Raw genomic sequence first — 72,089 nt, 5'->3', positions numbered from 1 at the left:
TGCTGGCTTTGATGCTGCTGATGAATATGCTGGTGGATAAGGAACTTGAGGGACTTCCTCCTGGACTTGATAGACGGTATTTTCCTGATCCCGCTGAAGTTTCTCGCAGGCTGCTCGATTGTGGTGTAACGTTTGGCAATAACCACATGGTTTTCCATAGGCTGGGCAGTCTTTCTGTCTGTTGGCATGGTATTGATTACTTTTGCAATATTTGCACCCACGAGATCCATGCTGTCCGCTCCAACCTTCTTGACCTTGGGGAATGCTTGAATTAAAACTGCCCCGTGGATAACTCCCTCTGTATGGCGCTTGGAATCTTCCTCTCCGTTGTTGCGTACGAAATTTTTGTACTTGATGAACAGCATCTGACTCTTCTTCTGGTGTGGTGGTTGAAGTGTTTAATGTGCGGGTGGGCTGGGTGTCCAACTGTTTTCTTTTCTTTGGAAGATGTGTGATACAAGATATCACCATAGTCAAAAATAGGGGGCTACTTTATACCAAATTTGGAGGATATCCGTTGGAAGAAAATATACAAATTCTTGATTTGATTTTACTTATTATATTGTCAATATGGGCACTCCAAGTTAAGGCTTCATCAAGGATGAACCCAAGATATTTAACTTCCTTTACTCGTTTGATCTTAGAAATGGGTAAATCATTTATCTCTTCAACTGAGTTTAACTTATTTTTTAAAGCGAAATAAAATATATTCAGACTTGCAGGCGTTGATTGACATATCAAGATCTCCGAACCATTTTACCCAGTTATTATATTCTTGATCAAGTTCATTTATAACAACTTGGGGGGGGTCCAAATTTCTTGTGAGCATAGCCGTATCATCAGCAAATCGAAAGGGTTTTGTACAGTGAAAAACAAACGAAGGCAGAGCCCCCACAGAAATAAAATTGAGGAAAAATAGCAATCAGGTAAATATTTATAATCTCACTGCCTCTATTTTTGGTCCGAATTCAGTGTTTTTACAGAACTGATTTTGAGATTGCAGATGCGAGTAGCATTAAGATGATATAACCTTAGGCAAAATTGCACTACAGCGGCCTCATGTAATTTCGTGTTTTTTTTGGTGGAGAATGTAGCACATGACGCGTAGATTACGAAACTAATTTTTTTTGGGGCCGCAAATGATAATTAAATTAATTAACTTAATGTTAAAAATGTACTAATTTTAGGGAATTACCGTGTTTTTGTATTTGTGGGTGGCGGAGAATGTAGCACTTGACGCGTAGATTACGAAACTAATTTTTTTGGGCCGCAAATGATAATTAAATTAATTAACTTAATGTTAAAAATGTACTAATTTTAGGGAATTACCGTGTTTTGTATTTGTGGGTGGCGGAGAATGTAGCACTTGACGCGTAGATTACGAAACAATTTTTTTTGGGCCGCAAATGATAATTAAATTAATTAACTTAATGTTAAAAATGTAAAAATTTTAGGGAATTACCGTGTTTTTGTATTTTTGGGTGGCGGAGAATGTAGCACTTGACGCGTAGATTACGAAACTAATTTTTTTGGGCCGCAAATGATAATTAAATTAATTAACTTAAAATTAAAATGTACTAATTTTAGGGAATTACCGTGTTTTTGTATTTTTGGGTGGCGGAGAATGTAGCACTTGACGCGTAGATTACGAAACTAATTTTTTTGGGCCGCAAATGATAATTAAATTAATTAACTTAATGTTAAAAATGTACTAATTTTAGGGAATTACCGTGGTTTTGTATTTTGGGTGGCGGAGAATGTAGCACTTGACGCGTGACGCGCAGATTACGAAACAATTTTTTTGGGCCGCAAATGATAATTAAATTAATTAACTTAATGTTAAAAATGTACTAATTGTAGGAAATTACCGTGTTTTTGTATTTTTGGGTGGCGGAGAATGTAGCACTTGACGCGTTGATTACGAAACTTTTGTTTTTGGGTCGAAAATGATAATTAAATTAATTAACTTACATGTTAAAAAGTTAGTAGAGTGGAAACCTAAACAAACAGTAACAAGCCGTGGTGTAGGCGACAACCCGACGAAGATAATTACTTCCAAAACACGTAAAAGACGTTACTAAACTCCCCGTATTGGCGCCTGACGGCGCCGCGCACTCGCTTCGCTCAAGCGCTGGGGGCGCGCAGCGCCTCCCCAACCCCATACTATAAAAAGCGATGGGCCATCTATAACGCGACCTAGAGGACAGTACCAAGCCTTACGCATCAAGTATATACTTTTAATCTCAACCAGAAACAAAGTGGCCCAATAATAGAAAACACCGAGAAAATGAACAAAAACTGTAAAAGATTTGATAAAGTACGGGAATATCACTTTGTGGCCCAAAAATACAAAACACCGAGAAAATGAACAAAAACTGTAACTGATTTTATACAAAAAGGGAATATCACGTGGAATTCATTAGGACACCGAAACTGTGTTGCCGGCGAACACACGACGGAAATAAGTACAACAAAACACGTGCAAATGCCCAAAAATTAGAAATTTAAAATTACATTAAAAAATTAAATAATCATTTGCGGCCAAAATAAAAATTACCCTCGGCATCTACGTGACAAGGTCTATCAGGCGCAACCAAAATTAATATAAAATTCAATGAAAATGAGAAATTTTTAAAATTAAAAAAATTAAGTTAAACAATTAAATAATCATTTGCGGCCAAAATAAAAATTACCCTCGACATCTACGTGACAAGGTCTATCAGGCGCCACCAAAATTAACATAAAATTCAATGAAAATGAGAAATTTTTTAAATTAAAAAAATTAAATTAAACAATTAAATACTCATTTGCGGCCAAAATAAAAATTACCCTCGGCATCTACGTGACAAGGTCTATCAGGCGCAACCAAAATTAATATAAAATTCAATGAAAATGAGAAATTTTTAAAATTAAAAAATTAAGTTAAACAATTAAATAATCATTTGCGGCCAAAATAAAAAAATACCCTCGACATCTACGTGACAAGGTCTATCAGGCGCAACTAAAATTAATATCAAATTCGATGAGGCCGCTGTACTACACTTCACCCGAAATTTAAGCTAGAGGAAGCTAGTCAGAGATAAATTTTACTGAGAAATAAAGTGAAGGATATAAAAACAGATATAATTGGATTGAAAATATTGCAAGATAGTTGGAAGAGAGCAGAAAACTAGAAAGCGTGTTTACAAAAGGTTCTTTTAAACGTAACTTAGTACATTAATTAAGTATTTTTAAATATTTGAATATCGGAATTGTATTTTGTTGCATTAAAAGTAGAGTTTAGATGTTTTTCTAGTATTTTTCTATGTATTTGGATATCTGAAATATATTTTAACCGATTTAAAGTAGAGTTAAGACGTTTTTGTAATATTTTCTATGTATTTGCGTATTAGAAAAGTATTTTAACGTATTAAACGCCAAATTTAAGTGTTTTTGTACTATTGTTCCACCTATATTTGCGCATTGAAATATATTCTAACGTAATGAACGTAGAGTATTTTCCGACCTTTAATTACACATTGGAAAGTTAATTTATCGTATTAAAGTTGATTAAAGAGTTTTTATAGTATCTTTCTGACTATATTTGTGTATAAAAATTGAATTTTACCGTATTTAAAATGTAGATAAGTGGTTTTTGTCTTATTTTTATAACTATATTTACATATTAAACATTATTTTTAATTTTAATTTTCCTATTTACAACACTATCTTTAATATATAAGTTTATTCCTAAATTTATAAGCTTGTTACAATTGACATATCATTTTCGACTAATCTTACAAAAATTCTTTAAGAAATAATATTTGTAATAGGAAAATCGTGGATGTTAAATTACTTGAAATACCGTAAGCCTATGTAGTATTTTTCTACCTATATTGGCATTTCGGAAATATATTTTAACGTATTGAATGTAGAGTATAGAGATTGTTGCAGTATTTTTCTTCCTACGTGACTACACCAGAAACGTCAATGTTATTCTCCTTATTAATCAAGCCGACCCTGAACATATGTTTTACACTTTGTTCTACGACGTTTTAACATACACCATTTCAATACATTCTTAACTTATTCCATACGCTATTTAAAACACATGAGATAAAGATAACGAGGAAACAAGTTGACTCTGAACAAATATGTTTTACTCTACGGGAAGGATGTTGTAAGATTAAATTCATAATGGTTAATGTGAAGTATTTTTCTACCTTTTTTGGTATTTCTTTATCTATATATGTGTACGGAAATGTATTTTAAAGAATCGAACGTAGAGTAAAGAGTTTTTTTTTAGTATTTTCTGTCTATATTTGCGTATCGGAGTTGTGTTATGTCGTATTAAAAGTAGAAGAAGAAGGAATTTTTATATTATTATTCTACCTATTAACATATCGGAAATTTATTTTATCAAATTTAAAAAGGGATTTTAGTAGTATTTTTCTATTTATATTTTAATATTTGAAATGTATTTTAAAGTATTAAAAGCAGAATAAAGTTCCATAAGAATTAATCTTTCTCACAAGTCTTACCCATCATACATACATCATCTAATCTGGAATTTATGTTTAACAAATGGATGAATTCGTGTTTACAAAAGGTTCTTTTAAACGTAACTTAGTACATTAATTAAGTATTTTTTTAAATTTGAATATTAGAGTTTTTTTATTTTAAAGTGTAATACCTAGAAGGATGTTAGACAATTTTTCCGAAAAAATAATAACAATTTTACAAGTATATTTAATTTCAGCTTCCGAGTTGAAAATTATCTTATAACATTGTATTATTCATTTTTAATTTTTGTTGAAAAACAAAATTTGGAAAAAGTTATGTTATTAATTTTATTCAAATAAGCAACACTTGTTAGTTATAAACTAGATTAATTGTTAAAACTAAACCACAAAATTTGTTAGTAAACCATGATTTTCAAAAATTAACATATTAACCTTACAGAATGCAAAACTTATCAGACAGTAAAGTAAGTCATAAAATCGATTGATTTAAAATATATTATAAATCAGACAAAATAAAGGTGTTTCGGATAGTTAAATTGTTCTCTTGGTAATTTGTATGATCGCTTAAATGTATCGACTCCATTTTTTAAATTTCAATTAATTTAGTTTTTCATGATATTTATTATAAAGAAAAAAATATCCAAAATAATGCAATAAAACCTTTAAATAATATTTTACCTCCGCTAATCTCGTAATGAGATTTTATCAAACCGCAAAATCTTCGTCACGAAATTTAAAAAAATATATAAAATATTAAGAAACGAAACATCTACATTTGAAGCAAAAAATTAAATATTGTATCTATCTTCGGGCAAACGTTTCTAATATTACGCAAACATTTAAAAAATTTCTTGTGGTTTCGGGCTACTATTTTTTGCATTGTAACACATTTTTCGTATACAGTACCTGTTTATTTATTTGATCTGCTTTAAAATACTAATTGTCTGTTTATTATAGGACAAGAAATTTAACACTTATACGAAAATATTAGTATATTTTCTACTAAATCATGTTTAGATGGATTATGAATTAACCGTTTGAATAATCGTTATCGAGATGATTAGGGTTATTTCAAACTTTAAATAACTGTCGGTGGTATACTTGTTTCGGGCCTGATTACAGACAGTCGGCCGACCGTTGTATTAAAGGTCTCTTTGTAGACGGTAAAAATAACCATTGGCCGACTGTTTAGATAACTGTCGGTGGTATACTTGTTTCGGGCCTGATTACCGACAGTCAGCCGACCGTTGCATTAAAGGTCTCTTTGTAGACGGTAAAAATAACCATTGGCCGACTGTTTAAATAACTGTCGGTGGTATACTTGTTTCGGGCCTGATTACCGACAGTCAGCCGACCGTTGCATTAAAGGTCTCTTTGTAGACGGTAAAAATAACCATTGGCCGACTGTTTAAATAACTGTCGGTGGTATACTTGTTTCGGGCCTGATTACCGACAGTCAGCCGACCGTTGCATTAAAGGTCTCTTTGTAGACGGTAAAAATAACCATTGGCCGACTGTTTAGATAACTGTCGGTGGTATACTTGTTTCGGGCCTGATTACCGACAGTCAGCCGACCGTTGCATTAAAGGTCTCTTTGTAGACGGTAAAAATTACAATTGGCCGACTGTTCAAATAACTGTCGGTGGTATACTTGTTTCGGGCCTGATTACGGGACAGTCGGCCGACCGTTGCATTAAAGGTCTCTTTGTAGACGGTAAAAATAACCATTGGCCGACTGTTTAAATAACTGTCGGTGGTATACTTGTTTCGGGCCTGATTACCGACAGTCGGCTGACCGTTGCATTAAAGGTCTCTTTGTAGACGGTAAAATTACAATTGGCCGACTGTTCAAATAACTGTCGGTGGTATACTTGTTACCGAAATGTTGGAAATCTGAACATAATTAAAAAATTAAAAAAAATTAATTTTGATATAAATATCTTAACGTTGGAATTCAACGGAAGCCCGAGCGTAAACGATGTCTGCTGAATAGCGACCGCCATGCAATAATTGGTGAAGAATTTCACTATAAATTGCAATGGACTGCTCACATATAGGGCACTCTGAATGTATATTAGTTTTACTGATATCAGCAGATTTCCGAGTTAAGCCAGAGTTCCTGATGAGCCCCAAAAAGGGCGAAAGCGGTCTACTGTTGGAATCTCTGGCTAAAATTTTGAATTTTGATTATATTGCACTGTTTAAAATCTGGATGTATTAATAAAATACGTTTTTATAGGTTCATACCAGAATTATACGTAAGAGTTCGTGTTGGGTATGAATCCGAAAAGGGGTCGGGTATGAGACCGAAACGGGGTCGGGTGGGTATCCGAAACGGTCGTTTGGGTATCCGAAACGGTCGTTTGAATATCCGAAACAGGGTCGGGTATGAATCCGAAACGCGGTCGGGTATTAATTCGAAATGGGGCCGGGTATGAATCCAAAACGGGGTCGGTTATGAATCCGAAATGGAGTTGGTATCATTGCAATATTGAGTCGTAATACCTACCCATTGTTAGTCGGAAAGTAATTTCTTTGCCGTAAAAATAGTTTCCCCGACTCTAATTCGGGCGGACATAGTACCAGTCAAAAGAGTAGTTTCCCGACTGTATTTTGGCTACGAAATAGTAGCCGTCAGACAGTCGGCCCAACCGAAAATCGGCGCCGTCGGGCAGGCGACAATTGCTACGGGGGAATAGTTCCTCAATAAAAAATGTAAAACTGGGTGTACCCCAGGGGAGTATATTAGGACCGCTCTTATTTACTATTTATGTAAATGACTTTGCTATGGCACTGAAGTATACAAAACCAGCGTCGGCGATCGGAATACATTTCTGTGGGGGCACGGGCCATTATTTTTTTTATCAAAAATTCATATACTTAAAACTTAAGCAAAAAAATGTACAGCTCTAAATTGATATATTTTTTTAAAAGTGTTTTTTCTTATATCTCATCCGTCAAGGAATAAACATTGATAATAAAAGTTAAGTCGATATCTTTAGAAAAATATCTGTGTACATGGCTAGATAATTAAGCCTTTCTTGGCCACGTACTTTACGAAGGTATTTCAGGTAAAATATGGTACACGACGGGTCGATTTTCTGTTTGGACGAATCTCTCGGAATCAATTTTCCGGTTAGGGTGAAGTGTAGTACAGCGGCCTCATCGAATTTGATATTAATTTTAGTTGCGCCACGTAGATGTCGAGGGTATTTTTTATTTTGGCCGCAAATGATTATTTAATTGTTTAACTTAATTTTTTTAATTTTAAAAATTTCTCATTTTCATTGAATTTTATATTAATTTTGGTTGCGCCTGATAGACATTGTCACGTAGATGTCGAGGGTAATTTTATTTTGGCCGCAAATGATTATTTAATTGTTTAACTTAATTTTTTTAATTTTAAAAATTCACATTTTCATTGAATTTTATATTAATTTTGGTTGCGCCTGATAGACCTTGTCACGTAGATGCCGAGGGTAATTTTTATTTTGGCCGCAAATGATTATTTAATTGTTTAACTTAATTTTTTAATTTTAAAAATTTCTCATTTTCATTGAATTTTATATTAATTTTGGTTGCGCCTGATAGACCTTGTCACGTAGACGCCGAGAGTAATTTTTATTTTGGCCGCAAATGATTATTTAATTTTTTTATGTAATTTTAAATTTCTAATTTTTGGGTATTTGCACGTGTTTTGTTGTACTTATTTCCGTCGTGTGTTCGCCGGCAACACAGTTTCGGTGTCCTAATGAATTCCACGTGATATTCCCTTTTTGTATAAAATCAATTACAGTTTTTGTTCATTTTCTCGGTGTTTTCTATTATTGGGCCACTTTGTTTCTGGTTGAGATTAAAAGTATATACTTGATGCGTAAGGCTTGGTACTGTCCTCTAGGTCGCGTTATAGATGGCCCATCGCTTTTTTTAGTATGGGGTTGGGGAGGCGCTGCGCGCCCCCAGCGCTTGAGCGAAGCGAGTGCGCGGCGCCGTCAGGCGCCAATACGGGGAGTTTAGTAACGTCTTTTACGTGTTTTGGAAGTAATTATCTTCGTCGGGTTGTCGCCTACACCACGGCTTGTTACTGTTTGTTTACGTTTCCACTCTACTAACTTTTTAACATTAAGTTAATTAATTTAATTATCATTTTCGACCCAAAAACAAAAGTTTCGTAATCAACGCGTCAAGTGCTACATTCTCCGCCACCCAAAAATACAAACACACGGTAATTTCCTACAATTAGTACATTTTTAACATTAAGTTAATTAATTTAATTATCATTTGCGGCCCAAAAAATTGTTTCGTAATCTACGCGTCACGCGTCAAGTGCTACATTCTCCGCCACCCAAAAATACGAAACCACGGTAATTCCCTAAAATTAGTACATTTTTAACATTAAGTTAATTAATTTAATTATCATTTGCGGCCCCAAAAAAAATAGTTTCGTAATCTACGCGTCAAGTGCTACATTCTCCGCCACCCAAAAATACAAAAACACGGTAATTCCCTAAAATTTTTACATTTTTAACATTAAGTTAATTAATTTAATTATCATTTGCGGCCCAAAAAAAAATAGTTTCGTAATCTACGCGTCAAGTGCTACATTCTCCGCCACCCACAAATACAAAACACGGTAATTCCCTAAAATTAGTACATTTTTAACATTAAGTTAATTAATTTAATTATCATTTGCGGCCCAAAAAAATTAGTTTCGTAATCTACGCGTCAAGTGCTACATTCTCCGCCACCCACAAATACAAAAACACGGTAATTCCCTAAAATTAGTACATTTTTAACATTAAGTTAATTAATTTAATTATCATTTGCGGCCCCAAAAAAAATTAGTTTCGTAATCTACGCGTCATGTGCTACATTCTCCACCAAAAAAAACACGAAATTACATGAGGCCGCTGTAGTGCAATTTTGCCTAAGGTTATATCATCTTAATGCTACTCGCATCTGCAATCTCAAAATCAGTTCTGTAAAAACACTGAATTCGGACCAAAAATAGAGGCAGTGAGATTATAAATATTTACCTGATTGCTATTTTTCCTCAATTTTATTTCTGTGGGGGCTCTGCCTTCGTTTGTTTTTCACTGTACAAAACCCTTTCGATTTGCTGATGATACGGCTATGCTCACAAGAAATTTGGACCCCCCCCAAGTTGTTATAAATGAACTTGATCAAGAATATAATAACTGGGTAAAATGGTTCGGAGATCTTGATATGTCAATCAACGCCTGCAAGTCTGAATATATTTTATTTCGCTTTAAAAAATAAGTTAAACTCAGTTGAAGAGATAAATGATTTACCCATTTCTAAGATCAAACGAGTAAAGGAAGTTAAATATCTTGGGTTCATCCTTGATGAAGCCTTAACTTGGAGTGCCCATATTGACAATATAATAAGTAAAATCAAATCAGCCGACCGTTGCATTAAAGGTCTCTTTGTAGACGGTAAAAATAACCATTGGCCGACTGTTTAGATAACTGTCGGTGGTATACTTGTTTCGGGCCTGATTACCGACAGTCAGCCGACCGTTGCATTAAAGGTCTCTTTGTAGACGGTAAAAATTACAATTGGCCGACTGTTCAAATAACTGTCGGTGGTATACTTGTTTCGGGCCTGATTACGGGACAGTCGGCCGACCGTTGCATTAAAGGTCTCTTTGTAGACGGTAAAAATAACCATTGGCCGACTGTTTAAATAACTGTCGGTGGTATACTTGTTTCGGGCCTGATTACCGACAGTCGGCTGACCGTTGCATTAAAGGTCTCTTTGTAGACGGTAAAATTACAATTGGCCGACTGTTCAAATAACTGTCGGTGGTATACTTGTTACCGAAATGTTGGAAATCTGAACATAATTAAAAAATTAAAAAAAATTAATTTTGATATAAATATCTTAACGTTGGAATTCAACGGAAGCCCGAGCGTAAACGATGTCTGCTGAATAGCGACCGCCATGCAATAATTGGTGAAGAATTTCACTATAAATTGCAATGGACTGCTCACATATAGGGCACTCTGAATGTATATTAGTTTTACTGATATCAGCAGATTTCCGAGTTAAGCCAGAGTTCCTGATGAGCCCCAAAAAGGGCGAAAGCGGTCTACTGTTGGAATCTCTGGCTAAAATTTTGAATTTTGATTATATTGCACTGTTTAAAATCTGGATGTATTAATAAAATACGTTTTTATAGGTTCATACCAGAATTATACGTAAGAGTTCGTGTTGGGTATGAATCCGAAAAGGGGTCGGGTATGAGACCGAAACGGGGTCGGGTGGGTATCCGAAACGGTCGTTTGGGTATCCGAAACGGTCGTTTGAATATCCGAAACAGGGTCGGGTATGAATCCGAAACGCGGTCGGGTATTAATTCGAAATGGGGCCGGGTATGAATCCAAAACGGGGTCGGTTATGAATCCGAAATGGAGTTGGTATCATTGCAATATTGAGTCGTAATACCTACCCATTGTTAGTCGGAAAGTAATTTCTTTGCCGTAAAAATAGTTTCCCCGACTCTAATTCGGGCGGACATAGTACCAGTCAAAAGAGTAGTTTCCCGACTGTATTTTGGCTACGAAATAGTAGCCGTCAGACAGTCGGCCCAACCGAAAATCGGCGCCGTCGGGCAGGCGACAATTGCTACGGGGGAATAGTTCCTCAATAAAAAATGTAAAACTGGGTGTACCCCAGGGGAGTATATTAGGACCGCTCTTATTTACTATTTATGTAAATGACTTTGCTATGGCACTGAAGTATACAAAACCAGCGGCGGCGATCGGAATACATTTCTGTGGGGGCACGGGCCATTATTTTTTTTATCAAAAATTCATATACTTAAAACTTAAGCAAAAAAATGTACAGCTCTAAATTGATATATTTTTTTAAAAGTGTTTTTTCTTATATCTCATCCGTCAAGGAATAAACATTGATAATAAAAGTTAAGTCGATATCTTTAGAAAAATATCTGTGTACATGGCTAGATAATTAAGCCTTTCTTGGCCACGTACTTTACGAAGGTATTTCAGGTAAAATATGGTACACGACGGGTCGATTTTCTGTTTGGACGAATCTCTCGGAATCAATTTTCCGGTTAGGGTGAAGTGTAGTACAGCGGCCTCATCGAATTTGATATTAATTTTAGTTGCGCCACGTAGATGTCGAGGGTATTTTTTATTTTGGCCGCAAATGATTATTTAATTGTTTAACTTAATTTTTTTAATTTTAAAAATTTCTCATTTTCATTGAATTTTATATTAATTTTGGTTGCGCCTGATAGACATTGTCACGTAGATGTCGAGGGTAATTTTATTTTGGCCGCAAATGATTATTTAATTGTTTAACTTAATTTTTTTAATTTTAAAAATTCACATTTTCATTGAATTTTATATTAATTTTGGTTGCGCCTGATAGACCTTGTCACGTAGATGCCGAGGGTAATTTTTATTTTGGCCGCAAATGATTATTTAATTGTTTAACTTAATTTTTTAATTTTAAAAATTTCTCATTTTCATTGAATTTTATATTAATTTTGGTTGCGCCTGATAGACCTTGTCACGTAGACGCCGAGAGTAATTTTTATTTTGGCCGCAAATGATTATTTAATTTTTTTATGTAATTTTAAATTTCTAATTTTTGGGTATTTGCACGTGTTTTGTTGTACTTATTTCCGTCGTGTGTTCGCCGGCAACACAGTTTCGGTGTCCTAATGAATTCCACGTGATATTCCCTTTTTGTATAAAATCAATTACAGTTTTTGTTCATTTTCTCGGTGTTTTCTATTATTGGGCCACTTTGTTTCTGGTTGAGATTAAAAGTATATACTTGATGCGTAAGGCTTGGTACTGTCCTCTAGGTCGCGTTATAGATGGCCCATCGCTTTTTTTAGTATGGGGTTGGGGAGGCGCTGCGCGCCCCCAGCGCTTGAGCGAAGCGAGTGCGCGGCGCCGTCAGGCGCCAATACGGGGAGTTTAGTAACGTCTTTTACGTGTTTTGGAAGTAATTATCTTCGTCGGGTTGTCGCCTACACCACGGCTTGTTACTGTTTGTTTACGTTTCCACTCTACTAACTTTTTAACATTAAGTTAATTAATTTAATTATCATTTTCGACCCAAAAACAAAAGTTTCGTAATCAACGCGTCAAGTGCTACATTCTCCGCCACCCAAAAATACAAACACACGGTAATTTCCTACAATTAGTACATTTTTAACATTAAGTTAATTAATTTAATTATCATTTGCGGCCCAAAAAATTGTTTCGTAATCTACGCGTCACGCGTCAAGTGCTACATTCTCCGCCACCCAAAAATACGAAACCACGGTAATTCCCTAAAATTAGTACATTTTTAACATTAAGTTAATTAATTTAATTATCATTTGCGGCCCAAAAAAATTAGTTTCGTAATCTACGCGTCAAGTGCTACATTCTCCGCCACCCACAAATTCAAAAACACGGTAATTCCCTAAAATTAGTACATTTTTAACATTAAGTTAATTAATTTAATTATCATTTGCGGCCCAAAAAAAATTAGTTTCGTAATCTACGCGTCAAGTGCTACATTCTCCGCCACCCACAAATACAAAAACACGGTAATTCCCTAAAATTAGTACATTTTTAACATTAAGTTAATTAATTTAATTATCATTTGCGGCCCAAAAAAAAATTAGTTTCGTAATCTACGCGTCAAGTGCTACAGTCTCCGCCACCCACAAATACAAAAACACGGTAATTCCCTAAAATTAGTACATTTTTAACATTAAGTTAATTAATTTAATTATCATTTGCGGCCCCAAAAAAAATTAGTTTCGTAATCTACGCGTCAAGTGCTACATTCTCCACCAAAAAAAAACACGAAATTACATGAGGCCGCTGTAGTGCAATTTTGCCTATTTTTTAATAATGATTCTTATATTAAATTATAATAAAAGCTTTTACAGATAATTGATTTATAGAAACTACGCTTACAATGTAAAAATACAAAAATTATACTGTTTTTATTTATTTTTACGTTTTTAATAATTAAATTTAAAAACATGTTGATAATATTTAAAACCAAATCCATTCCATTATTAGCAATGATGCTGTTGTTCAAATGTAATGTGTAGGGGGAATTCAGCATAAAAGCCGCTCTTTTAACTACGTAAACACATAACAAGTTCAACATAAAATCAAATAATTTATCATTATATTCATTTAATTATACTAATTAACAATTACAAGCTTTAGCCCGAATTTCAAACCTGATACCTAATTTCGTAGTAAAGAAATATCTTCTACGAATTAAGGTAAATATAACTATATTTATTTGTATCCTTATAATTTGTTTTTTATATTTCTATATTTACAACCTTTAATTTTTTTCATATTACTAATTATCTCTTAATTAAATAGGCTATTTTGTACATATTTTGAGATTGTTTTGTTAATCTTTATTGTTTATATAATTTAATTTGCAATTGTTTAAAAATAATTTTACTGGTGTAAATTTTTTTATCTTATTTATTACACTATCCTGGTAGTCAATACATTTAGTCTTTTGCGAAAGAAGTCTTATTATTATTATTACTATTATTATCAATAGTTGTTAAGTATTATAAACGATTGTATCTTCAAAAAGTAAATTGACAATAAGCTTTGTTTTTAAAACCATTCATTTTTATTTACAATTTTTTTCAAATTAGAGGATTTATTAATTATCTAGCGGTTGTTTGTAAAAACCAGTTTTTTCTTCTCACTGGCTCTGTTGAATGTCTCCTGGCGAAACGTGATCTGGGTTTATAATTTTATCGTTTTACCGCGGAGATGTGTTACAATGTAGGTTTTTATAAAGATTTTTGCGTTTGAAAGTGTGACAGTCAATGGTTGAAAAATCCAAACTAGTTTTACAAGGCTGTAATTGTAGTCGATAACGTTTACACGTGACGATAATTAAGGGGTGGGTATCAAATTACTTCTACAAGGCTAATGCAATAGAATGTTGAACCAGTTATATCCTAGAGGTAGTTTTTATTTAGGAATTTAAAGATATCGCTCGCAATCCGGCAGAATTTCATAGAGCGTGCTTCTGGTAACGCTGTTCAACATAAAGTTAAAATTATCAATCAAAGTAAGTAATGTTTAATTTTGAAAATAATTAAAATTATTAAACTTAATTTTGTTTTAATTTAGCCACCAATAAATACCCGTTCGTTTACTGTGTATAGTCAGAGAAAATTCTATCTACAATGTTGCTATTTTTAATTTAAAAAAGTTAATTATTTTTTATTTATTTTCAATAAATGGTTTTGGAATTCTTATTGATTATGTAATTTAAAATGTTTTTCCAACTTTAGAATATATTATTTTACTATTAAAAATTAACCAGACATCCATTTGGGTAAAATTATAGTCTTTTGGGTTGCAAAAGTTAGTGCTCGGCAGTCGATTAATCCATGAATAAAATAAGCTCGGCTATATTTCAATATTTATTTAAAAAACTAATAGTTTAATAAAAATTGCAAAATGTTTAAATAATTGAAAGTGAATAAGCCTATTATTTAAATAAAAACAAACAATTACTTAAATAAATACCGCTTTTATTCAAATTAATGCATGGTCGCTTAATAAACATAGTTAAGTTAAAATGATATTCTTTTTCCCATCCTTTTTTAAAATAAATCGGAAAATTTGTGGATAATGAATAAACAATTGCGAACACTAGCAAAAGTATCAATAAGAAGTTGGCAAGCCAAAATATACCTCTCCTCGGAAGAATTGTCCCTAGTGGTATTAATTTATCGAGATAACCCTTAAAGATATATCTCCGCAATTTAGAGTTATTTGTTAAAAATATTAACCCATTTCTATCCCGCCCGGTATAAAATTTTAATTATAATTAAAATAATTGAGACGAAACGACCAATTTTAATTTATTCAGAATATCATAAGTTAAGTAGTTACAACAGTAAGTTAGACGTACTATAACAATGCACAATTGAATTAAACCCTTTTACAGAACAAGTTTATCAGTTAAATATAATACGAAGCAAATTTTAATGAAAGAAATATCTACAGAGGCTTTTTGGAATTACTCTCTTACGAAATACTTGCCGCATCTTTAACGCTCATTTTATTTCAACACTCGCCCTTGATGAAGATACCGTAGATATCTGGTAGTGGACGACTCGTTCACTTCCTGTTGACGTTGTGACGCATACCACATGAAAAAGACCAATGCCGTCCAATTTCCAATATCATATAATGACTCGCACACCCAAGAAATCATTGACTGCGTTAGAAATCGTAGATATCCAAATATCCACACCAAATGTATTTACAAGAAGCAAAAACCTTACCATCAACAAAGCACAGAGAGCCACTTGACGAACCGCCAGCTCTTAAAGCAATTTACGTTAAATTATCTCCTTTGAATTAACAGAACTATATATAGGTCGTTAAAAAAGTGGACCACCCACAGGGTCTACCCTTTAACCCTCTAATCTCGGCTGACTGCGCTAAAACAAGATTTAACCTTTAAAAAATACCAGATTAGACCTTCATAAATTCATTAATAAAAAAGACTTTATTACCTATTATGCTTACGATGCCTGTCTTAATTTCAGTGAATCTAAGGAGCTATCGGTGGTTCTGTGGTAGAGCGCTCGACTGCCAAGCCGAATGGTCTGGGTTCGAAACCTGGGTGGCGCATTTATTTTTAATCAATAGAGAAACGCTAAAGTAGAATTTCTTCGATGCAATAATTTCAATTTCAATTCTATTTCAATTAAACCAAAATTTCGTACTCTATTAAATACGCTTCCGATAAAGCTGAAGGTCTAATTTTCAATAAGGCGTAACAAGTGTCGGTGGTTCTGTGGTAGAACGTCCGCCTGTCAATCAGGAGGTCTCGGGTTCAAATCCCGCCCGATGCGATCGCAAATTGATACTAAGACGAATACCGTGTACAACTGGTGGAAACCCTGCCATTGGACGTTGAGAGGTAGCATTACACTCAGCACTCGGTCCGTCCCAAAGTCATTAAGAAGAAGTTGGAGAGAAAACGCCCATATAAACACAACAGACTCAACATGCACATCCATCAGAACACAAACACAACAAATTCAACACTCACAACCTACGCATAAACATTACAAAAACCGTAATACACCAAACCGTCACGACGGTGAGCGAAAAAACACCATCCAAACCAAACCGCAAATGCATCCGTTAACGCTCACCGTCACACGGTGGTTTTGCCAACCCTTTGAGAAACTGCGTACGCAGTGATTACACTTTGCACCGAAAATGCGAACGCGTTCGCAGTCCTGACAGACAGACCCACCCACAGACCCACAGACAGACACGGTCGTTGTATAACCCCTCCTAGGGGACTTTGTCCCCTCGGAGAGGTAAATACAACATTGTATCTTCAAAAATGTAAGAATTATTTTTTCCACTCTACTAACTTTTTAACATTAAGTTAATTAATTTAATTATCATTTTCGACCCAAAAACAAAAGTTTCGTAATCAACGCGTCAAGTGCTACATTCTCCGCCACCCAAAAATACAAACACACGGTAATTTCCTACAATTAGTACATTTTTAACATTAAGTTAATTAATTTAATTATCATTTGCGGCCCAAAAAATTGTTTCGTAATCTACGCGTCACGCGTCAAGTGCTACATTCTCCGCCACCCAAAAATACGAAACCACGGTAATTCCCTAAAATTAGTACATTTTTAACATTAAGTTAATTAATTTAATTATCATTTGCGGCCCAAAAAAATTAGTTTCGTAATCTACGCGTCAAGTGCTACATTCTCCGCCACCCACAAATTCAAAAACACGGTAATTCCCTAAAATTAGTACATTTTTAACATTAAGTTAATTAATTTAATTATCATTTGCGGCCCAAAAAAAATTAGTTTCGTAATCTACGCGTCAAGTGCTACATTCTCCGCCACCCACAAATACAAAAACACGGTAATTCCCTAAAATTAGTACATTTTTAACATTAAGTTAATTAATTTAATTATCATTTGCGGCCCAAAAAAAAATTAGTTTCGTAATCTACGCGTCAAGTGCTACAGTCTCCGCCACCCACAAATACAAAAACACGGTAATTCCCTAAAATTAGTACATTTTTAACATTAAGTTAATTAATTTAATTATCATTTGCGGCCCCAAAAAAAATAGTTTCGTAATCTACGCGTCAAGTGCTACATTCTCCGCCACCCAAAAATACAAAAACACGGTAATTCCCTAAAATTTTTACATTTTTAACATTAAGTTAATTAATTTAATTATCATTTGCGGCCCAAAAAAAAATAGTTTCGTAATCTACGCGTCAAGTGCTACATTCTCCGCCACCCACAAATACAAAACACGGTAATTCCCTAAAATTAGTACATTTTTAACATTAAGTTAATTAATTTAATTATCATTTGCGGCCCAAAAAAATTAGTTTCGTAATCTACGCGTCAAGTGCTACATTCTCCGCCACCCACAAATACAAAAACACGGTAATTCCCTAAAATTAGTACATTTTTAACATTAAGTTAATTAATTTAATTATCATTTGCGGCCCCAAAAAAAATTAGTTTCGTAATCTACGCGTCATGTGCTACATTCTCCACCAAAAAAAACACGAAATTACATGAGGCCGCTGTAGTGCAATTTTGCCTAAGGTTATATCATCTTAATGCTACTCGCATCTGCAATCTCAAAATCAGTTCTGTAAAAACACTGAATTCGGACCAAAAATAGAGGCAGTGAGATTATAAATATTTACCTGATTGCTATTTTTCCTCAATTTTATTTCTGTGGGGGCTCTGCCTTCGTTTGTTTTTCACTGTACAAAACCCTTTCGATTTGCTGATGATACGGCTATGCTCACAAGAAATTTGGACCCCCCCCAAGTTGTTATAAATGAACTTGATCAAGAATATAATAACTGGGTAAAATGGTTCGGAGATCTTGATATGTCAATCAACGCCTGCAAGTCTGAATATATTTTATTTCGCTTTAAAAAATAAGTTAAACTCAGTTGAAGAGATAAATGATTTACCCATTTCTAAGATCAAACGAGTAAAGGAAGTTAAATATCTTGGGTTCATCCTTGATGAAGCCTTAACTTGGAGTGCCCATATTGACAATATAATAAGTAAAATCAAATCAGCCGACCGTTGCATTAAAGGTCTCTTTGTAGACGGTAAAAATAACCATTGGCCGACTGTTTAGATAACTGTCGGTGGTATACTTGTTTCGGGCCTGATTACCGACAGTCAGCCGACCGTTGCATTAAAGGTCTCTTTGTAGACGGTAAAAATTACAATTGGCCGACTGTTCAAATAACTGTCGGTGGTATACTTGTTTCGGGCCTGATTACGGGACAGTCGGCCGACCGTTGCATTAAAGGTCTCTTTGTAGACGGTAAAAATAACCATTGGCCGACTGTTTAAATAACTGTCGGTGGTATACTTGTTTCGGGCCTGATTACCGACAGTCGGCTGACCGTTGCATTAAAGGTCTCTTTGTAGACGGTAAAATTACAATTGGCCGACTGTTCAAATAACTGTCGGTGGTATACTTGTTACCGAAATGTTGGAAATCTGAACATAATTAAAAAATTAAAAAAAATTAATTTTGATATAAATATCTTAACGTTGGAATTCAACGGAAGCCCGAGCGTAAACGATGTCTGCTGAATAGCGACCGCCATGCAATAATTGGTGAAGAATTTCACTATAAATTGCAATGGACTGCTCACATATAGGGCACTCTGAATGTATATTAGTTTTACTGATATCAGCAGATTTCCGAGTTAAGCCAGAGTTCCTGATGAGCCCCAAAAAGGGCGAAAGCGGTCTACTGTTGGAATCTCTGGCTAAAATTTTGAATTTTGATTATATTGCACTGTTTAAAATCTGGATGTATTAATAAAATACGTTTTTATAGGTTCATACCAGAATTATACGTAAGAGTTCGTGTTGGGTATGAATCCGAAAAGGGGTCGGGTATGAGACCGAAACGGGGTCGGGTGGGTATCCGAAACGGTCGTTTGGGTATCCGAAACGGTCGTTTGAATATCCGAAACAGGGTCGGGTATGAATCCGAAACGCGGTCGGGTATTAATTCGAAATGGGGCCGGGTATGAATCCAAAACGGGGTCGGTTATGAATCCGAAATGGAGTTGGTATCATTGCAATATTGAGTCGTAATACCTACCCATTGTTAGTCGGAAAGTAATTTCTTTGCCGTAAAAATAGTTTCCCCGACTCTAATTCGGGCGGACATAGTACCAGTCAAAAGAGTAGTTTCCCGACTGTATTTTGGCTACGAAATAGTATTGGTAAAGTATTACGTTTTATTGTAGGTGGATAACATTATACTTTTGAATTGCTTAAAAAGTAAATAAATTGAATTTTTTCATAATACATTAGTGACTATATCTCTGGCGGATATCGCCCGATTAAGTTCATTGTAATGTTTTTAAAATGTTTATTAATTGTTAATGTTATTAATTTATTATTTTAAAATAATTGTTTTTCGAATTTTTATTTGATTATATTATTTTAGAATGTATTAGTGTACTATTGAAAACCAATTTCCCTGATAAAATTACACCTTTGTATTGCAAATGTTAAAAACAATGTATCTCCAAAATATACATTTTATTTTATTTATTATAAACAAAATTGGCTATATCTCGGGCGGATATTGACCAGCGCCATTGTAATTTGTTGTGTTTTTAAAATATGTATTGATTGTTTATTATGTCGTTATTGTATTATTTATTTATCTACAAAAGTAAATAAAGTTTCATTTCAACAGGGGTAAAACATAAGTTACTGGGCGAATATTGACCAATCAGGCCTATTGCAATTTGTTGTGTTTTAAAATATGTATTTTATTTCGACAGGGGTAAGTTAGATAGCACGTGACAGAAAACTTGCCAAGGCTATAAAGCGAAGGCCGCGAATTCGTTTCCCCATCTCGCAAATAACTAATTAGCATTTTAAATGGCGAAAAAACGAAAAAAATAAAAACGATATCAAAAGTTAATTAACTTAAGTAATCGGGGGGTCACATATTGAAGTAGGGTTTAATAAATACGGAGGATAAAACATAATGTGTTTATTTAAAACTATAATTTAACATAACGAATAAATTAATAAATATTAAGTATTAACTAATTACAACCATACTCGAGGGAGAGGGAGTGCAAAGACCCAACTGCATCAAACGTAAGCTAGTCTAAAACTGGGGTCAACTACGCATGCTACGCGATAACAAAAACCGCGCCAAATATGACGTCATCAATTTGGATGGCGGCCAATTTAAATAGACCGTGAACGTCATTAAACAACTTTATGACAAAGCTAATATTTAATTTTACCTCATCTTTTCACTCTCCCTCTTTGGCAGATAATGTTTAACGACGTAATTGTAACATTTTTAAACAGCTCATAAAACATGTCTTATTTAAAGGTTTGGTTAATATATCCGCGACATTATTAATAGATTTTACATATTTTAAATCAAATGTTTTCTTTTCTATATTTTCCCAAACAAAATGAAACTTTATATCTATATGCTTTGTACGTTGATTCTCTATATTATTTCTAGAGAGGGCAATAGCGGCTTGGTTATCACAGTTAACTAAAGGCTTATTAAAGTTTACAATAAATTGTTCAATTTCATGCAATATCGGTTGGAGCCACAACAGTTCTTTGATTGCTTCAGTTAAACCCACGTATTCAGCCTCAGCCGTTGATAGCGCCACTGACTTTTGTTTAAATGACCTCCATGAAACCGGCGTTGAACCCAGGAAAGTAACGTAGCCACAGTGGGAACGTCTAGTATTCGTATCAGCTCCCCAGTCGCTATCGCTATAGATGACTAGTTGCGGACTTTCACTGCGTTGATAAACCAGTCCATACTCGGCTGTTGTCAGTACATACTGCATCAATTTGCGGAGTCGAATCCAGTGATTATACCCCGGATTACAATTAAACTGTGACAGGGCAATTACGCTGTATAAAATGTCCGGTCGAGTTCGTTGGGCAACGAACAGAAGACAGCCAATCATCGCTTGGTATGGTACGTCTCTCATCTGATCTTTGTCGTCGTCCGAAACTGGACAGTCGGCTTTGGTTAATGTTATACCCTGCACCATTGGTAGATTAACGGACTTCTCCACTTGTACTTTAAAACGTTTCCCAAGTTCTTCTATATAGTTCGTCTGTTGTAACTTCAAAGTTCCATCTTCTCGGAAGTCAAATATCACTCCCAACAAACTTCGTATAGGACCAAGCATTTTAATTTTATATTTCGTGGATAAAATATCGGCAACTTCCTGTATTAGACTTTTATCCCTGGCTAGGACTACTAGGTCATCCACGTATACGAGCACAATTACTTTTAAAGGTATATAGTATACACAATTGGTTCCTATCAGCTTTGAAAAACCCAAATCCCTGAAGCTTTGATCCAGTTCCTTAAACCACCGTCTCCCGCTCTGAGGTAATCCATACAGTGCCTTTTGTAACCGCAAACAGTATTTGCTCGGATCCTTCTTGATGTATCCCGGGACCTGCTTCATGTACACTCTATCGTCAAGACTGCCGTATAAGTATGCATTGGTAACGTCTAAATGGTAATGTGCCCAGCCCAGACTCATTACGAATAAAGAGATAAATAGTCTTATTAGCGAGAAGTTGACTACTGGAGAAAATGCGTCGTCATAGTCTTTTCCTTCAACTTGTCCATAACCCTGTGCTACGATTCTCGCTTTATATCTGGTGATATTTCCTGCTGGATCCTTCTTCAGTGCATATACCCAACGGCAACCTATAATCTTCTCATTGGGTCTTTCAACTACTGTCGCTACCTGTCTCTCCTCCAGAACGCTCATCTCCTGATCCATAGCCCATTGCCAATTTGCCTTTTGTGGCGACTTAATAGCCTCGTCATAATTTGCAGGGATAACCACTTCAGTACAATTTGCCTCAAAAACTTCTGAGATGTCTGTAGAAGATATGCCCGAGACTAACGTTGCTGCTGGAGTTTTCTTCGAAAAGTCAAATAAATTTAAATCGTAATCCAAATTATTTTCCTGCATGTATCTAACGACTTCCGGCTTTGACCGCATCTGCTTTCCATCAGGATCGTAGAAATAAATATCTCTTTGCCCCGCTGTAGCTCCGGACTTCCGTACTCTGATTTCTCTCAACCACCCATCTGGTAATCCAGGACATGTCTGTCGTCCCGTTGGTACTTGGGGCTCATTTACACCCTCTGTATTTTCGGTGGCATCCACGACCCTTACAGGCTCATCAACAATTTTGTCAACAGACTGCTTCGGAATGGATTCAGTTATTTCATCTGGCCAAAATACAATATCCCCGTCTTCTCTACGGGCTTGTCTGACAACATCAGCTCCTATTTTCTTTTCCACGACTGAGACATGTTTCGACTCTATTACATCTCCATCCTCTGGAAACCACACACGATACCCTATCGTATGCACGGCGTACCCAACAATCACTCCTGGTTTCGACCTTCTCTGAAATTTATTCTTCCTCCGTTGAGGTGGGATATGGACAAATCCCAGACATCCAATACGCCTCAGAAACCTCACACTGGGCTTCTTGTTTATCCAGAGTTCCAGCGGGACTTTATTGCCAAGCTTCGAATGTTTCGATCGATTTTTAAGGAATGTAGCGGTACGTATTAATTCTGCCCACAGGTTATAAGGTAATTCTGCATCTTCCATCATAGCTCTGACGGTATTCAACAGCGTCCTATTTGTTCGTTCGGCCGTACCATTCATTTGGGGCGAATATGTATTTGTACGTTGGTGTCTAATTCCTGCTTCTTTACAATATGTAGTAAACCGATCTGACAGGTACTCCAACCCATTATCCGTTCGCAACGCTCTTATTTTCCTTCCTGATTGTTTCTCAACTTCTGCTCTGTATTCCTTGAAACGTTGGAAAGCCTCACTCTTGTGGGACATTGTATACACCTTCGTATAACGGCTCTTATCATCTATAAACGTGATAAAGTACCTCGCGCCGCCAAGTGACTCAACTGGAGCTGGACCCCAAATATCTGAATGTACAAGATCCAAGAGCTCTTTGCTTCTAATGTCTTTAATTGACGGATATGTATTTCGAGTACTTTTAGCCAGCTTGCAAGGCACACAGAGCTCGAGCTCACCTCGTGGTAAATCCAAACCTCGTACCATGTCATGCGCAGCCATATATTTAAGATCTTCCTCGTTCAAGTGACCCATCCGCCTGTGCCAGAGGCCTACCCCGCTAAAATTATCTTCCTGATTTGTCTTGGCTACATGATTTTGAGGAACGTCGTTAGTAGTAGATATATTTTATATGACATGAGCTTTCACCGTATACAAATTTTCCTCCGCTAATGGCGCTTCAAACGCTATTTTACCATCCGGGAAATAAACGGTATACTTTGACTTCTCTATAACAGACTTATGACCTGCTTGATCGATCAATCGACCTGATATCAGATTACGTCTCATTCCCGGCGCATGCATTACTCCTCTCAACCTGAACATGTTCTTAACTCCATCATCGATCCTGATCCATATATCTCCACGCCCAACAACACATGACTTTCCTTCTCCCATTGTCGCTTCAGTTGAAAATTCTGAATACGTGCAGAACCAGTCTTGATTACTGCAAAAGTGATGTGTAGCGGCTGTGTCAACAATCCAAACGTCTGGATGGGCCTCAACTGTGACAAGTGCCGATGCGATGAATGCACCTCTTCTACCACCTCTTCCTCGAGAGTTGCTACCACCTCTTCGCTCATTTCCATTAGATTCTCTTGATTTATTATGCCTGCAGTCTACTGCCCGATGTCCCCAAATGTGGCAGTTATTACACCTCCCTTGAAATTGACTGCTACGACCTCTTGAGTTGAAACCTCGATTTATTTGCGTCGAAAATGCATTTGATCCTTGATTCTCTGAAGATCGTTGTAGCTGTTGACGCCCATATTCCGCAAGAAGTTGACTCTTTATCATCTCTGGTTTAAATTGAGAATCATCATATCCATAAATTATCGACACCAGACTTTGATAAGACTCCGGAAGAGATCCTATTAACTGATAGGCAACTGTCTTGTCTGCAACTGGCTCACCAGCTTCATCTAATTGTCGCTTTGCGTAATAAACCCGTCCAATAAACTTGATCATATCTTCACCAGGTTGATAATCAATACTGTGAAATTCCCGAAGTAATGTATTAATTCTTGCTCTAGTAGTTGGTTGGAAAGCTGTCTGTAATGTCTTCCATATTTCAGTAGGAGTCTTCTGCCCTTCAATGATGCACCTTAAGTCTTCTGATAAACTCATTGCAATTGTGGTATAGGCTTGGGTTACTCTTTGCTTATACGCCTTCTTAATATCTTCGGATTTCTCTCTATCAGGGGCCTTTTCCTCTTCTGATACTATCTCCCATAATCCGCGATTTTGTAATATTAACTCCATTTCGTACCTCCAGCTTCTATAATTGGTTGTAGTAAGCTTTGTTGTGACTTGTCCCATAACCATTATTCCAGATCCACTCTCCGCCATTTTGTTCAACCTGGTATTCACAACGTGACTAAGCCTTGTCTCTCACCTCCGTAATGCAGCTTCAAGTTTCATTTGTCCCCAGCAGAGATGCCAATTGAAGTAGGGTTTAATAAATACGGAGGATAAAACATAATGTGTTTATTTAAAACTATAATTTAACATAACGAATAAATTAATAAATATTAAGTATTAACTAATTCCAACCATACTCGAGGGAGAGGGAGTGCAAAGACCCAACTGCATCAAACGTAAGCTAGTCTAAAACTGGGGTCAACTACGCATGCTACGCGATAACAAAAACCGCGCCAAATATGACGTCATCAATTTGGATGGCGGCCAATTTAAATAGACCGTGAACGTCATTAAACAACTTTATGACAAAGCTAATATTTAATTTTACCTCATCTTTTCACATATTACCGCCGATATCTCGGGCCGACCTTGTCCGATCGTGTCCCAACTTGTTGGGGTGATAGACCGAGGCTTAGGGGTGGTAGACAGTGCTCGAGCGTCGAGGTCAAGGATCATCTTCAAGGTGAAATTTGAGATTGAAAACAAAAATATGTTTTTTCCAAGGACAAAAATTTTGTTTTTGGACAATATTTTGGGGGTGTTATGGGGGGGGGGGGGGGGTTATGGCGGCCATCTTGGATTTACATGATCATATTTAGTTATCCTCTACTTGTATATTGCCTAGTGTGATATGGACATACTTAAAACACGGGAAAAAGTGCAATGGGAAGTGAAATCTACATTTATAATTTATTTTTATTATTATGCAGGAATTTATAATTAGAAGTTTCATTTAAACCAACGCAGAGGTATTCCTTGGTTTAAATGAAACTTCTAATGAAATCTACATTTTCTAGTACATTTCAAGGGTAGAATACCACACTATACTTAATTACCTGAAATTGTAGGCAAGACTTAACTTCTTATTTCTGTTAGAAATACTTTTTTTTTTATAAGAATCTCTTTATTTATCCTTTTTACAATATTTAGCAAAAAAGACATTAAAATAGATTATCTATATAGACCGCCAACGAAGCTCCCGGAGGAAACGTGCTCAAGATGGAAGCAGCATTACCCCGTTGCACGGCTATCGCAATACGTTGGACGAGGTATTCCACGGAGCGTGGTTCGGATGTGGCATCTCGAATTTTACGCCCTATGGCGTGGATGAGAGCCAAGGCGTCGCGACCGAAGGAGCCCAGCGTTTCGATAGCCACGGCCTTAAATTGGTAGCGGTGTTCGAGGCCCGAAATACTTTACTTTATTTACCTTTAGTGGTTCAATAACAGCCACAAGTTTTAGTTCTCTCCAATGCTTTATTTCCATACAGTACTAGTGGAAAGTGTTCCACTTAATATAAACAATAGTTTGAGCTAGGTATGTTACTATGATTTTCAAACAAAATGATTGTTACACAAGTTCAAACAAACAACTTTTATTTTCTATAGCCATATTTTATCTTCAATATAAAATTTCACAACAGTTGGTCTATTAAACCATAATTATAACTACCATATATAAACTAACAATTCTATTTATAGAGCTATAAATTTTTTTTACATTTGTATATGAATGCAAAATGCATCAAAAATAGGGGTTCTTTTAATTGGAAACTATATTGTGCTTTAAAATGACGTTACTCCAGTAACTTTTCTTAGTTGTTCATATGATAACCAAAATGTCAAGGACCATGGTGCCTAAAAATTTTAAGTTCAAAATTAGTGATGCTTTAAGACATAGTATATTACTATATATTTGGAAAAATACTTGTGACAAGTAAAACCCAAAAGAATTGTTCTCGTATTTGGGTCGTTTACAACATATAGGCATAAATGAATATGTATAACTTTGTATGCAAAACCTTTTTCTGGTTAATTTGGAATTTATAATTGTCGACTATCACCTATTTATCTCTTACGATGAAATTATTCATCTAGGTAATTCTTGCGAGAAGATTGCATTTAGTGAAAATTTTGGCTAAATGTGAAACTTTATTTTGAAAGTGCACTATTTTCCCTTCCGAAATGTCTTTTGGAAAATTAGTGGTAGCCTTATTTCGAAAATACTGGTTTGAAGGCAATACCAATTGCACTGTAGTGAGGAGGATACTTCTCTCTAAGAGAGGCTGTATTTACATATGGGCAAATTGGGAAATACCTGACTCCCCATGTAGGGATGCTGCCTGTGCTTTTGGGTGGATAGAGGTACAGAGTGCATTGCTTTGCCGTGGGGCTTTGATATGCTGAAATTGGTCTTGTCAAAGCAAAAAATAAAAAATGTATACATTTGTAATGTCTAAATCTCCATTTAAACTGCTGCAAAAGCACCCGGAGAAAGGAGTGGGCCACTTATTTTAAAATTTGTTCACTAGTGCCCCATCCCCAAAATTGATGCCACAAAGAAAAATTAACTATAAAATGAATATAAGAAACCCTGATTCGTTCTCTTAGTGGGAGAAGTTATAAAAATAGTCTAGTTACTCAAATTCACCTCAAAAGTATGGCATGAGTGAGAATTAATCTGCTGTAAATTACACTTTTATTCAGGAATTATTAAGGAACCACAGTCTTCCTTAGACATTCCTGTGTACATTTATAATTTCAAGATTACAGTGGTACTGATCAATACGGTCTCATGAAGTGATTTCTTAAATTGTTGCTGTTAAAATAATGTTACACGTTCCAAGTTTATAGATATATAATTATAATTAATACTTATTATCACTTTGAATCTCTGCTAGACTAATATACAAGGAAAACATTAATTCACAGTACCATTCTTGTCCAGCATGGTATGAAACCTTTATAGAGCGCCAGTAGGCCTTCTTCTCTAACAGTTTTCATCATACAATCGACGGAATTTTTGTAGAGCAGTCCCCTTTAAAATATGATTACCGTGAATAGTGTTAAAAGATACCTTTCAGATTTAATTCCTCCTATATACTTTCTTACTGTCCTTTGGTGTTTGTAGGTTGATTCATTATGCGTGTTTTGATTGTATCTGCTGGTGTCCCTAAGAGGGCCGCTATAAGTCCAGAGCATCCACTGTTTTAAAAGACCTAACATAATGTAGCATCCATAGTTAAATGAAAATTTATTTTCACCTTACCTGGATATTATATGAGTTAAGTAATCATCTTTCAAAGAAGTGTGATTAAGAAAGAAATGTTTACTTGTATCGTAGGTTGTTAAATCTAAAAGAAAAAAATAACAGTGTAATTGGAATTATAGGGCAAAAAGGTAAATGAACTTGTGGCCATGTCCAGCACTTATACAATTGTTAGTGACTAGTAGCCCTGCAAGATATTGGCAGTAGCTGGCAGAAAGAAATTGAGTGTTAACTAAGGAGCAGGAGAAGCAAGATATAATAGGCCTTTTGCGTAGTTTAAATTTTAGTCATAATTATCGCCGCCTACCCACTGAGTATAAATTGAATATATGAAAGCTGTCTGCTCATTCAAAAATATATCTGCACAACAGCTAAAAGTTTTTCTTCACATATTTATTTGTCGGATATTAAGGCAGATGGTGCTATACTTCCTAAGCTCAAAGCCTATACCTAGAGATAAGGTAGGAGCATGACCACAGTCCTTTCCACCCCAGTGGACTTGACGTTTGTACTACCTTGGGTGAGTTTATTCTGATTTTAGGCCTAAGCCTCTGATAGCTTTTGTAGCTACAGAACTAGCCTCCCTAGCTTAGTGCACTAGAATTATGCTACAAACGTTTGCTAAACAATTCTTGCAGCCTTAAATTATTAATATCCAATGGTATTTTCAAATGCTAAATAGGTATTTAGCAAAAGAAAAGCATCGTTAAGAATGGGCTCACTAGTGGCAAAAGTAGGTCTATAAAATTTAAATAATCACAAATTAAAATATTGAGGGCTAATTAAACTGGTACAATAACCAGGAATCTACAGAAAAATCAATCATTTACTTCAATAATTTCATTTTCATAGACACCTAACTAACAAAAGATCAAATTAAGGCTATCACTTTTGTCTCATGGTAAAAAACTAAAGGCCTATTAATGCGAGCTAACATTATTGCCCACCTTTATTTATTGGCCCACGGTGGAGAATTGTCACAAAAATACCTGTACCAGTGAAATATATACTGTAAACCTTTTAAAAAAGGTAACCAAAATGTTGGCTCGCGTTAATAGGTCTTTACATGGGAAAAAAATCCAATAAAGAAGCTGAGATCTTTTGTAGATTCCTTAATATACATATACAAAACAGCTTTTGAAAGTCTTTAAATTAATTTTAAAATCTATCACAAACAACGAAACAGTACAGTAGAGCTAAATAAGATAAAGAGGGGGAGTCATACCTCCCAGATTGACCAAAGCACCTCTCTGGACATTAGGTGCCCACCCTTTCCAAAGACCCCTGATACCCCCCTCAGATACAATCTTAGTTACGGCGTGCCAAGTGTTGTGTACTCTGTGAAGAAGAAAAGATTTTCCAAAACACCCTTTTATTTCATAACAGTTAGAGCTTCACAATTTTGCAATCATTTCATTGTTTCACAAATTCAATAATTATCGACACATGCAAGATTTAAATTTTATTTGTGGTGACAATGAGAATGAAGCTCTATTGCGAATTTAGAACCTAGGCTTACGGAACAATGGTATTTAGATTAATTAAAAGTATCTTACTAATACTGTAAATAACCGGTTTATCTAAGAAATTACAAATTCACCTGTTAACAGATGCCACAAGTTTCTTACTAGGTCAGACTGGGTGGAGCTTATATTTGAAATCGAGGGGTAAGACAGTCTCAGATAATCTGTACACCGAGTTTGTGCATTTAGCACTGTTAAAGGTACATATTTTCAAGAGTTCGCGAGTTCCATTTAGCACTGTCAAAGGTACGGCAGTGTACACCGAGTTCACAGAGTGTCTTACCCCTTGTTTAAAATCCAAATGCAAAATTTTCAATTCAAATTGAAAAAAGTAACTCCATTTGTCAGGAACTCTTATAAAATTGGTTTTTCGACCAGTATTTTGACTTCAATATTTAAATTATTAAGTGAATTCAAGATTGCAGGAATTAAACTAAGAGTTAAATAAAAACTTTGCAGTTACTAAACATCCATGTTTATCTTGAAGGGTATAAGGCAATGTGTTGACAATTGATAATAAATTGAGTACATTTTTGAAAAATTGAGCATTTTTTATTGAAAAAGTTGCATAGGAGCTAGTTAATTAATAGACAAACCTAAATACATTCTTATTACTGTTTAATTTCAAATAATGCTACCCAGTAGATGTTAATAAGAAATCAAAATTTCGATTGTTACAAAGTGATAATTTGGTTTTTCAAAGCATAATTATTAGATAATTAAAATAAACTAATTAATTATATAGTTAAAATAAATAAATTAATTATATAATTAAAATAAATAAATAAATTATATAATTAAAATAAATAAATTAATTATATAATTAGAATAAATAAATTAATTAAATAATTAATAATTAACTGCTTTTTGTCTAATGTGGTTTGAATTATTTAATAGTATAAGTTAGCATAAAATATTCTACATTTCATAACTTCTAATATTGACTAACAAGACCCAGTAGAGGTAAAATAAATTGATAATATGACAAAGTAATTAGCAATACCGGCAGGGAAGTAGGGTTATAGTGCTCCAATTTCCAACATTTTTGCTCTTAAATTGTTTTAAATTCAGTTAAAGATCAATATGAGAGTGAGACATTGAAAAGAAAACCCTGTTTCATAGCCAATTAGAACTAATTGGCTATTGTGATAGTACTTCATTGTACGAAGAACGTACTTGGGTTAGTAAGAATGTAAGGGCCACTAGTTTATAAAAGCAAAAGTACTACCTAGGCCTAACTGAAAATCACAATTTAAATTAACACAGTAACAGTGAGGAACTTGGTTTTTCTTCACACAATAATTAAATCTTACTTATTTACAATTTATCTGTACATAATACGTATTTTCTTGAAAGATATGTCTTGATCATAAGGTCCCTTTCAGTTTAACCATGTATTAATTCTTAAATTTTAGGTATTATTAAGTAGCAGTACCCCCTGGAAGCTAATAATCAGCACCACTTTAGGCCCAAGTCAATTAGATAATTTTTAACGCCTTTAAATCAGGTGGTTGGGTTAAAATGTGTAGTTAAGGAATTCTCAAAAGTATTTTGGGCAACGCATCAAAAATTCCTTTGCCTGGTCTGTTTAATTTCTTCTCTTCATGCAATTAATATGGGGACCCTAATTTGGATAGACTTATGGTTGTACGTTGCTAGTCAATTTCTTCCATAATTTTATTTTAATAGGAAACAAGCATAGCCTAACAGTTTTTCTGAGTTAAAAATAACCATTGAAAATTGTTTGAATACTATAAATTACAATTAAGTAATTTTACAGTTACCCAGGGAACAATACAAGTATTGGTGTAAACTATTGGCTATAATTGGGCAATTCAATACATCAAAAAGTATAGTGAATTTCTGGTGTAGCACACCAAATGCCAAAAATTCATCTCAAATAACAGCATAATTATAGCCAAAGACGAACTTTTATTTTGGTTTAATTTCTGCCAAAAATGAAACCCCCCTACTTTATTTACCTTTTGTGGTTTTAAAAAAACGTGTAAGTGTAGATTCTATTGCTCAAAGTGTAGCATCAGTGTTATATATATTTTATCAGCTAAGCTAAAACCCTTGTCACCAAATTTAGGCCCATTAATTCAGGTAGAGTGGTGGTGACAAGCTTTACATGCTACGTGAGCAAACAGCTCCCTACACTCACTACCTCTACAAGTTTCATTGAAGAATAGTTTATAATTTCAATATTTAAATGATAATAGAAATATTTTGTTAAGAACTTTCTCAATAATGTATTTAGGAGCTCTAGACTTAGAACCTTGAAGTTAAAATAGGCCAAAAGAGGAAACGCCAAGCTTCACACAGCATATAGACTTCCAAAATTATTTTTTTAAGTTTGTCTTTTTTCACCTCAGAACAACAAAAGCAAACTCTACTGAAACTTTAACGAACAATAAATAAAGTTATACATGTATAGTATATGTAAGTTTGTTTTGTGATTCCTTTCAGTGGGCATTCGATCCTATTAAAATATAATGACACTGAAATGAGGAAATCTATTTTGCAATAACTGAACATACTTGGTTAATTAGAGCCTCGGTCTACTTAAGAATCCGATATTTGGAAAAGCTATAGCCCCTTTAAGTTCAAAAACTGATATATTTCTGTTATTGAATGGCCCAGGTTCAAATCCCAGATCAGCTAGACATTTAAGTTTTTTAAAATATGTTACGTGTTATAAAATGTGTATAATTATTTTTATACATAAATTTTTTTAAGTGTTAAACTAAAGTTTTCAATAGTTATCATAAAATGTTAAGAAAGCCACAAAAATTAAACAAATAACCTTGGAGGTAATCCTTCTAATTTTCTTCTTCCTTCCATTTGGATTTGAACTTTCACTATATCCATGGGATTTGCTAAGTATTGACCAATACTACCTGCCAGAACTCCGCTTATCACAGACTTCCTGTTAAAAAATTGGCAAAGTTTCAATGAATCTATTTGTTACAAGTAACGATAAGAACATTAGCATTAATTATTTTCGACTCTTCCTATCCATTTTTTTAAATTTCATTTTAAAATAGTCAATAATTTGATAATATATTGTAGCATCCATGGTGCATCAAACAATCTGCCATTGACAAATTTGAAAAAATTTTATTTAAAATTTTGTATACAAAACAAATAAGTAAATTATACTAAGTAATTTATCCATGTGTCAGTATATGACATAATAACTATGAGCGGAGTAATGTCATACCCCAAAAGATAAGCTCCTTTAGCAAGAAACACAACATAAAAAAATTATCATGTGCTGGTCTTATGCTAATTGCATGTGCTCAATATGACAATGAGGTAAATATTAATAGGCCTAATTAATCAACTATAGCGAATTTATTATCATCTTCTTTGCTACCAGTACATGTAACATAATCTGTGTAAGATAAAGGTATTTTTAAATGCAATCTTGTTTTTACTGAGAATTTATGATGCCTGGCCGCTTTCACAAGTCAAGTGAATCATGAAGTTCCATAAACCCTTAACCTTTATTATTTGTCTTTTTTTTTGTAGGATGGGTTTTTCAAAGGACCAATTGCCTTTCCAGCCACTTAATATACATATTTTCTACAAAACATGGTCAAATTGAAATGTTTTATAGAGGGTATACTTATGAAAGATTATGTTACAAATGTTGTTAGTAATAGAAAAACATTTAAAAACAATAATTTGAAACAAACCATAAATCAAGACTCCCATCTGAATTTGTTTCCAGACATTCACGGGCATATTCATAAGTTGTCATTCGAACACCGCTGTAAACTTTTTATTTCAAATAGATTAATTAATTTTATTTAACTAAATTTAACACAAAATGATTATCAATGGCGTTGAAAGTTTCTTTTAAATCATAAAAATTTCATATCAGTAAATTAATAATTTACTCTTAACTTACAGATTCTGTAATTTAAACATTTTAAGAGAAATTTTATAAAATTATGCAAAAACAAATACCAAAAAAAAGCGAAATTTTTATTACTGTCCTAGCATTAAATACTTAAACCTAGAGATATCCCGCTATCAATGACCAAATCACGAAAAATATACCCAGCGTGTAGGAAAGATCTCATTTTGGTCTGTTTGCCAATTTTCACTGATAGCAGGGTAAAAAAGTTTTTGAATCCGTGTTTCATTAATTAAATTCATGGCTCAAATAAAGGTTTATATTGTGTATTTATAGAAGTAAATGAACCAAAGTTACCAGATCACTCAATTTTATAAAAAAATTATTTTAGAAAGAAAAGTGTTTGATTTAATGGCATAAAATATTGGAATTATCTCGACACTGCTTTAAAAAACCAGAAGTCTAAAACATTTTCTCAGAACTTCTTAAAAAATTCAGAATGGGATGTGTGTTCTATTAATTTAAATTTAAAATTGTGACTCCTATGTAAACCAGTTTCTAACTGCTAATGATATCTAAATAAAGAAACCTTTTACTTTTTTAATTTCACTTTTAGATATGCTAAGAAAAATCATCCCTCATTTCTATAATAAAATTTTGAAATAAAATTCTTTACGCCCTACAATGGCTGGAACTAGTCAGTTACAATTGGACTAAATGCAAATGGTTAAAAAAAATTATAACTTCCAATGATTATGATTAAGTGCTAATGTTGCAACTTGTAAGCTGTATTATTGTTGCTAAGTTTACCTTAATTTTATTTGTTAAGTAAATAAATTCGAATTAAAGAATTGCTGCCTGACATGAATGTTGATCATTATCCTAAAATTAAAAGCCAACAATAATTTATACTGAAGTTAGATAGGTTTTAGCAGTGGTACCCGGCTCTTAAGTTTCTATGTATTATTAATAATTATAACTGAAGCGTTGGTTGCAGAAACTTTGAAAGTTATCAATTTTATTATTTATTTTATGTTTATTATTTGTTTGCTTTTTAAATGTTAATTCTGTACAATTTTTATGAATAGTTGACTCGGATTGACTTTAGTATATAGCTTCTTTTCTTAATAGATGGTAGTGGCATAAATACCCACAATTCCCTTTTGAAATTTTCTAGGGCTAAATGTTAGCATCAATTTAATTACCTTCCCATAATGAAAATACTTAAGTTTTTGGGTTAATTTCAATAACTTCAGTTCATTTAATTGTGTTATCTATCATTATAAAAAACGGAATTCTTACTGAAATGTCTGTAAAGAGCCGGTGGTACACCATGCCAGAGTCGAAAGAAACCCTCTTCTTTTACTGAAAACCATAAAACATACTGAACAGACAAGACTGAAACCATTTTCAAATAAATTATATGTTCCACCCTGATAATTTACTAATGTGTTAAAATTGATTTACTTAATTAAAATTGGATTTGTCATTTTAATTTATTTTTAAACATTTTCATGCCTCCTTTTTCCTGCGCAAAATTATTGATAATTTGCATGCATTAGTTATGTAAAATACAGTTTAATTTAATGAATTAAATTTAATTAGTACTTGCAGAAATATATAAGTATTCATCTCCCCTAATATTATTAGCTTGAAACATGTACCTTCAGAGATAAAATAGTAAAACGTTTTGTAAATAATAATAATAATAAATTGTGTCTGTTCAACCACACAGGTCTAAGTCAACTAGGGGCTTGTGAAGCCAAATACCAGTCGCTGGGTTAAATTGCTAATGAGGGTGGTGGCAAGCCCCTTTAAGTCACCCGAACCAACAGCTCCCTACACTTTTTATTACCATTATCCTCAGCAAGTTTTTATGGAAAGGGGAAACCGAAGAGATTGGGGGAAAATCCCTTTAACCAGCAGGGAGAGAACCTACAAACTCAACACACTGAAGGAATGGTTTCGCGTTTTCATCCAGCCTGCAAAGGTAAATATTTTATTTTTAACACCTAGATAAGCCCCGAGCTCTCACTACCACTCGCCTTAATTCATTTGCTCACACCGTTATAAATGACTGGAACTCTTTGCCCCAAGAAATTATTTCCCTTAAAAACTATTCTAAATTTTGGACCTCTTTAATAGACCATTTCAATAAGTATTAGATATTTTTTTCTTTCTTTTTTGTATTTAATAACCTGTTTATCACTGTTCCCTAATCATGTATAACTAACATTTGCCACCCTTTTTTCTGTTATACTCTAGTCCCTATCGGGCATTATCTGTAAATAATTTTTTTTCTTTTTCTTGTCTCACTCATATGATCTCATTGTGGTACATTATATTCTGGAACCACACTACTTTTGTATCTAATCCGAAGTCTGTATACAAGTCGGCAACGGCTTCACAGATGTTTATTGTTCAAATAAATAAATAAATACTTATTTCTGAAACTCATGGGACTTGTAATTATTTTGCTCTGATTTTGCATAGTTACAGAAACCATTTTTGTACTTTTTCAGGAATGCATTCAATATTCATACCAATTCCAACGGCAGTTTTCATCATGCCTCTATATTTGGCCTTGTGATTTAAATCTCCTTTTTCCCCTTGAATTTGTAATCTTGTTTTGATCATATCCAATGGATAAGTGCCTAAAAAATGCAGAGGAAATATACTTATAAAACAATATTTATTTATTTTCCAGATAAACTTACATATTTCTGCAACACATGCGGCTAGAGACGATAGCGTGTATTTGATAGCAAAGTTTTCCATATTGTAAAAAAATACTAGACAAAGTTTGTACTTTCGGGTTAAAATAGTGGGTCTCTAAAACCATTTAAATAAAATAAATTCATTTCCTAGGCGTATTTTATCATTAACTAAACATAACTCCCAATTGTTTGAAATATGCTATCTGAAAAGAAAACAATTGAAATTAGTTTGGGTAACATTTACAATTGAAAAACCTCAACATATTTAAATTTTAAAAATTGTGTCAAAATGTAGGTATGGCGCAGCCAAATATGAATTTATAATTATTGACTGTCTGTTACATCTTAAAAATGTACGAACTAATAGCAGATAATTTATTTAGAATACTACATTTTTAAGCATTTATTTATTCAGATTACACATCAGAAGAAGTTTATAACAAATCTCTTATGGGATGTAAAATGAAAAGATTACAAGTTGATAGATGGCAGTGGCACAAATACCCACAGTTAAACTAGTTAAATTTTCCCCACAAAAAAAGAAAGGCAAGATGTTAAAATTCAATTTAATTAACTTCCCATAGTGAAATGCCTAAGTTTCCGGGTCAATTTCAATAACTTCCGTCGATTTGTATTTTTGTATAGATTTTATGACTAGTGGGTTTTCAGCATTTCCATTACTTGAAGAAAGCAACAATATACTTAAGGAAATATACTAGCATAAAATGAGCAAAGATATCAATACTTATTAGTATTTGACTGGGTGAAGCGAACCAATAGGTGATTCCGAAAAGATTGCTGGTATGTTAGATGTTCACTTTCCTGACTCCAGTGTCACGAGCAGCAGTGCAGCACAGACTCTGATCCCCTTCCCATTAGGATTGTACGTACAGAATGGGAAGATTGTGTAAAACAAATGCGTATGATATATATTTTGTCATACTATTGTATTTCACTGACGTCATAACTGTCGAGATCTGGCAGCCCTGTATAATAACTGATTTTTTATTCTGCTCGTTCTCATCCCGCCCCTTCTAATTTAGAGCTTGTCGGCATCAATATTAAATTATTTTAATGATTTTTACTCACTAATAAATAATTCATAGTCAATCAGTTCAATAGTATATTTATTTATCTTAACCACTATTTCAACAATGATGGTGAAGAATAAAATTGTCATGCATTCCAGGCTTATTAGGGCTATAAAATGTTTTAAAATTAAACCCTTTAAGTCTCCAGGGCCGTATGCAAGAGGGCATTGATATTCTCTGCCCCATGCTGAGTAAAGAAACTACAGGTTTTGTATTGCGTTTGGTTAAAGGGGCTCCAAAGTTCGGTGGCAAAATGTGTGTTAAGTCAGTAAAGTGCAAAATTTACGGTTGACTGTGCCCGCCTCTGCCAAGGCCGAGTGAGGGGTTGCGGGGAATGAAAAGCATACTCAATTTTCTTTTTTTTGCCACCGAACTTTGGAGCCCCTTTAAATACTAAGCACCTGGAAACTTTCTAGGGTGATCTTTATTCCGAAGCCTGGGAAATCTAATTATACCCCTGATGACGGACCAATAGTGCGTCCGAAACTAGTTGGGTTGTAAATATTTATATGTTTTTAAATAAAAAATTTTTGTGCAGTCATAATGAAGGCTGCAAAGCGCTTTGGTTTTAATGACACTCTGTGACTTTGGATCAAAGCTATGCTGACTAATCGTGTGGTGGTATCCTCCCTGCTTGGTGAATCCCTTAAGGTCACCCACCAGCTGTGGAAAATGACCGAGGCCTTTTTTCGGGAAAATTTTCCATATTTTTCATGATTAGTCTACTATATTGTTTATATATTATTTAAATAAAGCGGCATTTTCGCTAAAAGTAAAACTAAACCTCTCATTTAATGATTACTCAATATTTAGGACTATCTTGAGCTAAAGCATGAGGTGAATTACCATGGTGTTATTCTTGACAGCAAACTAATGTGGAAGCCTCATCATCTTGTATTTGTCTCAGATACAAGCTTAAAATAAAGTTCTTAGACAGTTTATTTTTTGGTAAGGGTAGTTAAGAAGGCTAAGATGTTACTTTGTAGAACCAGAGGTGCAGTAAGCAGGTCATAGGCACTTAGCCCTAAAGTGACTTACTGGTTGTACACCATGATCATCAGACCATTGCTCTCTTACGCTACTGTGGCCTGGTGGCCTAGAGTCCGAATATAGACTGTGCAGAGTGATCTGTGCATCTTACAAAGGCTGGCTTGTGTCAGCATCACAGGAGCTATGAGAACAGCCCCAAGTGAATTTCTAGAAATTCCCCTGAACATTCTTCCTCTCCATCTTTTCATAGAGGAAGCTACTGCTATGGGAACCTATAGGCTCAACCTGAATGTTTGGTGGAGGGCTAATATTTGGGATAATAGCCACACCAAGATATACTGCAAAATTTCCAGTCAGCTACCTGTCTTCTTAATGGTTTCTGATATTATGGCTACTAAATTACATTTTAGTAAACCTTTCAATACTTATTTCCCAAGCCGCATGGAATGGTCTAATCACAAAACCCTCGGAGCCAGAGGAGAAATCATCTGGTTTACCAATGGGTCTAAGACTCACTCGGGCTCAGGTTCGGGAATGTATTGTCTTACTAGCAACCTCGACTTCAATGAAAGCCTTGGGTGTTTATGCTAGCGTTTTTTAGGCGGAAATTATAGCTACCTGCATCTGCGTTGACTTTTGTCTTAAAAAGAAGCTTCATGGCAAGGTTATCCAAATCTATTCGGATAGTCAAGCGGCCCCCTTAAGGATCTCAATCAGTTTAGGATTTCTTCTTAACTGGTTTATAGCTGTTAGAATCTCCTCTCGGAGTTAAACACCAACAATAAAGTTCAGCTCTATTGGGCTCCTGGCCACCAGGGATTCTATCGTAATGAGAAGGCCGATGTCTTAGCCAATAAGGGGGCAGAGGCTGGGTTCTTTGGTCCTAAGCCTGCCGTTCCTATCCCCTCTAGCAGAGTGTGTGGCTTTATCTCTAATTCTATGACTGACCATCAACTCAAGCTTTAGCTGCCGCTTGGCTTGAGATGGATGGCCAAAGGCAGGCTAAAGAGTTTACCTCAGGCCTATCTAGGCAGAGAGCATAGGAGTTGCTCTCGCTCTCCAAGTCCAATACTGCCTAATTGACAGGCAGACATCTTTACTTGATTGGTATCAATGATGATCCAATCTGTAGTGCTTGTCAGGTTAAGGAGGAAATACTTCCTCTCGTTTACTTTGTAGGTGCGAGCACCTGCGTATGCATCAGTTGGAAATCTCTGATTTATATAACATGCCCTTACCAAAAAATAAGTTGGTTTTTAGTTGGTATTTAGTTGGTATTCACATTTAAGTTGATATTAAGTTGGTTTTAAGTGGTTAGCATATTTCAGTAAACTAGTTAAGTTGGTAATAAGTTGGTTTTTAGTGGTCAGAAAATTACATATTATTTTTTAAGTAAGTTTTAAGTTGGCTTTAAGTGGTATTTATTAAGTAACATTTTAAGTAAGTTTTAAGTTGGCTTTAAGTGGTCTTTATTAAGTAAAATTTTAAGTAAGTTTTTAGTTGGTTTTAAGTTGGTGTTATGTTGTTTTTAAGTAGGTTTTTAGTTGGTATTTGTCTCAAATACAAACTTAAAACCAACTTAAATAGTTCTTAGACCACTTATTTTTTGGTAAGGGAACCATTTGTTTTTTACGCATTGGTAACAATTAGTTGGTTCCACTTGTATTTTTGGACCATTCCTATTTGTTTCCACATTGGTATTGTTGATGGAATTGGTTTGTTAAGGGTTCTAAATGGGATATTATGATTTTCCAATTGTAGAGTTTATTGGTTTTGCTTATTGGTTCTAAATGGGATATTTCATTATTCCAATTGTAGAATTTTTTTTCCAATTGTGTGTTTTTATTAAATGGGATATTTAGATTTTCCAATTGCAGTGTAGGGGTTTATAGTGGTTCAATTGGAGGTTTATAGTGATTCCAATTGGAGGTTTATAGTGGTTCTAATTGGAGGTTTATAGTGGTTACAATTGGAGGTTTATAGTGGTTCCAATTGGAGGTTTATAGTGGTTCCAATTAGAGGTTTATAGTGGTTCCAATTAGAGGTTTATAGTGGTTCCAATTGCATTTTTACAGTGGTTCAAATTGGTGTTATATTAACAAACCAGTTTGTTCACACAGTTACGCGAATTGTACACGTGTCGTGACACCCCAGTTTAAGAAAAAAAGAAAATTTTTTTCACGTTACGTTGTTTTGGTACTCACACTGGAATTAAACATTACATAGTGTAATGAATGAACCACAACTATAATGATAACATCATAGTTAAGTAGTTATTGAACTGAGTCACACTTTGCCAATAACATTATATTTTTACAGTTTACAATTCAAGAAATGTAATTAGGGAGACCATTCAATTGGTTACTGTGTGCATTTACCTTTAAGACGGATGCATTTGCATGGAAATATTGAAGAGAAATTTTACTAATTTTATTACAGTCAGTTTAGTTGGATGATAAAGCAATTCTGAGGAGACTATAATAGAAAAAAAAACAAGTTTGGTATTTATTGGATAAATTAATTTTACTCGCAGCAATTATGTCTGAAAAAGTATGGCAGTGGGCTATCACTAACTCAGGGCTGTAGTTAGCATTTTCACTAAATTGACATTTAAAATTACATTGAAATATAATAGGTTATTTAAATCAATGATTAGAGCCCATTAGGTTTCCAAATGGTACCCTAAAGAAAACCCAGTCGCAGTCGGAGCCCATTGAGTTCCAATTGAAACCATTAGAACCCATTTGGTCTACAAACAAACTTTAACTGATACCATTCGCAGTCTGGAAACTTCCATCAGAAACCATTCTGAGCCTCAAAACTTCCATCAGGAACCATTCGGAGCATGTTGACTTCCATCAAGAACCATTGGAGTCCATTTGATTTCCAAATGGTACCAACGATGCCCATTATAACACCATAGACTCCATTGAATTAACAGTTGTCCCATATGGACCCCATTAGATACCACCAGGAAACCAAATGGAACCACTAGGTAATGTAATGGTACCACCTAATTTTTTCGTAAGGGATTGGATCCAACCTCCGGGTTGTTATTCTCAATTGGGATACTATTTGAGGCAAAAGTATGAAATGGTTTAAATGAGTCTAGTGGTCATTATCACTCCAATTGGGGACCTTTTCATATCTAATTATTTTCAATTGTGTTGCGCATACTTAAATTGGAATTTTCATTATAACAAGTTGGTTTCAATTAAGGTCAGAATGGTACCAATTGTAAATTTCATCTCCAAGTGTTCCCTAATTGGCCTCTAACATATCCGAATTGGTGCAAATACGGTCCCAATTTGAATTTGATTGGTTTCGAATGTTTTTTTCGTAAGGGATATTAATCGTGGAAGCTTAGGTAACCTATGCAAAAGAAGTTAATACATAGCAGTATTTGTCAGAAGCTCTTTTTTTTAATTTTAAAGTCGGGGGGGGGGGGGGGGGGCACAGGCCTTGTACCAAGTGATATCGTACCAACTGAAAGGTACCAAGTGATATTGTCCCAAAAGTATAAACTTCACATGGTTGTTGCTAACATATACCGCTGAAAGTTAAATTGGAAATAAAAAGAAAATCCCATCAAAATAAATTGGCAATTATCGCTAAATTCCTCAATTTCATCAAGTTTTGCTAGCCACGAATCTTTTATAATTTGCTGCAATGATAATATTTGTACAGATAGTAAATTCCCTTCCTTCCCCCTCTCTTTTTTCTGCCTCCATTCACATCGTGGCAAGGCATTCAATTCAGGCTTCCCCTTAAGTATTTAAAACCTTTTAAACATTTTTATTTTATTTCTGCCTTCCAATTAACATTCAGCGGTATATAGAATGTGTCATGGATACATTTTATGAAGTATTCACAGTAAATTTGTTGGGGAAGCTATTGTTAACTTTGGCCCAGAGAGTACCCTTACCAAAAAATAAGTTGCTTTTTAGTTGGTATTCACATTTAAGTTGGTAATAAGTTGGTTTTAAGTTGGTGGGAAAATGCCTTTTTCTTTAAGTTGGTATTTAGTGGTCAGAAAATTCCATATTATTTTTTAAGTTGGTTTTAAGTTGGCTTTAAGTGGTCTTTATTAAGTAACATTTTAAGTAAGTTTTAAGTTGGCTTTAAGTGGTCTTTATTAAGTAACATTTTAAGTAAGTTTTTACATTTATATTATTTATACATTATTAAATTAAATGTTTTACAACCCTTATCAAAAATAAGTTGGTTTTTAGTTGGTATTCACATTTAAGTTGATATTAAGTTGGTTTTAAGTGGTCAGCATATTTCAGTAAACTAGTTAAGTTGGTAATAAGTGGGTTTTAAGTTGGTGGGAAAATGCCAAAAATTGACCTGATTGGACATACCTGAACTATATTTATTTGACTTCAATAATCTTCTACAACTGTAATCTTAAAATAATCTTTAAATAAAAATGATTACCAGTTTGTAGATTTCATGTGAGAAGGTTAACATGGGACTTACTACCTCTAAATGTTTTACTTCGAGTATAGTTCACTTTTATTTATAATATTCATGCACGCTTTAAAGCTCTCACTTCCAAAAAAAAGATGCTAAAAATAAAAAAAAAACATTTCCTAATTCCTTTTCACTGCCAAGATTTTCAAATGCAAGTCAGGATAAATATAGAACTAAGAGCTAAGTAACCGACACATAACATATGCACCCTTTTTAAAAAGATTACCGATATAAATTAGTATAGAAACTATAGCAAATTAAGATAACTAATGGTTTAAGTGACCATTTAATTGCAAAAATAATGCTGTAATTCAAATTATCAAACTAAAATGTATATATCTCCATTAAAAATACTACACTGGAAGTAACATTAATTAACACAATCAAAGTTATTTGATGCTATTGTTTAAAAGAATGTGGGTTTCCTGCACCTGATTTGAAACAAATGGTTATCTCTGTTATAAACATTTTCTTATGTATTTTGGGTTGATCTTTCCTGCAATATATTTTAATTTTATGGACAATAGAATTTTTCCTATATTTTCATAAAGATTTGAAAACTATTGATCGTGATGGGACCACGATTCAGACTGATAATGGGAAGGATAGTTTGCATGAAGACATTCAAAATTTTGCCATTTTATATAATTTTGAAAATGTATTTGATACATGTCAACCCAACCTAGTGTTTTTTGTGTTTTTAATTCCTCTCCCCATTCTTGTCACAAACCATGACTATAATCTTAACCCGTACAATCCCTATTTAGAACCTTAAATTTATTTTCTCGAAACTTAATTATTTAATTTATGATATAGTAGAACTCAGGTAAAGGTCATAAAAATTATCATTCAGTCAACTGATCCTTTAAGTTTCCAGAATAAAATAAAATTATAAAAATTTGCACTTTTTATTAAAATTAAGTATTTCCATAGCCAGATTTAGTAGACCTTATAACTTGGTAAATAGAAAAGTCATATGGCAACCAAAAATGTTGAAGAAAATTAAGAACTAAAATTTATCTATGTAAAAATATAAGATATATAGTATAATTTGAAGTACATTTGAGGCTTTTAAAATAGTTTATTTCTACCACAAATAATTAGTATAGAGAAAGTTGCTTAGTTGTCATGGCAAAAATTATGTCCGTCGCAACTTTTTGTTATATGAAGATTTGCTTAAGTCCACGGTTGGCTGATTTAAATCAATTTTTATATAATATTTTTGAAAAAGAAAAAACCTCGCCAATTGCTATAATTTCAGTTTAAATATAATCTATCTTGTACTTCGCCCCTAATGTTGCATTGGATTCTACCTGTTGGTGAAGATTCCACTGAATTTTTTTGGTAAAGTACCAAAATAGGTTTTAAAAAATAAAAACTTCTATGTGATTATCAGCTTAAATTTAATAAATGCATCCTACATATATATAGATTAAGTCTTTAAAAATTAAAACATATTTGTTTTAGGTAAAATTATGATACTAAATTATATAAAACTTTGAAATTTTAATTTAAATCAAAAAAAATCAATAAAAAAAATTGCCAACCCTGTGCTTAAAGGCCGACTACATAAATCTTCAGGTTTACTCTGTCTTTCACTTTATGTAGGCTTACTGCAATACACGTGTACCATGCAGTCAGCCTACTTCCAGTGAAATACAGAGTAAACCGAAGATTTATGTAGTCGGCCTTTAACCCGTAAGTTCGAACCAGCTTAGTTAGACTCTCTGTTAAGGTAGGGGAGGTAAGTGAAGCACAATAAACATTGTAGGATCTTAGCAGTTTGGGGAAATGCCACCATTTAATTATTTTGAACAGTACAGATCGCAAAGCTAATGACAGCTTGTGTGCAACCTACAGGAATATACAATGAGGATGTAACAGACAAGGAATGCAAATGGAGTTAAAAAGAATGAGATAGATGCAACATACAAAAAACACTTGGAACCGTAATACAGATACCGAGATAATAGGGACTAAATTAGTGTTTCACACAGATACTGCATTTGGAACAACAAAATGTTTAAAAATCTTGAAATTGAACTATTGACCAAGAACATAAGTGGCCCATTGCTATTGGTTTTTAGTACACAGTAAGCATGACCTAAATCAGTAAGGTTGCTTCCATATGTTAGCTGCTTCAAATCAAGTCAAAAAGCACTTTAAAATTTCATTATTTCACAATGCTGGTGGTCAGAAATCAATTACACTCACGAAATTTACATGCTTGTATACCAAAAGTGTCGGATTACTACTTTATCCCATAGACCGTTGAATTTGAAGCAGGCACATTCATTTAATTAATAAAGTAGAAATGAAAGTATTCGCTTACGTTTTTAGAAAAAAAATCTTCTAATGTGTAAAAGAAAGTAAGCAAATGGCTACGGTGCTAGGCCTTTTAAAAATCGTCTGCTGGCCAGAAGGCAGACCGTTAAGCAGACGATTTAATTGTAATCAAAACTAGGGCTGTACATAGTAGTTTGACATGGTTATTTTACACATTTTATAAATTTTCGAAGTTTTAAATATCGGTTCTGCACTTTAAAACTATTTGGCGTCCCATTGAATACCAAATTTGTGACGATAATTTTTTAATAAAGTATAGTAAATTTCGTGTTATTATTACCTTTCCGTATTTTCCAAAGATTTATTTCCTTAGCTTTAGAGAAATTCAGTGTAGAATATGGCGTGTGTGCTTTCCAATATCGGAAATTTTTATGAGATATCGTAAACCTAAGCCTATTTATCGGAATTATAATTTAAATAAGTTGATGGCCAAATAGAAATTTTTATCGCCATGTTTGAAGTTGATCTTTTCGTTTATTCATGATTGTTAAGTGTATAATTTTGTTTCATTGATAGGTAAGTGGCTAACAATTTGTTTACGTGTGAAAGTTGAATGGACGAAAGCGAATCTTTTTGAGCCGTGTGCTTTCTTTGCTAATGCTAACCTGCTACTTTCAAAGGCTTAAGCTTTAAAGTAAAACCCACCTGAGGGCTCAGTGGCAGTCTTAAGCAGTGGCTCATTAGTGATTATGAAAAGACCCACCCTCTTATCTCATTCTCGTATGATTATGGCTTTTATGTTAGGTTTTATAGAGTTATATTGAGGATAAAGCAATTTTATTGTTTTAAAGCGACTTTCTGCCAAAGATAGTGTGATTTTCTATTAAATTTTATTTTATTTCAGTTGATTTGCTGTCTAGTTTCTAAAATAGCCAAATTGTCATGGAGGCCATAGCAAAACACGATTTCAATGCTACAGCAGCGGATGAACTAAGCTTTCGTAGAGGACAAGTTCTGAAGGTGAATATAAATTTCGTAATAGCTTGTAAATAACCACCTTGAGACTATGCCTATCTTTACATTCAGTGAATTGATTCAAATTGTTCTTTTGCCAAACATTCAACAGATTTAAGGGCTTTGCACTTGAGCTTGCTTATAGAGTTTGAGGTGTTATATTGAATCACCATTACCTCAAGTTTAGTAGAAACTTTGTCCTTAATTAATTTAAACGAAAATAGGTCTTATTCTTATCAACATGTAGTGACCGGTGAATGGTCACATAGGGATAAAGGCTTTAACAATGATATCGCAACTCTTGAAATTTTTACCTAAGTCCACCAAGAAAAATTAAAGGGAAGTGCGTAGATACAAAATGTGGTCAGCCGTATTTCAAAGCCAGGGAACGTCTAGTAGCAACATTTTACCTTTGAGCAATTTTTTCTCAAATAGGTATAACTGGCTGCGCTCAGTGATGCTCGACGGAGGGGAAACTGTTAATTAACCGTTGATCTCCGTTTGCAATCGTGACGCCACGTCTGTTGAACGCTTTTTTACGATCGTTGTAAATTTTATACAATATCGTCTGTCGTGTCGTCTGCAACTAGCCTTCCCGCGTGCTGTGATGTCACAATTGCGTTTATCAACAAAATAAGCGTCTCTTCCAGCCGCTTATTTCGTTGACTCTCCGATTGCAAACGTGACGTCAATCCCGGAAGTTAAAAAAGTCGTACAGTAGCGAATGCGCATTCAACGGTCCAACCGTTTGCTGTTACTGAACGTGGACAATATGATTTTTAGCATTAATTTATGGTAGACTATAGAAAGGCTGTACATTATCATTTGCCAACTATTTTGTCTTAATTTAACTAATATAATTAAAATTAACAATTAGTTGTATAAAACAAATTTTTTATTGTGTCAATTTAATTTCTTATCATTAGTTAGGGGTTTCAATGTAGATAGTGCGATAGGTCCTGCAACTGAAAGAACTAGTTGTACAAAAATGGATTTAAGTACTTTTATGTTTGATCCATGCTTTGTTATAATTACGATTGACCATTTAACCTATTTCTTATGAAATTTTTTTGCTTAATGAAATCTGGTCTATCAAATGAATCCAAAAATGAAATGAAATTTTGAGCAACCCTCAATTTAGGGACAAGTGGGAAGAAACAACTGCTAACATTATAATTGCAACCCATTCTTTTACATTATAAATGAAAAACTGTCCAATAACTTTGGTTCAATTCCTTTACAATTGTAATTGTGTATTTATGCAAAAGGAAATACATAATTCCTAATTTTGGAAGCTGATGAGTAGAATTTGGGAAGCAGACGATATTTTAACAGGGTTTCAATGCATTTTTTCTCAAACTTCTTTATTTAACAACAGATCATTTTCAGTAACCCTGTTTTCCAGTCATTGAAGAACAGTTTTACGAGCATCTTATGATATATAAGAACGATAAGTGCATGGAATTCCGGTTACAATATCGTTTGCTTTCCCAATTCTATTCATCAGCTTCCAATTACCAATGTAAAGGAATTAAACCAAAGTTTTTGGACAGGGTTTCATTAATATTGCAAAGGAATGGGTTGCAGCTATATCATTAACAGTTGTCACTTCCCACTTGTCCTTAAATTAAATTTCATTTCATTTTTAATTTCATCACCAAATCCAACGCTTGGAGGAATTAGGAATTACGTCCATTTAACAGTCCAGTCCATAATTGAAAATGCTTCAGAATATTTTTCAGTGTCATGCAGGCAAAAGCTTAACAGTTGTTCAGTAAATAGGGGTGTTGCCAGATTCAAGTATTTTGTATAAGTAATCAAAGTATCCAATGAAGTGTGTTATCAACTAGGACTGTAAAATATTATTTTAGTTTAAATTGTGAAACATAGGGACTACAGTTTTATTGTGTGACATTGAAGGAATAAGTTGAGAATCAAATAAGAAATATATTATACGGTTGCAGGTGCTAAATATGGAAGATGATATGAATTGGTACCGAGCAGAACTTGATGGGAGAGAGGGTCTCATCCCCAGTAATTACATAGAAATGAAGAGGCATGAGTAAGTGCTATTTCTGTTTGTACTAAAGGATATTCGTATTAAGAACGGCGACGGAGTAATGCACAGTACTTCATAAATAAATTAGACTTTATCACCAAAAGTTTTCAAAGAAACTACATTTTATTAAAATACATAGACTAGGTTTTTATATAAATTATATTCTTTTTTTAATGTAGCTTTTCTTTCTTTTACTTTTACAATTCTATAAGCGCATGTTTAAGTCCTGAAAGGAAAGGCAGAAAATCATGTGTGCTAATAAAGCGGTCTTTCTACTTTTTACATTTTATAGAAACTTCTAATAAGCTCATATGTTTATTTATATAAAACGTACGTTTAGATGCATGGAAATTATTGTCTTACTCCTGGGCAAAATAATACTTCTTTTTTTGCAATTTTTTAAAATTATTCACTTTTTAAAGCAATATTGGTATAATAATCAGTGATTTTGGGATATTTCTTAGTTCAGCCAAAATATTCTTGTCATCCATGCCCCACAGGCACTTGGTGGTGAGACAAAGTAGAAGTGATATGCACACCAAGATGCTTGAAAGCAGATTTACTTGGAATATCCTTATTTTTCTAGCAATAAATTAGGCTTTTATAGAATGGAATGGTCGCAGTATAAAGATACCATGTGTTGTCTGTTGAGAGATGAATTGGCCACTATGTCGTTTAAACACAAAATGAAATATGCTGGGCCGAGAACTGGTCATTGAACAGCTCCAAAAGAGAGAGAGAGAGGATATCAGTTCAATGGTGGACACGCTGCTCATTTTAGAGAGGGTCAAAGCTTTTAGGTTTAGAATGAGCTGTAATACTTTGTTTTAGAAAGTAATGTGGCTCTTATGTTACTCTCTTACTTTTACAAGTCTACAAGCGCAAGCTACCGTCGTGAGGAATATAGGTTCCTTGTGACACGAGAGCAACATTTTAACAAGCTGAGTGAGGCTACTTTTTTTTTATAAAATAAAATTTTCAAATTGGGAAAGAAGAGCATGGCTGCCTCCACATTTAGCTATTAACGAGCTAGACGATTGATAACCTAAATTTTAGTTAGATTAAGAAAGGAGGATCTCTTTCAGCCTAAAGTAGAGCTATCTTTAAATATGAGTGCTTGACTTAGTCACGATTGAGCGATAGAAAAGTGGAGTTGTCTCAGTTCGCCAAGAGGTTAAGAGTGGCAAAGACGAGATAGTGATAATTAGCCTAAAATCCTTGTAAAAACCCATGCTTTTAGGTTGATTTTTCCTAATTTTGTTTGGAAGTTCTATCATAGAATTATTTGAAGTTTTCAGCGTTTTTTAAAGAACGGCATTTTTTTGTGGACTGAGCTGTTTGATGAGTCAAGCAGAAAGTATTTTTTATTGAGCTGGGAATGAGAGAAGCTTACCAATATTTAATTGAATACTGTGCGAATGAGAGAGTAGACACGTTTGTTAGAAAATTGAGAAAAGAAAAGATTGATCTGAACATTATCTAAACTGCTTTTGAGAAGAGCATGGGATAAAAATGTTACCAAGAGCGCCCTGGGAGCTGAGCTTAGATTTTCAAATTCTAATGTGAGAAGTTAATTAACTGCTAGATTTTCAACGGTCAAGCGATAATATCAAAAAGCGCGTCTTCTTAGCAGGCAATAATCCATCAGCTTTTGAGTTTCTCACATGAGCTGAAAATGCAAATTTCTCGTCAGGGCACATTTCAGTTAAACTGTGAAATCACTTTGGAAAATCCTTTTTGTTTGTACTACATTATATATGCCCTGGTTAAGTGTATTGGAAATGAACTGATATTAGGATTATGTCCGACACTGTAATTATGCCTGGCAGACCTGCAAAAGATCGTCTGCTCAGTTGGCTAAGGTCAGGGGAGGTTTATACTCTATTATCACATTGTGTCTTTGTGTTGATCAGACGTGTATAATGATTGTTCTTAACTTATTTTGATTAAATGTTTTAACTCACTAAATGGCGTTTTCTAAGTGATTTCAACAAGTGGTAGGGGAGTTGCGTGGTTTTAAGTAATTGTGCGCCAGATTTGGTGAGTTTGTAACCGAATCTGAGCCTAGGCTTAGTAAATCGGTGGAATAATAACTACTGACTTAATGAAAAGTAATAAATAATTTATTATTTCTAAGTTAAATTAAAGTTTCAAGTTATGAATGAGCGAGCAACTGAGGTATGACTGTTCAGTTGAACGTCTACTGAAGGTCTGCTCTCCTACATAGTTGCCAGCAACGCCTACCTTATATATTATATACACACCAGTCTAACAACACTTTGATTATGCTAAAGTACACCACAATATAACAATATTGCGTGGTTTTAAGTAATTGTGCGCCAGATTTGGCGAGTTTGTAACCGAATCTGAGCCTAGGCTTAGCACATAGACCTCGAGATATTAGTTACTAGGTTCATTTAATAAAGAAGCCCAAAGAGGAATGCTTTAAACAGTTGTTTAATTATAAACATTTCTTTAGGAAAATACATGAGAAAGAACAGATAAATTTTAGTTACCAACGAGATCTAGTAACGTCTGCGGCTAGACTTCCACAATGGAAGATTCTAGAATCTAATAAACATTCAGAGTGCCCTATATATGAGCAGTCCATTGCAATTTATAGTGAAATTCTTCACCAATTCTTGCATGGCGGTCGCTATTCAGCAGACATCTTTTACGCTCGGGCGACTGTTGAATTCCAACATTAAGATAATTATATCAAAAGTTAAAATTTTAGCCAGAGATTCCAACAGTAGACCGGTTTCGCCCTTTTGGGGCTCATCAGTACTTTGTAGGAACTTTGGCTATACTCGGAAATCTTCCGATATCAGTAAAACTAATAAACATTCAGAGTGCCCTATATATGAGCAGTCCATTGCAATTTATAGTGAAAGTCTTCCCCAATTATTGCACGGCGGTCGCTATTCAGCAGACATCTTTTACGCTTGGGCGACTGGGAAGGAACGCTATAATACGCGCATGCAAAGGGCATTATCGAGAATCACAATGGTGGTAGATAATCAACACAGGAATATTTTACTACTGAGGCGTGGAAGTTGTTGGAAGATCAACATGAGCCAAAATCTGGGTCACGAATTTCAGCATTAAGGGAAGAATTTCTAAATATTCGTTTCATGGAACTTAAATCTATGGCTGGGTATTTAGCAAGAGTAACTGCGGCTGCCGAGAAACTAGAATTAGCTGGACAAACATTCCCTGCGGATGAGATCGCATACCAAATGATCCATCATAGTCAGTTGAAACGATTGATAATTGTATTCATTATCACAGAATGGATGCAATACAACTGGTGGCTTTTTCCGATGCATCCTGGGCATCCGACCTAGATGACAGGAAATCCACAAGCGGTTTCATCATAAATATTGGAAATATTATTTATTAATATATCATGTGGAGATTGGTCAAGTAGTCATGCGTGGCACTGTTGACGATGGAGTCCAAGTATCTGAAAGAGGTGTCAACCGAGATTGCATGGCTAAATCTGATAATAAAAGAACTTTCTGACTCGACCAATATGGACTATTTAACAATTGACAGAATTGAGTTGTGACAATCAAGCAGCAATATATTTTTCGCAAAGCGACATTGAAAATAACCGATCAAAACACATAGACATAAGATATCACTATGTTTGGGACTGCTTGAAAAATAATGTATAAAACTTACGATTCGTCAGAACTAATGCAAACATTGCAGACGTATTCACTAAACAATTACCTAAAAGAAGAATTCTGCATCCTCATGAGGTTGTGTTTTAATTAAGGTTGTTAATTCTTTATTTATTATTTCAATGTCATTATTAAATATAACCTTAACATATCCCAGTCAAATGGACTGTGATATTAGGATTGTCCTACACTGTAATTATGCCTGGCTGACCTGCAAAAGATCGTCTGCTCAGTTGGCTAAGGTCGGGGGAGGTTTATACTCTCTTATCACATTGTGTCTTCATGTTGATCAGACGTGTATAATGATAGTTCTGAACTTATTTTGATTAAATGTTTTAACTCACTAAACGGCGTTTATTAAATGATTTCAGCAAAGTGAACAATTGAAAAAAAGTTATCACACCTCCCTCATGTTTAGAGTTTAAAGGTAGAATGGAATTTGATTGACAGACCAGTGGCAGATATAGAAAAAACTCGAGGGGGGAGGCGGTAAAAGACATCTTGAGCTATGGGTGTAGTAACAAATCAAATCACATGCAAAGCTTAAGCATCAAGGGGGGGCGCGCCTCCCATATGTATCCACCACTGGGACAGATCCATAATTTAGTACTTTTGTATTGACAGAATTTTTTTAATTTTAGAATGTATTAAAGTGTAATGACGGGTTTGTTTAATACTTTTCTTTGGAAGTGCAAAACAATTTTTGGTGTTCATGAAAGCGTCTGTCAAATATTACGCCATTATTTCAATGGGGTAGTTAAATATCTTGGACTGGAACTTGATGAAAATCTGACATGAGGTCAGCACATCATCAATATACGTATGAAAAAGTTAATAAACGATACTGGATCATCAGATCTCTTCGGCCAAATCTTGATACTCTTACACTCACGATGCTCTATAACTCAATTATACAGCCCCTACTCTACTACGGGGATATTCTCTGAGGTGCAGCAACTGCTACAAAACTTGAGAAACTTCAAATTTAACAAAACGCTATCTGTAAGTCTATTCTCGGTCAACCAAGGCATTCCTCTGCTACCACTGCTCGTAACACTATATCGGTCCTCCCTCTCAAGCTGCGACGTAACAACCACATGGAAATCTTTACGCACCTCGTTGCAACTGCTCAAACTGTAGCCAACTTAGTCAGTGGCAGCCATATTTGTTAGTAGGCCAAATGGCCAAAACCCCTTATCTTATCAGGCCTAACTCCCAAGGGCACTGGTGGTGGCGCCAGTGTGGGAGTTAGTATAAAAGGAGGTAGGAGAGAGGCATTAAGGGTCATTCAAGCAGAACTGTAGAGTCAGTAGTTAGAAGCAGTCAGGAAATAGTATGGGAGTGGTTAACTCCCAGCTAGCCCACTAGTCAGTTGTAGTTGGTCCCCCAGTGGCTGCCTGGTTGCATTCTCTTCCCTTGGTGGGAATATCTAAGAAATACTAGTATCTCATTGTAATAGGATAATTATTGTATAGTTCGCTCTAAGGCCTCCGAAGGCACGTTACCAACCCTCGAGAGTAGAGTGGCTATAGAACTCCTGACTATATTACCGAACTCTTTCGAATACCCGCTTCACTCCATACCCACTACACGAGAGGATGTCAGAACACCTTCCATGTTGAAAGTTTAGAGACTAACCTACGTACTCTATCGATCAAATGCAGAGGCATAAAACTGTGGAACAATCTTCCCTACTCTATACGTACTATGACTAATACTTGTGTTAACCAATTAATTTAATTTAATTTTAATCTGCATATAATGTAGGAATTAATTAAGTTATTGTTTTTTTTTCTGCCCTGTTATCTACAAACTTTGTTTATTTAATCGGCCCCCTTTGATAATCAGCTTGCTGAAGGGGATATCCCTTAATGAAGACCATATTATTATTATTATTATTATAGCTATGTCTTAAAAAATGTTGGGTCAAAGGACTAATTAATAATTTAAACAGTCCAAATATTTTTACATAATGCATTTAAAATTTGACCTTCATTAGAACATTAAGGCAATTGTGTTTGTGTGTTAAATTTTATTAAATTTAGTTGGAAAGTGCTAGTTAAGACAATTTGCTGCTCCAATTGTGTTAATGCTTGGTATCTCCAACATTCTCAATTCCTTTTTTTTTTTCTAATTTAGCTGGTATTATGGGCGTATAACAAGAGTGAATGCGGAAAAACTACTTTTGAACAAACATGAAGGAGCTTTTCTTATAAGAGTCAGTGAAAGCTCTCCTGGGGATTTTTCCCTCTCAGTCAAGTACGTTATTTATTGTGCTATCATAGTTTTTTTTTGGAGTCAAATTTCTCATTCTTGATTTCTATGGGTAGATGCGGGGATAATGTACAGCATTTCAAAGTCTTGCGAGATACTCAAGGCAAATTCTTCCTTTGGGTAGTCAAATTTAATTCATTAAACGAGTTGGTAGAATATCATAGGTCTGCATCTGTTTCAAGATCACAAGATATTAAGTTAAAGGATATGCAGCCTGAAGAAGTAAGTTTGACTTTGGTTTCTTAATTTAATACTTATCACTTAGATGATACTTTTGGTGGTGTTATTCAAAGAACAGATTGACTAGTAAATTTTAGTCAAATCTGTGGTCACTTGACCACCAGGATTATTTCCTATTTTAGAATACCAAATAGGCTTTTGCTAGTGCAATAGCTAACTTTTCCCTGCAATATCACCCAGTTATTTGAGAGTAGTAACCTTAAACTTCAAATAGCAAGAATGCCAAAAATATTCAAAAAATACAAGTTGTAATACAGTGTCTTTAGACTAAATCAGTCTCTCTCTGATATGAAATTGTTTGATTAATTCAATTAAAATATATTGTCTGTAAATTAATTTTAATTAATAAGCGATGTGAGACCCTTTTGTACTCTGAAAAGGATATTTCAACAAAAAGCTTTATTATTAACTTTGTGAATAAAAAATATAACTTTGCAAAAATAGTTTGTATAGTAATAGTTACTTCCCCCTACTCACGATCTAGCTACTCGCACGTGTTCAACCATTATCTTCATAGCACGATAGCATCTTGGGGAGGGTGTAAATTATTACTATTATTCCAGTGTGTGGTCCAAACAATGTAAGAATATAAATTATTGTTATTTCAGTTTTTGGTCCAAGCAATGTATGATTTTCAACCTCAGGAAACTGGAGAGTTAGAGTTCCGCCGATCTGATGTAATAACTGTAATTGATCGCTCTGATCCTAATTGGTGGGAAGGCGAGATTGGAACACGGCGCGGATACTTTCCTGCCACTTACGTTGTTCCTTATCACACATAAACCCAATTAACAGTTTTTGAAATCATAAAAGTTTTTAAAGAAAAGAAAAACAATTTGTGGTAAATCAACATGAGTCTCGACAAAAAACAAATGGTTTTTTAAAATTGTGGATTAGGACAAAACTTTTTCTTTTACCGCTTATTTAACCTAAAAAGCCTGATTTTTGGTTAGGGCCCAAATAAAGCGGGAACCCTAATAGAAAAGTATAACTGTGTTATAAAGATAATGTGGAATACGCTGTTCAACATCTTTGTTAAACATTTTATTTTAAATGATTATATTTCACTTTTTTATGTAATAAAATAATTACCCATTGTTTAAAAAATATTAGCAAAAAATCTGATCAATTCACTGTATTAATGAAGCATTTTATTTTTAAACTAATGGGATTTCTTTTTCGATAGATTATATTCATCTCTACATCTGTTTATCCCTTTTAACAAAATTTTTGTTTTAAAATGGACCAAGATATAATGTTTATTCGCAATGAATTATGTATAAAATAAAATTTAAATTTTTTTGATCAAGGTATGAATTTTATATTCATATTTCTTCCCTAAAAAGTAGGTTTTTTTTTGCAGCCTAAACAATAACCAGTTTTTAATTACTGCATTACTAATTATCAGTTCTGTAATAAAACCAATCAATGCATTTAGTCAAAGGACCAATATTGCTAACAATATACTCGTAAGTGGTTAATTTCTAATATTGGACTAATCCTATAAAATGTTTTAAATATCAATTATATGATGTTCCTTACAGGCATAATCTTAGTTTATACACATTGGCCTTAAAAAGGTTTTAAAGTGAAAAGTAAACGAGCTATTTTGTTAAAACAGATATTATAATCAGTAGTAAATGGGAAGTAGCAATATTATAGGCCAATGAAGAATAAGGGCGAAAACTAACCACCTTCATGAACTATGTATTGCACTGTGAGTTAGTCATCTTTTTATAAACATTGTACTGTCATTTTAACTCTTTTTCAAACATTTTCTATTGGAAAATGGGTTACTGTGTCTCATAATTCGCTCTTATGTTATCATATGGACAATAGATTTTGTGATATTAAGATATTGTAAAAATCAATTTTGGTTTAAAAATATTGTACTTGCGTTGAATACGATGTTTGTTGAAAAAAAGTACATCAATTTTACAAAAACTTGAAGTAACAAGATTTTTTGTTGGTAAAAAGACCATTTATTTTAGTTTCTTCAAGTTACAATTTTTTTAAACAAAAATAAAATAACTGAACCAAACCATTCTTATTATAACTGGATTTATATTCACTAACTATCTTAAATAAAACTACTTGCATATTTAAAACTTCAGATACCCACTTTCTCTAAACAAAAAGTTTGAATAATGTTTCATTGTTATTAATAAAAAAAGATAAGGATTTATATTCTTAAGCCACTGTTAATGGCCAGGACAGTTTTAAACTTATTTCCAGTGTTGTAACTTTTTTTTTTCATCTGATAAGCAGTTTTTATATCAAAGTTTTCTGATATCAATGTGAATCTTAAAGAATTCTATCATTCTATTTTTAATCTTGGTCCATTTTACAAACGAGATAAAAGCTTAAGATGTGTACATAAATTAAAAAATATGAAAATATGTTGGCCTTTTTGTATTTGTTACTTGTGTTTTTGTTTAAACAAGAAGTGGGTTTTTTTTTGGGGTAATAGATGACGTCCTTCTCTCCTAAATGCGTTTTTCCTCATTGATTTCTAGTAGTCAAATAATTTTAAGCTTATTTTGAAATTAAGTCCAACCAAGTCAATACTGGTTAAATCATCTATAACAGCAAAGTATTTTGATAACTTTACAAATTTGAAAGGAAAAGCAAAGAATCTACTTTAAGAGTATACTCTAGATTTTTTACTAGCTGTTCGTAGAAGTCAATGGTTTTCCCCTATAGGTTAAAATTTAACCATTTTTGTACGGTGTTACAATATTTGAGCATGGCTTCCTTACATTTTTAGTTTAAAAATAATTGCAAATTAAGTGGATGGGTGTTTAAAAGTAGACTAGAGTTTTGAAGGACATTTAAATATTGATTTGTTGAGTTTATAACCAGTACTGATTCCTCTCGGGAGTACCATGCTGGTACATCTGAATTTCAGTCTCCTTACAGTTAGAATAGATCCTTGTTAATAGATATAGTGAATTGTTTTATTAAGAGTAATCTAGCTGTAATAGGTGCAGTATAGTACTGTCTTGCACATTTTTATTGCTCAAAAACACTTGCTTTATTTAGTGTGGTAATTTTAGCGTATAGCTAACAAAGAGACTTTGATTTTGTTCAGACTGAGGTTGAGTACACTAGCTGTAACTGTAGTTTTCATGACAAAATGACAAGTGACATGAAGTTGTTCTTAACCCCCTGAGTTTGAAAAAAATCGGAAATAACCACATGTGGTCTTACATGTTATTTCAATTTTGGCTATATTGGCCCCTGTATTTCAACTTGGTGCTGTGGAAATTGTTGAATCTCCAAAATATTGGTACAGTGTAGAATATACAGCTAGATTACTCTTGCAAACTAAAATACATTTTGTAAATGAAATTCTTTCTTATAGAGCTGCATAATTGTACATAACAGCTTAAAAGTTAGCATATGAATTTGCTTAATTTAACCATTTAAAACATTGGCATAGTACAATCTCTTTTAACATGCTATAAATACACCAAAAATTTTGTTGTTGTTTTGGTGAAGTATAGGCTAATGCTGTATAGCAGTTTTGTAAGAGATGGCAAACAACATACGTAGGAATTAAGTATTTCATATGGTCCCATTGAAAAAAACTGTCAGAGTAATTGTAAATTAACTACCCAAAACCAATAATTTTTCATAATATTAAAATGGTTGATTAATTATAATGAATCTAAGTATTTGCATAATAAGCTCAGTGTTATAAAAAAATTAACTGGCGCATTTTTTCTATCATGTTTACCTCTAAACTGTGAAATATTGTTTTATTGAAGAAGCACTCCTCTTCAAAGCATGCAATATACTGAAACGTAGAATTTGAATGGGTTGTCTATAATTTGTGTAACGTCAATTAGTATTTACAAAACTATGGTTAAAAACCCGGTAAATATCTGCTATTAAACATAAATTATTAAACAAATAAGTTTTCCATTTTTCATAGAAAGAATGCATCTTACAAGAGAAGTATCTATCTAGGTTTTAAAATAAACTACTTAAAATTACAATTTTTATACACCATATTTGCTTGATGTAATAATAAAAAAATCACTAATGATGTAGTTCGCTTAGCAAAATTTTGGCTTCTAGAAAGTATTTTGAAAAGCAGTGGTAGCCATTGTTTAACATAAGCAGTATAGCAAGATAGATACTTCTCTCTAAGATATAATATAATATAATATCCTTTTGTTATATGTGAATTAACTAATTCTTCAGTGTACAAATTAACACTTTCCATTTGAAGGTGAACTTTAGTTATAGTAAATAATTATCCAGTTTCTGCAAATTTCAGGTCAGTTGAAAAAAAATTTACTATGTTTCAATTTTGTCAAAAGTTTTTTTAGGGGAAGGGGTTTACTCTTCGAGCATTAGGTGGATTAGGAGCACTGTTTAAAAATTATCTCAGCATAGTTTTTAGCCCTAAGTACAAATAATAACATTCTTGGGTATTTACACATCCCTGATGAACAAAGTTAGTGTTGTATTTTAATTTGTTTAATATCAATGATGATTTCACAATGTGCAAAAATTCTTACAAGCTCTCACAGTTACTTATTTGTGCTAGATTTTGGTTTACAGGTTAATTCTTAGCAAGTTTGAAATAAGAAAATGATATCATTAATAACTTTTAAGTATAGCTAGCCATTTATTGTGCAGACCATATGATGCAAAATTTATTTTGATTATTGGTAATTTTATTTGACTAATTGTCAAATATACCTGCCAAACTATGAAATAAGTAATTGATGATTTTTAAAATTGTGTACTTCTAAGACTGTTAAAAGCTTTTTACATTCTCTTAAATTGTAGATTAAGAAATTCCTTATTATATATTTTCATTGTGTTTTTATGACGACTAATTTATTTCCTTTTGAAAATATGAGGAAATAATTTTTTAGATCTTGTTCCTGTTAGCTACCAAAAAGACAAGTGGGTTATGGTGTTTAAATTATTCAGTTGGTATGTGTTAGAATAATTATAGCACTTAACAATTTCTTTTGTCTGGGCACAATGTAATTAAGTAATGCTTCACCGATTTCATAACTTCAATCATTTTTAAGGTAACAAAAACTATCAACCAAGTTTCATTCATTTCTTCATAGTTTGTTTTGGCTAGCTTTTGTACATCATTCAGAGAGGATTTATTTTGAGATAAAGCTTTAATTCTGGTGCACATCATGAACAACAACCTACGTAATATTGATAGAGAGAGACTGGAAACTATTAAAAGACACATAGGAAATTCTCCTGCTAATAAATTTAAAGGGGAATTGGCAAAAATACATCCAGAAGCATCAAGTGCAGTCCCTAAGCGCAGGTAAGATTGTTTAATTTTCTGAGATATGGTATGATTGACAAGCGAGCGAAGTCCTGACATGATAACTATAGATAGTTTTTTCCCAGACGGTTAATTTTAATAATACATCAATTGATATACCATTATATGGTGCATATTTTCCAGTGTGAATTCTGTAACATACTTTATGAAAATCTAATATAAAATTTGCCACATCCACCATTAAAATTGGATTGATTTCTACAATACATACTCTTTGGCCTAATAGATGTATCTGGGATTGAAGTAACTCCTCGTATGTATATTTTTAATTTTCATTACAATATTTTAATAGGCAAGATCTTTACTCATGGAATGGATGGGGTTTCAAAGATACACACTTTCAATTAAAAAAGGATCATGTGTATTTAACTGGCACTCGGTAATGTATAATTTTATTAAACCAGTAAATGAAATTTTCTGTATTACAATACATATGACCTATAAAAATTTTAGGGTTGCACCGATTTATCGGCCTATTTTTCTAATATCAGTATCAGCCAATATCGGCTTAAGCGATATTAGCCGATTACGATATTAGAAAAATATTTTCAGAAAAATTTAAAAATAAGAAAATTCTCGATTAACTAACTAATGATAATATTTTATCTGATTGGCCAGACTTCAGAAGCTAGATCATACATTTTTTAGTTCCACATCGATATATATATATATCGAAGTGGAACTATTGCTATGGACGGAATGTCGTTAAGTGTTGTTGTTTGTTTGTTTGTCGTGGAAAGCAACGACACGATAGATAGAGCTGCGAAAAATAATTTATATTATTGGCGACACCAGGATTCGAACCCAGATTTCTGTCCGCGTAGATTCCAAAACCGACGCCTTTACCCAGCGAGCCACTGTGACCGGCTTGTATAAATCCCGGGGGTTGATCCATGTATAGATCTTCGTCGATGTCCCCATACAGAAACGCTGTTTTTACATCAAATTGCGAACTTATAGTCTTGTGGCTGCAGCGATGCTTAGTAAAACTCTGACTGTGTCGTACTTTACGACAGGAGCAAAAGTCTCATCGTAATCTTCGCCGAATTTTTGCGAGAAACCTTTGGCGATAAGACGTGCTTTGTACTGCTGAGGCGTTTCACTCTGATCGCATTTAGTCTTGAATGCCCATTTGCATCCAATAGTCTTTCGATTGGCAGGTAACGACTTCATTTCATCTTCGGCAGCTGCTATCCAGTTCGACTTCTCTTTTTCAGGTAAGTTTACGACTTCTTCCCAGTTAGCAGGTGGTCGTATGAGCTCAGTAATTGCTGCATACGCGAGTCGTTTTGGTGGAACCCCTTTATTTGGCCTTGTGGAACGTCGTGGTAAACTGGTTTCTTCCTCTTCCAAACTGTTATCTGATGAAGTGTCGTGACGGAGCTATGCATGAAATCTGTTGCTACTTCCGAAGAATCCCCTTCTGGCTGTGACTTGGGGGAGAACATGTCATCGGAATCTCCCTCGATGAAACGGACGGTTCTGCTCATTATGATCGTGTTGTTTATCGGGTTGAAGATACGATAGCCTTTAGTTGCAAGACCATATCCAACGAAGATCCCTTCGATAGCTCTGTCGTCCCACTTTGAACGTCGTGCTTTGGGTACTTGAGCAAAAGCTTTGCATCCGAAGACTCGAATATGTTGAATTTTTGGCTTAGACCCATGCCATAGCTCAAAAGGCGTCTTCTCCAATGAACTGCTTGGTAAGCTATTCTGCAAGTAGCAAGCCGTGTTGATGGCTTCTCCCCAATACACGTCTTTTAAGTCAGCATCCAGAAGCATGCACTTGGCCATTTCGACTAGGGATCGGTTCTTTCTCTCGGCTACTCCATTTTGCTGCGGGGTATACGGGACGGTCAACTGGTGCTCGATGCCTTCTGTTCTTAAGTAGAGTTGGAATTCATTCCCGATGTACTCGCCACCATTATCTGAACGGATCTTCACTGGTTTCCTTTGGAACTTGTTGTAGACAAAGGCGATGTATTCTTTTATCTTTCCCAGGACTTCGTTTTTCGTTTTAAGAGATACGTATGGGTGAATCGTGAATGATCATCAATACAGGTAAGGAAGTATCGGCTACCGCTGAAAGAAGCTGTTTTCATAGGACCACAAAGATCAATATGGATTAAATCCAATGGTTGATGACTAGTCGACTTGGACGCTTTGGGGAAAGATTGTGATGCCATTTTCCCTTTTATGCAACATTCCCAGGTCTCCTTGGACTTGCATTGCCATAATTGAATCCCAGTGGCTAGTTCATGATCGCAAAGTTTCTTTATGGCGTTCGGATCTCTATGACCAAATCTTCGGTGCCATAAGTGGACGCAGCCCCTGTGTTCAGCTCCCGTTGTTATGACGTTGCTGCTCTCCTTGCATTTTAGTCTGTAGAGCCAGCCATCTGATTCTGCGGTAGCTGCTATTCGCTGTCCTTCGAATATGTCACAAGTATTGCCCTTGAAAACAATCTTATGTCCGATTTGGGTTAGTCTATGGACGGAGAGAAGATTACCTCCCAAATTGGGAACATATAACACTTCCTTGACTGTAATGTCTCTGAACTGGCCTTCCGGACCGATGCACTGTATGATACCTTGCCCGACGTTTTCTGCTTCTATAACGGAGCCGTCCGCTAAATAAATCTTCTCGGACTAAGGTGATAGGGTGTCGAACGATTGCTGCTCATATGGCTAGTAGCTCCCGAATCGACATACCAAGCCGTGGACGAACTCCTTTTTGATATCTTGAAAGCGGAATAACCATTTTTCTGGCCAGAAGAGGACTGAGAACCACTCTGACACGTTGCGGACTGATTAACGGTCGGACTGTTCGATGATTGAGTGGCGCTCGTGACATTTCTTCTGCGACTCTGATTCCTAGAAGTCCCCCGATTCTGCTTGGCCTTGAGGGTACGACAATCTTTCCACAGTAGTAGCACTCAATAACAGAACTCTTGATTCTTGGAGTTTCTTCTGTTATGTGAAGTATTTAGAGCCGTTTCTGACTTATCCAACAATGATTGTTCAGAGCCCTCCTTTCTTCTGTTGTACTCTTCAATTAGCTTAGCTCGGACGTATTGCAAAGTTAAGTCAGCTTCTGGACGTACTTCAAGCGCCGTTACTAGAGTGTCGTATGTCTCCGGGAGACTACATAACAGCATGCAGGCTACGTACGAATCTTTCATATTCTCTCCAATTCCTCGTAAACGTTCCACGACCTCCATCATGGCGGTGATATGCTGTTGCATAGTTTGACCTTCTTTAAGGTGCATTTTGTGTATCTTCCAAAGCAGAAAGAGCTTGCTCGAGATGGTGGACTGCTCGTGGAGTTGCTGAATTGTTAGCCACATCTTTCGGGCGCTGTCGTCGTTCATTATATGAACTAGTTGATCATCTTCATCAGATAGTGATATAGCCGTTTGTGCTTGTCGATCGCGTTTATCCCAATCAGGTGGCACGTCCGAGGCTGGTTTTACTTCATCAACGACTTGCCACAAGTTATCCCTAGTCAGAAACAACTTTATCTTGAATTTCCAAAGCGGGTAATTCAAGTCGTTCAGCTTCGCTATGGTACACCTGGAGTCTGCATTCGAAGCTATGACGTCTGCGATGAAGGAGCCTGAGGTGTAGCCGGAACAATTAGGAAGAAGCTAAGTACTTGCGACAACTACAGAGGTGGACTGGCATAGCGGTAACTGCGTACTAACTGGGCCCATAACCTGATAGAAAATAGATGACCAAACTAATCCTATGAATGAAGAGTCATTTCAACGTAACATGTTTATTTGAAACAAGAGAAAAGTGAATGCATATAACGACTAATGTATACAGTATATATAAGAAGTTAAAAAAGAACAATTGGTATTTTGCCTAAACGGTTGTTCACATTTATATGGTTTTTATCAGACGGACGAAGGTCACGTAGTAGAGGCGCCGTCGCTTATCTCCAACATCTCCGTCTTGCCATATTCTTAGTACATAAATACATTCTTGCAATAATATGATTTATGCAGTTGTTAATAATCCAATTTAAATATCTGCTCTAAGAAAATACCAATTTAATCAGAGATAATATAAAATCACATGGCCTGAACAGCTTTTGTATTGGTTTGCCCACTCTTTAACATATGATGGTAAATTATATATCAAACAATAGGAAATACCATGGGCTCAACAGCTTTTATATTAGTTTGTCCACTCGGTCTCCCGATGGTAGGCGGCATCCACTCTTTAACTTAGGATGGAAATTTATACATCAAACGATAACAAAATCACGTAGCCTCAACAGCTTTTGTATTAGTTTGCCTACCTGTGTCTACTAAAGGTGTATTGGTTTGCCCACCCGACTACACCGATGTGGAACTAATATTACAGCTTGGGCCGACTTGTATCGGATTTTATCAGATACACTACTGTTATGATTGATGACTTAGTTAATATTGACCGATATAACCAGCGATATATCTGCCAATAGTAGCTGATATATCGGTCTTACCCATATCGGTGCATCCCTAAAAAATTTAAAGGGAATATAACCGCCAATCTCTTCTTTACGGATAAAGAGACCAATATTGGAACCCTTAGTGGTGACAGATATTCTGGAGGTTATATTACCTTTGAAGGAGGGTTTGTAACTTTGACGTGAACCTTCATAAGGGTCACAATTGCACATATTTTAGACTATCTATTAAATCAATTCATTACTTAACTATTTTCACAAAGGAAATATTAGAATATGTTCTAACCACATAATTTAATTTCAATTTATTTTTCTTAACGTCAGGACTACATAGAAAAGCAGTAAAATCTGAATGTAGACATCCATTTTGTATGCAAATAAAGATTATATACTAGGTGCTATTTTGCACATTGGAGCTCCTGTTATAGTGTATTCTTTGGTCTAACTTCTAGTCCCTTTATAGTCTGTATTGTCCCTTAACATTATGTTCTCATAAAATAAGCAGACAACACGGGCAATTGTTTTGGGCTCGCTAGTAAAAAGAAATGAACTTAATATGATCTCAACTTGTAACTAGATTTGTTAATAAATAGTTTATTGCTCAACTTTTAAGCATTATTTATTTAGATAAGGAGCAGAACCCATAAGCCATCCTAACAAGGATTAATCAAAAGATTACAGTACCTGAGCTTGCCCACAACACGCTGGTCTATTGATAGTGTTTGTGATGGTTTGCAACTTAATTAGGTGATATTGAAGAGTTTTTGAAAGGGGGTGGAATTAAAATGACTAGAGGGTAAAGATAATAAAAACTATCCAAATAACCATGTGGGAATCTAATAATTATGCTACCTAACTTTGAAATAATAAGTATATAACTATATTCTATAAGCATGTTGGTTAGTCAAAGTAATTACTTTGTAGCTGTGCAATGTGGCCCAAAAATAAATTGCATAAAAGTTTTTCTTTTTCATTAATGATGTACTACTACTGATAAAATTAATAATTACTGCTAAATTATCAATATTAAGAAAGAGATCTGCGTTATTTTGTAATAATAATAATAAAATCCTTTTAATTGGAAACACCTTTTAAGTTTAACTTGTTTACAAAAGGTCCGGCAGGGTTGGCTGGTTTAAATCTAGGTTTAAATCATGGTTTAAACCAAGTAATTTTTTTTAAAACCAATGGTTTTTATAATAATTTGGTTTTTTAATTAACTAAAAATTGTTTCAAAATGTTTGTACATTTTCTTACCTAAATGATTACATTTCTAAAAAATGTACAAGGTGACCACATTTCCCATATTTTCAATACCTAGCTTCCTATTCACCCCTTAGTTTTTCTTACGAAGGATATAATATAGTCGTGTACCCTTCTTCATCCTATATTTTACTTAATTTTATCTACTGTTTTCGATAATAATCCTTATTTTTCTTATGGTTTTCCTATATTTTCCTTTAATTCACTTGAAAATTTGCTATTTTTTCTAAAACATTTTTGAGGCATTTTCCTGGATTTATACAAAATCAAAAATGAAACTATAACTAAAACTTCGTTCTGGTGAGACTTGTAAGAAACGAAACTAAAACTAAAACTTTGTTCTGTTCACGTGAGACTTGTAATAATTCTTTTATTAATTTTTAATGGATTTGAACAATAGCAAAAAATAGATTAAGAGTAAAATAAAGCAGTTTAAAAAAACCTGATTTAAACCCAAAAAACCTGGTTTAAACCAAATAAACCGTTTTTTGGGTTTTTATGAAAATAGCCGGGGTTTTTTCCAACACTGGGTTCCGTGTCCAGTTAGTTAAATTAAGTTACATTACATAAATAATAAATTATAAGTTTACAATTCTAAGCCCTGCATATATAAATATATTTGACTTTTAAAGATACTAAAAGATTATTGATTTTAAATCAGTGGGGAGTTGATTCCAATATTTTATAGTCGTGGCTATTACACTCTTGCTCCTAAGGTTATTGCACGTTTCTACATAAAAATTCGTTAAACAACCCCTTGTAATTGGTCCCTTAATTTGAGTTCGGTACCATTTGGCAACACATGGTGGAACATTTCCTTCTTTCACTTTACACATAAATTGATAAAGACTATACAAATAATTAAACTTCATGCTATTTATCTGTGTTATTTCACTAGCCTCTGTTAAAGATGACATTCCCTGACAAGGATGATCCGAGTTACCCTAGTTGGTATTGTCATCAACCGCAATAGCTAATATATTGACTAAACCTATTTAGTTGACTAAATCAAACAAATTTATATCAAAAGTCAAAATTTCAGCCAGAGATTCCAACAGTAGACCAGTTTCGCCCTTTTGGGGCTCATCAGTACTGTGTAGGAACTCTAGCTATCCTCGGAAATCTGCCGATATCAGTAAAACTAATAAACAATCAGAGTGCCCTATATGTGAGCAGTAAAAGACGTCAGCTGAATAGCGACCGCCATGCAATAATTGGTGAAGAATTTCACTATAAATTGCACTGGACTGCTCACATATAGGGCACTGATTGTTTATTAGTTTTACTGATATCGGCAGATTTCCGAGGATAGCTAGAGTTCCTACACAGTACTGATGAGCCCCAAAAGGGCGAAACTGGTCTACTGTTGGAATCTCTGGCTGAAATTTTGACTTTTGATATAAATTTGTTTGATTTAGTCAACTAAATAGGTTTAGTCAATATATTAGCTATTGCGGTTGATGACAATACCAACTAGGGTAACTCGGATCATCCTTGTCAGGGAATGTCATCTTTAACAGAGGCTAGTGAAATAACACAGATAAATAGCATGAAGTTTAATTATTTGTATAGTCTTTATCAATTTATGTGTAAAGTGAAAGAAGGAAATGTTCCACCATGTGTTGCCAAATGGTACCGAACTCAAATTAAGGGACCAATTACAAATTTATTTTATTTATTTATTTAAATAACATTGGGGGTGACTCCGACCATAAAAAAAAAACTTAAACAGTAGAGAAATTGGATGAAACTTATTTACACGTTTTGATTAGTAAGTAGCACACCATGATATCCGCACCGGGTTCCACCCATGCTAACTTCGCCACTAAATAGAGTTGAACCCTATTATGGGTACCAAGTTCAGAAAGGAGATTGAAACAGCTAAGAACAAGCTTAGAAGTAATATACTTATTAAGAGCCTTAAGGGCAGCCTCCCTTACCAAAAAATGAGTTGGATTTCAGTTGGTATTTATTTGTATACACATTATTAGTTGTTATTGAGTTGGTATTAAGTAGGCTCAAGTTGTCAGCATATTTCAAGTTACTATTAAAGGGGTAATAAGTTGTTATTCAGTTGGTAGCAAAATACTGCTTTTGCTAAGTTTATAATTAGTTGGTTTTTAGTAGTCAGGAAATAACAATATTTTTAAGTTGGTTTTTAGATGTTTCCCTAGTAGGATTTAAGTTGCTTTTAAGTAGTTAAATGTAAATGTTGATTCTGGTTTAGTTGGAAATAAGTTGATTAATAAAGAGGATTTAAGTTATTTTTAAGTAGGCATTTGTCCCAAATACAAACTGAAAACCAAGTTGAAATACAAGTTGTCCTAAGTGGTTTTTAGCCAAATTATTTTTTGGTAAGGGCTGGCTGTCCGAGAAAATTTTAACTCTTACCTAAAATAAGTGGTCTACAAACTTGGTTTTAAGTTTGTATTTGAGACAAATACAAAAAGTATTTTCCTGCCAACTTAATAACAACTTACTACCTCTTTAACTATAGTTAAATAAGTTGTTAGGAAAATACTTTATTTAAGTTTGTAATTAGTTGGTTTTTAGTAGTCTAGTTGGTGTAAAGTTGTTTTTAAGTATGGTCTTAGTTAATATTTAGTTAAAACCAAGTTCCTAGAAAACTTATTTTTTTGCTAAGGGCAGTCTTGCCATGATACTTCTTCTTAAGACAGAAGTCTACACAAAAGCAAATGGCAGAGATCTCTGACTGATAAACGGTATCAAAAACGCCGAGGCTCACGAAAAAGCCAAACTTCTCAGTCTGACAGTAACCTCCAGCTCCCACCCGTGAGTGAGTCTTGGAGCCATCCAAGAACCAAACAATTTCACCCTTGGTTCCAAAAACTGTGTCGCCAATTTCATTCCCAACAGAGCCATCGAGGTCAAACTTATAGGAATAGAGGCCGAGTCGCACAGTCATTTTTTGCGTCCGCAACATGTATGGTGGCGACGACCGACAAGGACGGTTTTGCATATGATTCGGCGGCGACACATCATTTTTGCAACAGAAAGGAATGGTTTTATAATTACCGGGATATGGAGGCCCCGATAGACATTGCACAGGGGAGTGCCAAGGCGATGGGTACAGGTGACATTGCCTTGATGGTACGATGCAATGGGACTAGTAACCTAGTGTATTTGCGAGATGTGATATACGTCCCAAAGTATTCCAGAAATTTACTCTCTGCAAGAAGGGTTGATCAATCTGGTTTTTCGGCCGTAATTGGGTCCCGCTGTATCAAGGTTTACGATAAAACAAGGAAGTTATATATGACGGCATCTTTACAGGCGAACAACCTCTACATTAGAACCGATAACGGTTTGGAGTATTGCGCACATATCTTTGAACGTTACTGTGAGGAAGAAGGAATCCAAGTCGAGAGGACAAATGTATATTCACCAGAGATAAACGGCATTGCCAAACGCCTAAACCGAACTTTAATCGAAGGAGTGCGAACCCTATTAGAAGATGCTCAACTCCCACAACCCTTGTGGGGTGAGGCATTATATTGTCAAGCTTATTTAGTCAATAGACTGCCACATTCAAAGCTCCAAGGCATTGTCCCAGAAGAACGATGGTCGAATAGGAAACCCTCGATTCGTCACTTGAAGTGTTATGGATGTCTAGCATTCACGTTTGTTCCGAAACCGTACCGAAATAAATTTGCCAGGAGGGCCAAGCTAGGGATTATGGTTGGTTACGCGATTAAGACCAAGGGCTACCGTATTTGGTATCCGAGCGAGAGGCGTGTCATTGAGACCAAATATGTAAGGTTTGAAGAAACAAAGCTTGGGATAAAGTCACTATATGAAACTAAGGACGTGAATTACCAAAATCATTTCAATGATTTATGGGAAGCTGCTCCGGTAGAGGAAAGCATCCAGGAACAACCGCATGCAGAAGCCATTAAAAGCAAACCCAAGGATGAGCTCCAGGGACGCCCTGGGGAAACGAAAAACCCAGATCAGGGACGGCGGATAGTGACCGATGAGTCTGAGGAGGATGATGATGAAGATGAACATGCGAGTTATGAGGATGAGGGGGATGAAGAAGTTACGTTTCAAATACCAAAAACACCACACACAGTTGATATGGCAGCCTGGACACGGATGGAGAAGAAACGAAAGACTGGGAACAGAATTGATGTATAGTATAAGAAGGATAAAGTGACATTACGTTCTCCCAATGATGTTGTCCGGTATTATGAAGGTAGTAATGAGATCTATGATCTGCAGCTATTCGATTTTAAGCCCAAAGGGCAGAACGGGAGTAACATAGAGGCTCATTGTTTGGAAATACCACTGTCATACGATGAAGCGGTACAGAGCAAGGAAGTTGATCAATGGAAGTATGCCATGCAGGTTGAATACGACACGATAAAAGAACGTGGAGTTTGGAAATTAGCACCAAAACCTCAAGATAGGAAAATTGTGGGCAGTAAATGGGTGTACGATATAAAGCGCACAGCTGATGGAGCTGTGGCCAGGTTTAAAGCTCGATTAGTGGCTCAAGGCTTCACCCAGAAATTTGGACTTGATTTTTATCACACCTACGCACCGGTGGTAAACTTCACTTTGGTCAGATTGTTTCTACTCATTTTTGCCGTTTCACTGGGATGGTTCAACCGACACCTAGATGTTAAAGGGGCATATTTATATGGCACGTTAGAAGAGGACATCTTTATTTCACAACCCAAAGGTTTCATAGAGGTAGGGAAGGAAGGCATCTCCAGAAAGCCATTTATGGCCTCAAGCAAAGTGGTCGACAGTGGTACAATGAGCTGGACGCGACCCTGTTGAAAATGGATTTCAAAAGACTGCGTTGCTGTAACTGCATATATAAGATGGGTACTAACGGAATCCTTATTGTTTACGTTGATGACATCATTGTCCTAGCAAGAGATGAACAGACCATGCAAGACATTGTCAAGATGCTGAAAGCACGTTTCGACATAACTGACCTAGGAGAACTTAAATATTTTCTCGGAATTGAGTTTGAACACGCCAAAGGGCGTATGAAAATACATCAAAGCGGATATATATCAAAGACCGCAAAAGAATATAACATCACTAAAGACCCCACATTGAAAATGCCTTTACCCACGGGTGTATCATTAACTAAGAGAGATTGCCCAGAGAGTGACTACTTGGAAACATCGTATAGAAGAATTGTTGGAATTTTATCATACCTTTCACAGCGAACGAGACCGGATATCGCGTTTATCGTGGGAAAATTAGCACGTTTCTCGTCCAACCCCGGTAGAAAACACCATAATTACGTGTTGCGCGTTTTGAGCTACATTTGCTCTACCAGCGAATATGGACTGAACTATCGCCGCGTTAATAACTGTGCACTCGACGTCTATTCAGATGCATCATACGCCTCAGATGAAGATGACAGAAAATCCACCAGTGGGTTATTCGTCTACATCAAGGGGAATCCAGTGAGTTGGCGATCAACCAAGCAGGATACAGTGGCTCTAGCCAGTATGGAGTCCGAATACGTGGCACTAGCCGAAGCCGCAAGAGAACTGATTTGGTTAAATAGTATTCTCATAGAAATCAATCCTTTGTGTAATTTATGCTATTTATTTTTCCGAGAGTCGAATAGAAAATAACCGAACTAAACACATTGATATAAAACACCATTTTGTGAGGGATCATTTTGAGAAAGGTTTATTTAATTTAGAGTTCGTCCCTACAAAAAATAACTTGGCCGATATATTCACCAAACTCTTACCACAGAAAATGGTTATAGATTTCTGTTTAAGAATTAGATTAATTTAACAAGTTTTGTACCAAACAAATTATTGAATTACAGGGGAGTGTTGTAATTAGCTGACCTTGACCCCCGTATAATATTAGCGCGACCTCTAGTGATAACTTGTGTCTAAAATATTCCTTGAGCCTGTTGGCAGCCTTGTTGTTCCTCCTTAGTATATTGAGATGATAGGTTAGGCTAGAGGACGTTATGCCGAATTCTAAATGTTATATAGTTTATAATGTTTATAGTACTAATTAAATTAACCAGTTTTATATTGCAAAGCAAGTCTGTTGGTAATCGTTTACTTTCTAACAGCCTCAATATACTTTTATTTACTTTTACTATTTTAGGCCAACATATATATTTGTCATGTACCCTATTTTTATTAATGTTTGGTTCCATACCCAGCTGCTCTTCATCAAATGAAACAAGTTTGGTTTCAAAGACCTTATCTTCATCTGGGTACCAGATACGGTAGCCTTTAATACAAATGGCGTAGCCAATAAAAACTCCAACCCTAGACCAGAACTATATAATATATACAAGCAATTTGTCCCAGCTATTTTGCTAAATCCTGGACTGAACTTTAACAATAAGATTCATACATCAGCTGATTAACAGGGCTGCCAGTTCTGTATGTTGAATATTTCCCTCTTTTACAATCTGGTACTTAAAGTTTATCATACGATATCCAACAAATACCAATGATACTCGCCTATGGGAAACCTATTGCTTTCTCGGACCAATTCAATCACAATAATATTCGCCTATGGGAAACCTATTGGTTTTTGTACCAATTCATTACCAATAATATTCGCCT

At 34.6% G+C, this 72,089-nt stretch overlaps 2 protein-coding genes across 4 annotated transcripts; one reads left to right on the top strand and one right to left on the bottom strand.

Moving 5' to 3' along the window:
* Positions 1-26,534: 26,534 nt before the first annotated feature.
* On the bottom strand, positions 26,535-39,719 carry LOC149968855 (mitochondrial uncoupling protein 4-like). Of its 2 annotated transcripts, XM_090154984.1 has the most exons (11): positions 37,074-38,230; positions 36,329-36,531; positions 36,155-36,265; positions 34,914-34,976; positions 33,448-33,529; positions 32,553-32,675; positions 29,449-29,561; positions 28,224-28,308; positions 28,067-28,159; positions 27,890-27,992; positions 26,535-26,812 (listed from the first exon to the last, which is right to left on the bottom strand). In XM_090154984.1, exons 2-11 carry the CDS (start codon positions 36,387-36,389, stop codon positions 26,741-26,743), a joined length of 906 nt encoding a protein of 301 aa, XP_090011110.1. In that variant the 5' UTR covers positions 36,390-36,531; positions 37,074-38,230; the 3' UTR covers positions 26,535-26,740. The 2 variants fall into 2 exon arrangements, with proteins under 2 accessions (XP_090011110.1, XP_090011111.1); XM_090154985.1 differs by lacking the exon at positions 26,535-26,812 and having other exon boundaries at positions 27,903-27,992; positions 28,059-28,159; positions 37,074-39,719.
* A 5,879-nt stretch (positions 39,720-45,598) lies between these two features.
* Positions 45,599-56,866, top strand: drk (growth factor receptor-bound protein 2 drk). Of its 2 annotated transcripts, none has more exons than XM_090154982.1 (6): positions 45,599-45,747; positions 46,076-46,191; positions 48,150-48,247; positions 54,073-54,192; positions 54,264-54,429; positions 55,056-56,865. In XM_090154982.1, the coding sequence occupies exons 2-6, from the start codon at positions 46,114-46,116 to the stop codon at positions 55,227-55,229; spliced, it is 636 nt and encodes a 211-aa protein (XP_090011108.1). In that variant the 5' UTR covers positions 45,599-45,747; positions 46,076-46,113; the 3' UTR covers positions 55,230-56,865. The 2 variants fall into 2 exon arrangements, with proteins under 2 accessions (XP_090011108.1, XP_090011109.1); XM_090154983.1 differs by lacking the exon at positions 45,599-45,747 and adding an exon at positions 45,815-45,951 and having other exon boundaries at positions 55,056-56,866.
* The last annotated feature ends 15,223 nt before the right edge of the window (positions 56,867-72,089 follow it).

This window comes from Leiobunum rupestre, chromosome 1 (assembly GCF_980474605.1).
Source record: "Leiobunum rupestre chromosome 1, qqLeiRupe1.1.hap1, whole genome shotgun sequence".
Taxonomy (NCBI): Eukaryota; Metazoa; Arthropoda; class Arachnida; order Opiliones; family Sclerosomatidae; genus Leiobunum; species Leiobunum rupestre.
Note: the sequence above shows the minus strand (reverse complement) of the source record. Positions and strands in the feature narration are given on the sequence as shown.

Excerpts from the sequence above, each read along its gene's own strand:
- LOC149968855 (XM_090154984.1), bottom strand. The coding sequence starts at position 36,389 with ATGGAAAACTTTGCTATCAAATACACGCTATCGTCTCTAGCCGCATGT. Across the intron at positions 34,977-36,154 it reads GAAAACTGCCGTTGGAATTG|TAAAAGAAGAGGGTTTCTTT; the intron begins GTATGAATATTG and ends TATGGTTTTCAG. Across the intron at positions 28,309-29,448 it reads TGCTTTGGTCAATCTGGGAG|ATTTAACAACCTACGATACA; the intron begins GTATGACTCCCC and ends TTTTTCTTTTAG.
- drk (XM_090154983.1), top strand. The coding sequence starts at position 46,114 with ATGGAGGCCATAGCAAAACACGATTTCAATGCTACAGCAGCGGATGAA. Across the intron at positions 54,193-54,263 it reads GATTTTTCCCTCTCAGTCAA|ATGCGGGGATAATGTACAGC; the intron begins GTACGTTATTTA and ends TTCTATGGGTAG. Across the intron at positions 54,430-55,055 it reads AGGATATGCAGCCTGAAGAA|TTTTTGGTCCAAGCAATGTA; the intron begins GTAAGTTTGACT and ends TTGTTATTTCAG.